Genomic DNA, 72,089 nt, shown 5'->3' with positions numbered 1-72,089 from the left:
CTCCTCGTTCGCCGCACTGCCACCGGCCGCGGTCGTAGGCATCACTGGCCCCTGGTGCAGGCCAGGGGAGCCTATGGGCGAAGAGGCCTCTGCTCGGGGCGGTGTTGGGACCCCCCTTTCTCCGGCTGGAGGAGTCGGGACTCTGTCTTCCTCCCCCACAACATTACTCGGTGGAGGGGTCCTCGCTGCCTCTTCATCCCTCGTCGGGATGCTCGCCGCGGCACTCGCCGGGGCCGGTTATTCCTCGGCGCTCGTAGCAGCAGTTGTCACCACAGGCTGCTCCGTGGCTTGCGGCGCGGCGTCACCAACGGCGGCTACAGGCTCAGCCGTCCTCTATTCAGCGACCTGGTCGGGGTCGACATCCGACGCCACGCTGGACAACGAAACGACATTTAAATAATGTCAGAAATAGCAGCAAAATGCAGAACGTCGCAGTACGAAAGTAAGATTAAACACTTACAGGTCAGATCGCCTGTGTGTTGCGGTGAACCTCCTCCTGGTCCTACCGGATGGTGCCTGCGCCCCCGTCTCTACGATGCGCGGTGTAGGAGGGTCGCTAGTCACCCGATCAGTGGTGGTCGGCGCTACGTCCGGACGACTGCGCGGCCTCCGGACCAGGGAAGGCGCGGCCTCCTCCTCCTCGTCGTCGTTGTCGGTGATCCGGATGAGTCGACGGCGCTTTGGCGCCTGACTGCTCTCCGCCGACAGCGCTTCCGCAGGGGAGGGGTTTGCTGCTAGCGGCCTTTTCCCCGCCACTCTGTCTTCGGTGGTCGGGGCGGGATGGTTCTGCTCTTCCTCACTGCTGGTGTACCAAGCACACCGAGCAGCGTCCTCTTCCGACGGGTCTACCCCCGCGGGGTTCTCCATGCCGGGTGCCAGTGATACGAACACCGCGCACTGGTCAACGTCTCCAATCTACAGCAAAAATAAAAGACAAATCAACAACTAGGAGAACTAGTACTCGAAAAAGCAAAATCGGTTCGCAACATTACCTTGGGAGCTGTTCGCCCCAGCTTGAAGGCCTGCACCCGATCACTACTACGGACGAAGCTGCCGTCGGCAAAGTTGAACAGCTCGTTCAACAGCTGTTGCACTTCCACCTTCTCCAAGACCTCTGGGCTCATCCTGGTCGGGTCCTGGCTCCCAGCGTACTCGTACGCCGAGTGCACCCTCTTCTAGCAGGGCATCACCCGACGACAAACGAAGTTGCCGACCACTCCTAGCCCGTCCAAACACGACCAATCGATCAGCTTCATCAGGTCTTCTACCTGACCGGTGAACGCTGGGCGGTCTGTCGAACTGACCCTCTTCTCGGGAATGTACCCCACGTCGCAGAACGTGGAGCTGCCCGGTTCTTCCCTGACGTAGAACCACTTCTTGTACCACTCGGTAAGCGAAGTGTTCCATGGGTAGCTGAGATACCAGTTCTTCATCCCGTCACGAAGATTGAGGTATACTCCACCTGCAATCTTGGAGCCTCCAACCGCTCCTTTCTTCCTCAAACAGAAAAGGTAGCGGAAAAGATCGAAGTGCGGCTCTATCCCAACATAGGCCTCGCACAGATGGATAAAAGTGGAAATAAGAAGAATTGAGTTCGGGTACAGATTGCAGATCCCGATCTCATAGTAAAGAAGAAGCCCCTGGAGAAAAGGATGGACAGGAACCCCGAAACCCCTGTTGAAAAAATCTTCGAAAACCACTATCTCACCGGCACGGGGGTCGGGGTAGCTCTCCCCCTCCGGCACCCTCCAGCCGCCGAGCTCTTGGCTGTGTAGTAGACCCATGCCGACGAGGTCATTGAGGGACCTCACGCTGCTCCGAGACTTCTTCCATTCCTTAGCCATCAGCTCGGCCCTCTTCTTGGAGTCGCTTTTCGCCATTAACACTGTGGGAATGACTACGAGGTTGGGGGATTGATGATGGTTGCAGAAGGCAAGAATGGAAAGCTTGAAGGCAATGGCAGGGTAAACGATACGGGGGCACCATCAAGCTTTTATAAGTAACAACTCCACCCCTCCCACTTCCCGCATTCTTGGGAAGTGGGCGGGCCCAGCGGCAGATGCGGCGTTTCGGCTTCCAACAATTACCAGCAGTTAATACGGCAGCCTTTTTGCATAATTAATGGTTTCCTTTTCTTGAACCACGCAAAGAGCGGCTGCGCAGTTACCGGGTGCACCTTTTCACGCAACCATCTGACAATGCGTCAGGAGGTCTCGTCACATCACCCATTTATGTGATGAGATGTTTTTCAAAATAACAGACGAAAATTGGTAGAGGATCAACGTTCCTGGGAACTACACCGACCACCGAGCACAGTATGCTCGGGGACTGGTCGTCCAGTCTGCCGGTTTGGAGATCTAGGGACTGCACCGACCACCGAGCACTGTATGCTCGGGGACTGGTCGTCCAGTCTGCCAGTTTGGAGATCTGGGGACTGCACCGACCACCGTGCATTGTATGCTTGGGGACTGGTCGTCCAGTCTGCCAGTTTGGAGATCTAGGGACTGCACCGACCAGCGAGCACTGTATGCTTGGGTACTGGTCGACCAGTCTGCCAGTTTGGAAATCTGGGTACTGCACCAACCACCGAGCACTACACGCTCAGGGACTGGTTGGTAAGTCTACCCGATGGCAAATGAGCATGAGATGCTCGGGGACTAGAAAACTTGAATTTTTTAGACCTTGCTACATGGCTCATACTTCGCCTTCCAGCAAGCTCGGGGACTACATCGGTACGATGCATCTGGCGATGCATCTCAGTTTAAGAATTTCTTTGAGGACTTTTCTTTTGACCCTGGCACCACGTGCCTACGACACCTGCTACCATGCTCGGGGACTAAGTGGGCACACTTCACCTTGTGGTGAACTTGCTTGCCTTTTTTGTTAAGGACATACTTTTTATAAAAGTAAAGTGGGCACACTTCATCGAGAAAAGAAATATTTTTTCTCAAGAGCACCATGCATTCTTCGAACAACCTGCTTCTTCGATGTCAATGTTGGTCAATTATCTTTTGAGTTGGTCAAAATACCGTTGCAACTGTTTGGGCGACCTTCCTGCTTATTGAAGATGTCAAACCTCACTAGTTGAAGAAGCTCAAGACGGCGTGTTACTTCACAATACATGGTGCTCGGGGACTAGCTGTGGGGGTATAAACCCCTATACCCTTACGGCTAGACTTGGGCCAGGAGGCTTGGCCCATTACGAGACAAGTTCGAGGCTTGATCCGACAAGCTCGGAGTTTCGCGCAAGGAAACAAGATGTGGAGATCAAGCAGGATTCTAGTCGGTTAGAATAGGAATGATATCGAACTATCTATGGCAATTGTAACCGACTAGGATTAGTTTCCAGATCTGTAACCCTGCCCTCCGGACTATATAAGGAGAGGCAAGGGACCCCCCAAGGAGATTCTCTCAACACAATCCAATACAATCAGACGCAGGACGTAGGTATTACGCCCACACGGCGGCCGAACCTGGATAAAAACCTTGTCTGTGTCTTGCATCTCCGTCGAGTTCGTAGCTTCCGCACCGTCTACCGATAAACTACTACCGTGGGTATACCCCTGGGTAGACTGCCGACTAGCTTTTGTCGACAATACTACAACTCTGACCTATAGCGTCCTAAAGATTAAAGTACTCAAAAGAGTTGTGAACCAGAACATACATGATTAGTAATTGCATAATGAATTAGAAGTAGATTACCAGAGTCATCCCATGAGCAAGCTTGATTAGAGCTTGATCATGGCGAAGTACAACCGGAGGAAGAACCGACAGGCCGGCCTCTCCTCCAAACCTCCCTCGCTCTCCATCTCGCTACTATCTAGATCTACTCTAGTTTAGAGATGAGAGGAGAGCTCTCATCTCCAAACCCTAGCTTTTGCTCTATCTATGAATAATGAATAGGGATCAAGGGGTGCCTCCTCCAGGGGCCAGGGGGTCTGCTTATATAGTCCCCTCAAGTGAATCTGGGCCGTCGGATCAAACCGACATTGATTGAACGGTTATCCTTGATCCTTTAGATCGGTGGAGTGTAATCCGCGAAATGAGTCCTGATTGGACTCTATAGCTAGGCAGGCGCCCAAGGGGGGAGGGCGGGCGCCCTGCCCCCGAGCTCGCTCAGCTTTCCGTTCGTTCCTGTGGCTTCTGGAGTCTTCTAGATGATAGAAAATTGCGCGGCACGTTAATATCTCTATGTAAACCCGACGTGTGGGCCTTTCCTCCATATTTTCTGATAACCCCCTACAGAAATAGACAAGCACCAAAACTTGTGGAATTCTGTTAGATAAAACCCTAAGTCTAGGTGTTGGTTGCATTTGGATCCTTTTCTTTATTTATTTGATGATTAAATTTGATACTTAAGGACCGTCAAAAAACTCCCCGAAGCTTACCTCTTGCTCGTCCCTGAGCAAAGATGGACTCAAGAGTTTTTGCTGTGGTTTTATGCCTTAAAGGTACTCATGCGTTCAAACAAGATCTCATGTCTAGGTTAAGATAAACTATTAAGATTTAAGTTTACTCATATTACCTTCCACCATGGGGCTTGCAACCGTCAATTGTGTCTTGAGCAGTTAAAAGATAGAACGGTCAAGTGAAGCACCATGTCTCTTGTTCTTTGATCAACTATAGCTCTGGAGTTTTTGTAGATTTTCAAATAAAACTCAGAGATTCCTTGTATGACTCTCTCTAGTCTCTCTTTTGTGGTATTTCTGGATCCTTACCAAGGCAGTGATGATATATGCCTTCTCTCAAAGTATGTGGTATTTGTGGTATGAGGCATAATGATATTATTGCCTTCTCTCTCACCCTACTCTAACAAGGTTTTGATATCTGGGCTCATAGGTGGGAGACAGCTAATACATACTTACAAGACATTTATTGCATAGTCAAACCATGGATCTAGAGAAACAAGTCAATAAGTCAAATCAAGATGTGCATGCGTGGCGAATGAATGGTGTATGGTGATGATGGTGATAATGTTGAAAATAATGGTGAAAGTCTAATTCTACTTTTGCTCTTTTGAGGGGATACATACCTTTCTTGCACTTTGAAGGTTTTTGAGAGGAATGAGATGCTCTATATTTTCTTTTTCTTTTCTCTCAGGTGGGTATCTTGTACCCCTAATTCTACTGTCGGACACTTGTCCATTTTTACCTCTCGTCTTACTTTTTCTTTTCTTTCGAGGTTCCGGGCACTTGCCCCTTTTTATTTCCTCGTATTCACTTTTCTTTTTTTTTCAGAGCACTCACCCTCTTGGAATAATGTAGCAAGTGGTAGTAACCAAAATATCTCGAGCATTTATTTCATGGGGAATAACAGGGATAGGATAATATTTTTGGCTATTCTCTCCTGGATAGGAATAGAATAATTTTAGGTGAATCTGGATATGGAAATGAGTGGATGTATGTGGATGCGTACTATCGGAGTAGAAGCAGCATGTATGAGTGAACGTGCAAGTGAATCTTGATTTTAACCGCATGACAAGCTCCTAAGGGTCTACACAGCTTGACCACACTCAATGCTCATAAGCAGTAAAAAGTAAATGTATGGTTCATAGTCTAATAAGCATGTATATATGGCTGTGGTAGGATTTTAAACTCTCATTATACAGGAACTCATCATGCAATATTTTAAAGATTTTTAAAGATAAAATTCTCCAGAATTCTAGCATCTCTAGGAACAGATAAACAGCAGCTCAACCTTCCCATATCATATCCGTTTAGACTTTAGATCAAGTACTCTTCCCACAAGTTTAGGTTTAGAGCAAATCTTAATTCATAACAGTCATACCTAAACTTGTGAGAGATTTCAATTTTGAGAACTAATCATGGCAGAGCAACTATTCATCATTTCCATGTGAGAGCCTATTATGAGGGTTCATAGCAAACTTTATTTATTTATTTATTTAGCAAACTAAGAAAAGATATATATATATATATAAGCATAAAATCTTTATTTGGGTTTTTACGATTATGCGTCTTTTTATTATTTGAGTAAAGTATAAATATGAGTAGAAACACTTAGCTGGATAAATGGGGGTGCTCTCCCCCAAGCTGGATTTTGACGTAATTTCTTCTGATGTAGCTAGCAGTTGACGGAGGTGTATTTGAATGTCGGCAGCACCCTGACAGCGATTAGGATGTCCTCCGTTTGCTAGTCTTCTTTGATCCTTGAATTCTGTGGAGCTCAAATAGACAACAAAGCTTTGTGGAATGGTTAAGTGTTAGCATAAAATCTCTTAGCCTTTATCATATTGATATTCCCCCTAATAAATTTTATTTATTTAGCAGGATCATGCACTTATTATTTTTTTTATTGTAAGATCAAAACATATTTATTTTATACCACCACAGTCAATATACCTATGGGTTTTAAACCACAAGTCTACTCACATGGGGCTTTAGATTTTATGATACAGTGCAATGAACAAATATTTTTGTTTTCTTTTCTAATGCTAATGTGGAAAAGTAAATATACTAATGCAAGTGATGAAATAAAAAAAGGAAAAGGATTGCAGAAAAGATAAATATGGATAAATACCGATTTTACCTTCCGGAAGGATCCAATGTTTTAAGTCTTCTGAACAAGACTTCTCACCGTGTTCATTCTTTAGGTGCGCCATTTGATTCAGGTGTGGACCTTGACGTCTGCACCTCTTGATACGGTGTCACCCATGTTCTTCGTTTGCCCAGCAGTTCGAAGTGCGGCGTTGGCAGCATCCTGCTCAGTGTGTTTGTGCTCGTAGATCCAGGTCCTTCATTTGGTAGAGTCTGAGAGTTATAAAACTCCTCCATATTTTGCTTGAAGTGTACCTGCTCATAGAGACAAGGCAGAGATCAAGTGCATGGGTCCTGTTGGTGGAAAACACCCACAGAACCAAAAGTGTATTTGTTCTTCTCTAACCTTAAGCATAGTGAGCAAGACAATGGTGATGGATGATAAGTTCATGAGTGCAGTACTTATAACATTTGTCAGATCAGATCGCTCAACCTTATGGAAAGATAATCTATCTATGTATATGTCTTTTTCTTTATATCTCTCAAAGATTGAATGTGTAACATTTTAGCTCATATGATTAGGAGTGTGGGATCATGGAGGTAGTACTAGGAACAAAGATTAAAGGACTAAACATGCTGAGTCAGTTGGGTTGGTTAATTTGGAGTTATAAATCATACATGTTTGTCTCTTTATTTATGTGAACGCCAGAACCAAGGAGAAGCTTATAAAAGTGATAGTCAGATATCTTAAGATGTTACCTTAATTGAAGAGTGATGGTACCATCTCACCTTGTGGAAGCTTCCCATTCGTAGTGGTTGTGTATCTTGTTTATGTACTTTGTCTCCTTCCATGGATCATCTCTCTATGATGAATGAGCTATGTCCTTCTTGTGCAAATTGTTAAACTTCATGTGTCCCTCTCCTTGTCTCCAATGTGAGTTTATCTCAGGACTTCCCAGGTTGATATTGAAAGTTTTCCTGCAGGGGTTAGTCCGACAAAATATACCAATATCTACTCAAGCAGTTTTTAGTTCAATAACCAAACTAGACTCCATGTCTAATCAGATTAAGGAAGGCTATTTAACCTAAGCACCATGCTTAATTTAAATGCCAATGGAAGTATGGCGAGTACTTCCAAACCAACACTTGCTAGTAAATAGATAAAGGTAGCATGACAGCATTTATAGAGATCGACTCAAATGGAGATGAAGTAGTGTGATTAGTATTTAACAAATTAAGCATGTTTCAAAGGTAGGGACAACCAACATAGCAACATGACAAAAGATGTTTTTATGTAAGGTACTTCGCCAAGCTTGAATTTTGCAAAATTCAAGTTTGGATGAACTTAATTCAATGTTGTATGATGATCGGTTGGACGTACCTTGTGCTTGTCATTCATCCGATCTTCTTGCTCCAATCTTAGAAAGGTTAGTGACAAGAATACCCGAAGGAATATTTTTACAATTATCCTTATATGCTCAATACACAAGGTAATGTTGCAAATAATTAAAAGCTCATGTTACGATCTGATCAATGCATATTTTAGGACACTAAGCTTGTCCTTGGGAAACCATCAATTTATCTCGGCGTAGTGGTTTCCCTTCCAACGCTGACCTATATCAAGATCAACTCAATGAGATCTACAATATTTATTATAGACATATGCATTGACAACCGCCCTTTTAAAGTTTTTATAAATATAAAGGAAGAGGGGGTTGGAGATCTCAAATGTGGTGATGTTGGAGAGACCAATAGATTGGGAAGATGTTGCATATGAGCATGGAGTAAATGAGATGGCTTTGAAATAAATTCCATGCTCATTAATGTTATCTTCGTCTCCAATCTGAATGTTTGAAATTTCTCCTGGATTGGTCTCACCTATGTCCTCTTCTATAGTTGGATGAATCCCATTTTCAAAGGGAGTCAAGAACTCACCATTTTAGCCAAAGTCAGAATCCATTAAGGCTTCTTCCTTATCCATCCATTCTACACATTCTAGCCATTTAGAACTTGTGATCAGGAAAGGGGAGCTGATAGAATTTTCTATATGGCTTAGCTCTCCTTCACTTGATATGTCATCCTCGACTTCTTCATAAAAGGAACCAGGACATTTTCTAAGAGAAACATTATTGCAAGGATTTGAATTATCCCTGCTTGAAGGTCTCTTATGGAACCAGAAGTCTAAACCATCAGTATCTAAAAGATTTAAGGTCGGAATTACTTCCTCCCTTGGAGAATTTTGGGGTATTGATGGTTTAGGATCGATAGCTAAAGTTTGGAATTGAAGTGGTTGTGATGTGGCTATCGAAACTTCTTCTTCTTGTCTAGGAACTGGTTCTTTCTCTTTCTCAGGGATATAAAAGCTAGGAGACTTTTCGCTCATTAAATCAATCAAATTCCAAGCTTCACTAGCGGATAGGTGATGGAAAGATCCTCCGGAGGCTGTATTCAATGTTTGCTTATTTTCCATACTAAGGCCCTCAAAAAAGTGAATTAGAAGAACTTCTTGTGGAATAGAAAGCTTTGGGCCAATGAGAGTAAGGTTAATAAAGCGGTCCCATGATTTGCCAAGAGATTCTTCCTCCAGTTGTCTAAAAGAAATAATCTCACGCCGAAGTTCCGCCACTTTAGAGATTGGAAAATATTTTAAAAGAAAACTATTATGTATCTCCTTCCAATCTCCATGAACACTCCCTACTTTGAGTTTATACCAATGTCTAGCTTTTCCTATTAAAGAGAACGGAAAGAGCTTCCATTTAAGGGTCTCATCGGACATGCCTTTTATGCGAAGGAGGTCACAGACTCGATAAAACTCTCTTTGGTGTATGTATGGGTTTTCTTCACCTTCTCCTGAGAAAGGTTGTTTTTGAAAAAATTCTATGTATTCGGGGTCTATCTCAAAACTAGATGCTATGATAGGCTTTGAAGATTTTGGTGGTTCGAGATGTGTGCCCGTAGGTCTATGGAATTCGTAGATAGACATGTTTGAATTCATGATAGACCAGAGATCAAGGATTAGATAAGAAGAAAGAATAGCAGAGATAAGGCAAAGGGTAAAAGGAAAAATATTTTTTTTAGAAAATGATTAAGCTAGTTCGTAGTCAACTCAGCAACCGTCTCCCCGGCAACGGCGTCAAAAATGCTTGTTAAAACTAGCTAACACCACTTGAATACTAGGTTGTCATCCCCACCATGGCACTAGAGTGTACTATGGTATTTATACGCACACAGATAAATCCGCAAGCGCACGGATACCGTTGTAGCTTTTACCCGGTTAAAGGTTTTATCGTATCCACAGGAAAACGGGAGAACTGATCTACGCTCTAACTTAACCTAGATAGATAGGTAGGTGTAAATAGGAAAGATGGTAGAATTGAATAAGAACAATATTAAAGGTAAAATAACAATGGGTGATAATATGGGAATAGAGAGTAGAGCAATCTAATATATGGGCGATGGTAGCAGAATAGAGAGGATAACTATGGTTTCTCTACTTCAAAGGGGTATGTCTATGTCTGGGACGAACCACGTGATAAGAATACACCACAAAGGATGCTTATCCATAGGGCGATAAACCCTACCCGTCCTGCTAACAAGAGGTGGACTACAGAGGATCAACGTAACTGTCACCTACGCGGCCTACCACACGATCTAGCTAGACAGGGGATATCCACAAGTAATCTAGGTCTAAGCACCACGCTTACACCTATACTACAACTATCACCTATAGCGTCCTATAGATTAAAGTACTCAAAAGAGTTGTGAACCAGAACATACATGATTAGTAATTGCATAATGAATTAGAAGTAGATTACCAGAGTCATCCCATGAGCAAGCTTGATTAGAGCTTGATCATGGCGAAGTACAACCAGAGGAAGAACCGACAGGCCGGCCTCTCCTCCAATCCTCCCTCGCTCTCCATCTCGCTACTATCTAGATCTACTCTAGTTTAGAGATGAGAGGAGAGCTCTCATCTCCAAACCCTAGCTTTTGCTCTGTCTATGAATAATTAATAGGGATCAAGCGGTGCCTCCTCCAGGGGCCAGGGGGTCTACTTATATAGTCCCCTCAAGTGAATCTAGGCCGTCGGATCAAACCGACATTGATTGAACGGTTATCCTTGATCCTTTAGGTCGGTGGAGCGTAATCCGCGAAACGAGTCCGGATTGGACTCTGTAGCTGGGTGGGCGCCCAAGGGGGGCGGGCGGGCGCCCTACCCCCGAGCCCGCTTGGCTTCCCGTTCGTTCTTGTGACTTCTGGAGTCTTCTAGATGATAGAAAATTGCGCGGCACGTTAATATCTCTATGTAAACCCGACGTGTGAGCCTTTCCTCCATATTTCCTGATAACCCCCTACAGAAATAGACAAACACCAAAACTTGTGGAATTCTGTTAGATAAAACCCTAAGTCTAGGTGTTCGTTGCATTTGGATCCTTTTCTTTATTTATTTGATGATTAAATTTGATACTTAAGGACCGTCAACAGTCTTGCGGTCTTCAAGACATTTAAGGAGTGCTCGACCAGGTTTCGTGGGACGCCGGGCATGTCTATGGGTTTCCATGCAAAAATTCTTACGTTGTCCCTTAGAAACCTAACGAGCGCGTCTTCCTATTTGGGGTCCAGGTTGGCCCCGATGAGAGCCGTCTTCTCGGGGTTGCCGTCGACCAGCTGTACTTCCTTGTGCTCTTTGGACTTTGAGTTTTTCCTTGGAGTCTCCTGCTCAGGTAGTTGGAGCTAGTCGGGTGGAACTTGCGTGGCTTGAGCTACAGTTTCTGTCATGCGAATCGAGAGATCAATTGCCTCAGTGATGTTGAAGCTTTCCTCCTCGCAAGTGTATGCGGTGTAGATGTTGCCTCTGACGGTCAAGACGCCTTTCTCAGTTGGCATCTTGAGGACCAAATACAAGTAGTGCGGGACCGCCATGAACTTGGTCAGCGAGGGATGACCTAGAATTGCGTGATAGGTACCGTCAAAGTCGGCGACCACAAAGTTGACGAACTCTATGCGAAAGTGGTCGGGTGTTCCAAACTGGACAGGCAGCGTTGTCTGCTCGAGGGGTACTGAACTTTGACCTGGCAGGACGCCCCAGAACTGAGCGTCATATGGCTTCAGTTGCGCTAAAGTTAGCTTGAGAGCAGGCAGGCTATTGTGGAAAACAATATCGATGGAGCTGCCTCCGTCGACAAGCACGCGCTCGAATCTGACGCTGTAGATGCAAGGGTCTAGGATCGGAGGAAAACGTCCTGGCTCTGGGATTGCAGCCCACTAGTCCTGCCTGTTGAAGGAGATCTCTCTGTGCGACCAGGGGGAAACTTCGGGTCAGTGATCAGACCATCCGAGCTGTCCACATTGAGGCAGGCTCTCTTCAGGAGCTTCCTTTCTCGTTTGGATTCGATGGAAACTTTGCCTCCAAAGATGGAATGTACCACATCGGTAGGGCTGACATACTGGTGCCGCGGGTCCCTATCCTGGTCGTCGTCTTCGTCTTCGTGCCTATCTTGTTTCCCATTTTTCTTAACAGAGTCTCCCTGAGCGGCCCGCTGAGTATAGATGCTTTTTAGGACGCGACATTCTTCCATCGTATGGTTGGACTTGGGATCGAGTTGGCATGGTCCTTTTAGTGTCTTGTTGTAGTCTTCCTGATAGTCCCGTCGTCCGTTGGGGCGCTTGATTGTGTTCACCTCGTGGTCGTGGTCACGAGGTCGCTTGCTTATAAAATCATCACGGTTGTCGCGTCGCTTGTCCCAACCTTCTCGGTGGTCGCGGTTGTCACTGCGGTGAGGGTTTCGGTTGTCGAAGCGTCCGCGACTGTCGTCTCGTCGGGAAGGCTGGTGGGCGCCTCTCGCATCTTCTCGGATGAGTTTTTCTGCGTCATCGGCATCAGCGTAGTTTTTTGCCGTGGCGAGGAGCTCGGTAACCGTGGTCCGCCTTTTGCGCAGTAGCTTATTCCTTAGTGCTTCATGGAAGCGTAGACCTTTGATGAAGGCTGATATGGCCTCGTCGTGAGAAATTTTTGGAATCTTAAGGCGCATATCCGAGAATCGTCGGATGTAATCGCGCAAGGGCTCGTTCTTTCTGTCCCTTATTCTCTCGAGATCGTATTAGTTTCTAGGCTGCTTGCAGGTAGCGATGAAATTGTCAATAAACGCCTGGCACAGTTCTTCCCAAGAATCGAAGGAGTCCTCAGGCAGGCCGAGGAGCCACTGATGGCTAGCTTGGTCAAGGACGACTGGGAAGTAATTTGCCATGACGTGCTCGTCTCCTACTGTTGATCGGACTGCGATCTCGTAGAGAGTGATCCAATTTTTAGAATTCTCCTTGCCGTCGTATTTTTTAAGCTTCTCGAGCATAAAGTTGCGGGGCCATACGACCTGGCGAAGGTGTGAAGAGAACTATCTTAGGCCAGGGGGCCGTGTGCTGCATCATACTCAATGCGTCGTAGGTTTTCGTGTACCGCTCTTTCCGTAGCGCGCCTGTTGATGCAGTCGCGGGCATCCTTGGGAGGGATGTTATAGCGTAGATCCCTATCCTGGTTTACTTCCTGACCACGCCCGTGCCTCTGCTCACGATAACCACCCATGTCCTCACCACGGTTGTCGCATCCAGCGTCCTTTCTGCGACCGTTGAGGGAGCGGCTATGATGGCGCCCGCTGGGTCACGGTGAAGTCCGGCTGCGATGAGTCTGGTCAGAGGAAACCTCCGTGTAGGGGACGGCTTGGACCCTTTTGAGCAAAGTGGCTGTCTGTCCCATCGCAGCGATCAGATGCGCCCGTATACTGGACCGGACGCCCTGGCACTCCAGGGTGTCGGGGAGTCGGTCCAGATTTGCCATGGCGACAGCCACGTTCGCGCTTGGCGTCTTGTAGACTGGCTGATCCCCGACCATGTCGAAAGCATCACTGAGGTTGTGTGGCGCAAGTTGTCGTTCCTCATCCGTGCGCCGCCGAGCACGATCGGCATTGCGCTGCTCGCGGAGTTGCTTCTGCTCGTCGGTTTCGCCGTCGACAACCGGTTCATCGTTGCCGACGTTAAAGACGAGATCTCCTCGCTGGGGTGGAAAGACTGGAAAACGAGAAAAACCTGGAGGGTATGGTGGCAAATCCAGGTCGTAATCTTCGTCCTCGGAGTGTAAAACCTCGGTAGGGACAGACCCTGTACTGGAGTTCGTACTGGTAGCCTTATCGTCCGACAGGACTCGGATGGATACCATGTTGACGTAATGGTGAGCTGCCCGGCTGCTCTGTCCCGACGACAAGCCCGCCCTGCTGAATAGAAATTGGGTATGCCGAGAATACTGGTCGGTCGATTTGTTTAGACCATAAGGGCAATTCTGGTCTTCAGCTGTCTTGAGCTTGACAGATCGTCCCCTGGGGGTCGATGTTATTGTTAGGGACGTCTCCAGCTGTTCGTGTGTGGTGACACGAGTTGGCCGGCAAGAGTCGAAAGAGTTTGTTGACGCCGCCTTGGGGTATACCCACGGTAGTAGTTTATCAGTAGACGGTGCGCAAGCAACGAACTTGATGGTGACGCAAGACACGGACAAGGTTTTTATCCATGTTCGGCCGCCGTGTGGGCGTAATACCTACGTCCTGCGTCTGATTGTATTGCTATGGATTGTGTCGAGTTGAGATTCGATGTCCTAGGGGGGTCCCTTGCCTCTCCTTATATAGTCCGGAGGGCAGGGTTACAGATCTGGAAACCAATCCTAGTCGGTTACAATTTCCATAGATAGTACGATATCAATTTCTATCCTAACCGACTAGAATCCTACTTGATCTCCACGTCTTGTTTCCTTGCGCGAAACTCCGAGCAGTTGGATAAAGTCCCGAATTTGTCATGTGATGGGCCAAGCCTCCTGGCCCAAGTCTAGTCGTAAGGGTATAGGGGTTTATACCCCCACAACTGGCGTTCCAGCCACTGCTTGACTTGATGGCTCCACCACCTCTGGAGCTGTAATGTCACCGGCTTCCCCGATTGCTAGCTCTCAAGACTCCTCTTCCCTATCATGGATCGTCAAGCATTCCATGATGAAAGTGTCGCCATGCCCACTGCCTCCTTGCTCCTCTGCCTTGTCCCACTTCCACGCCGCCGCCTCGTCGAACACCACATCTCGTGACACCAACACCTTACCGCCGACCGGATCATAGAGCCGATAAGCCTTAGATCCCTCCTTGTAGCCGAGGAACACCACCTTGGTGCTCCTATCTTCCAGCTTTGTGAGGCCCGGCTTGGTGGTCTTCACATGGCCGACGCACCCGAACATGCGTAGGAACGTGACGTTCAGCTCGCGCCCGTGCCAAGCTTCGTACGGAGTCTGCCCCTTCAACGCCTTCGTGGGGCAACGGTTCAGGATGAACACTACCGTGCCCACCGCCTCCCCCCCAAAGTTCAACCGGCATGTCCTTCGCATTCAGCATGGATCACGCCATGGCGATGATGGTTTGATTTCGTCGCTCCACCACGCCGTTCTGCTGCGGTGAGTAGGGCCCTATGAGATGATGCCCTACTCCCTCCTCAGCATAGTACATGGTGAATTCAACCTCCGTGAACTCACCGCCACAGTCAGTCCGAAGCCGATTTGTTGATGCAAAAGCTAATCTGCAAACACAAAAGGCTAATACCCGATTTAAACGTTAAGGCGTGCCAGCCGATTTGACCTTACTATCGGCAAAGGTGGTAACTCGAATACTTTGGTCCCGACAACAGCGATGCGCCCGGATGCCACGGCCAAGAGGTATTCACGCGGAACTTGAGAACACGCCGAGCTTAAGTCGACGAATTCCTAAGAACTCGTAATAAAAAGAAAAAAGTATGACGAAGTCGTCGAAATAGTAGATGCTGGAATATGAGTAAAAACTGATGTTTGATTGATTGATTCATTGTTACAAGGCCCTAGGGTCCACATTTATACCCTACCCAAAGAGCTACAACCAGACATGACTAGAAATCGAATTCCAAATTAAACAGAATCCGTATACAAAACGATTTAAATAACTAAGGAAAACATAAAACTATCCCCGCGTGACAAACTGGAACACCTCCTCAAGCCGATCGGCAACTTCCAAACTCTTCCCCCGCATCATCGGCAGATTGCCTTGTGGTAGTCATCGGCACAAACACATCATTACCTATGGACTTGGTCACGTTCAGCCATCCCCCCATCGGCAACCATCCTCATCGGCAACTTACCCTGAAGATCAAGCACTGCCGTCTTATCGTGTCGGCCTACACTTTACCAATCATGGATACGCGCCCAAAAACGGCATCAACACATGCCCCCCAATTTCGGAGTATGAAATCGTTAATGCTCTGAAATTCTCTGCGGTAATGATGCCTTTCTGCAATTAATGCTCCCAATCTAGTAACCGACAGCCTTAATCTGAACAACTCTGATCCTATTCCTCTGCAGATTCCTCCAAATCCTCAACCTCCCAAACGGACATTTCCATTTTAGTCACGCATCAGCAATATTACCGTTACAGGGACTTGCCGATGGACTGATCAGGACGTCCATATCTTTTCCTCCCAAACGGCTATCTCCACTTTACACGCCCATCGGCAATATGACCGTTACAAGGCGCTGCCGATGGACCGACCAGGAGATCTCGCACAGTAAAATATCTCTAGATAATGACCGCTTCCTGTCAAATCGCCTGCACAATCCCTTGATCATCGTGCGAACAGTTACCATATCTACCTGAGTACCCTCAGATTTCACGGATACGGCGAGGAGATAAGTCAGATTTGTCCTTGCCCGTTTTGTCCTATAAATAGTTCCTTCTCGGGTACTTCTTCCCCATCACATCATTCCACAGCTCCAACTCCACTTTCCCGGCGGCGGCACTGTTCGAGAGCTCCAAGATCTCCGACGAAGTCCTTCTTCACCAACTCCGAAGCCCTCGATCATCCTCTTCGTGGCGAGATGGCCATCAACTTCACCGTTCCTGAGGTCAGTTCTTCACTCCACCTTTTGTGCTTTTTTCGCATCCCTATTCATCCGCAATCTATTTTACTGAACATCCTCTTTTTTTTCTTTCTTTGTTTTTTCTTTCACCTTCAAAACCATTAGAATCTGTCCAACAAAATCGTCATCCCCACCGATCAACCACACCTCCAATGTCTTGGTCCGTTAGGGAATCCAGATCCAACCGACCTCATTAACGCAGAAACCAACAAGATCCCTTTCAGAGCCAAGAATTTCTCTTTGGATCTATGGAAGGATACCTTTCGTTCCTGGCCCAGTCCTACCGTGGGATGGAAGGATTGGTTCTTGAGGGTCAGCCACTCAAATGAAGTCCAATGGGGCGAGAGAAAACTAGACCAATGCATCAGGTTGTCTATTGCCGATATGCATAGGAACGAATCACTGTTGATAGCTGCATCATACTTCTGGTCGGACACGCTCAATGCCTTTGTCTTTGGCCATGGCCCTGCTTCCCCTACACTTGCCGATGTAGTTATGCTCACTGGCCTAGATGTATCTTCTGCCGATAGCACCCATTTCTTTGACACCACGCCCAGTGCCAAGGTAGAAACCCGCTCCATCGGTGGCTGGTCCGGGTACATTCAGAAGTACCGCAAAACGGGGTCCGTCGATATAAAGGAACAAACCACCTTTCTAAACATGTGGCTGGACAAGTTCGTATTCTGTGGCCGATCGGCAGGCCTGACCTCAGTCTATCTATCGGCAGCAGAGAGACTGGCTAACGGTGGCCAATTTCCCCTCGACCGATACCTGCTCGGTGCAGCCTATCACCTCCTTCACCAAGTGACCAGAAAACTCCTACTCGGCCAGCCCATCGGTAACTTGGGAGGTCCCTAGTGGTTCATCGACATGTGGCTCAGCCTCCACATGCACAAGCGTCTTGAGTTCGATCTTTTTGCACAGCGTTTCCCAAGGGACATAGCCAAGGACTACGAACTGGATGAAGAAGAATCGGCAACACGTCCTCCCCTAAACTTCGGTGAGGCTGTCATAGCTCTGCCTGGCACAGGAGGTAATCCAGATCAGGTCAGCCGATTCTTCCAAACCTTGTACGAAGGCTTGACCAGAGAGCAGCGAGCATGGTTGCCTTATGATGATCCAGACACCATGTTTCCTCTGGTTTTCAATCCGTTCAATGACGCTCTCAACAAGGATCATGAAGTGATGATGGCACTGATCACTCCTAGAGCTATACCAGTGAATTTCTTTGGCAGTGGGAAAACCTCCGTCCAGACCTATGAGTTTTACAATCCATCGGTACTAGCTCGTCAATTAGCTTTCGGCCAGCTACCGACTGCACTCTATTATGCCGATGTGATAAAACCCAGGGAAACCATCACCAGCCTCCTTGAATGGACCCGAGTAGCCCAACTGCCATCAAGTGCCGATACAGATGCAGACTTGACAGAGTGGGTTCCAGCCGCCTTCATCACTCAGGCGTACAAGCAATGGTGGGCAGAATGGAAAGAGCATCTGTTCTGCAGATCGGCTCTTACGTACCGCGGCATGATCGACCCCGAGTATGAAGTTCCCGATAATACTGTAAGTATCTTCAAACCGATGTTTTGATTTTCTTAGTCTTATTTCCATCGGTGATTCACCTTTGTATCATCTTGTAGGTTGACAACACCCCTCCATCGGTTAGCAGGAGCGGCAAGCCGATTGACCTGTTTCCATCAGGTTCAATCTCTTCAATCGGCAACAACGCTCCTACCCTGGCCGCCATCATGCATCGAGGTGTTCGCCTCAAGAAAGTTACCACCAAGAGGACTCATATGTCCTCATCGGTAGCTACTTCTACCTTGGCACAGGCGTTCAGGGTATACCTTCAATTTTTATACCGATCTTATTCTTATATTTGTCAAACTTGTACTTACGTGTCTTTCTTTCTGTATCAGCACTCCAGCGCATCGGCAAGGACCAAAAGCAAAGGTGCTGATGCCCCCCAGTCCAGCCAGCAGAAGAGAAAAGGTACCAGGAGTACCAGAGCACAAATAAAGCGCCAGAGAGTGGCAACTCCCCTTTCCCCTCCGGTTTCTCCAATTCCGGTGGAATCTTCTCCTTCTCCTCCAGAAACACAGACTCAGCAAGTACCATCTCCTCCTCAACCGCAAGAAGCACCACAAGCAGAAGATCCTCATCCAGAGGAATTTCAACCAGAAGTACTTCAGCCAGAAGACACATCGGCTGACGTGCATGAACAAACTACCGACCCAGCAGCATCGGTGATCTCTTCCATCCAGACAAGTATTGCTCTTCCTCAAGGTAATATATTTCATGAGATTACTGTCGATGAACTTATTCTCTCTGTCTTACAATTATCTCTGTTATTTTTTTAGCTGATATAGCTCAACCGGCAGTCTCAGCCGATCAACCTGTGATTCCATCGGCATCTTCCAGTCAAAGGCGAGAGATCGCCTTGAAGCAAGTAAGCCATCCAGTTTCCATCAGTATTACTTATCAATATATGACCATGGAATGACTCACTTTATTTCCTTTACAGGAACAAGACTCTCCTGACAGCCTCTTCTCCTTTGCCATTGACGTCTCCGAAGATGAAGGTGAGGAAGCAAGCTCCTCTCGAGCTGTTGGGGTTACATCGACAGAGATCAGGGCAAGGCTGGAAGAACTGTCGGCCCTCCTTCATCAAGACACAGCCCAACTAGTTGATGACTCTGACCCGGCCAAGGCTTTATTCAAGACCCTGAGAGGCCAAATCCCCACCGATGCTGAAGAAATCCTTTTCCAAGCAGCACATCTAGAGAGTCGTCAACTGCAATACCAGAGGGCTGCCTGGCGCCTTGCCGATAGAGCCGCTCAGACCCAGCTTTCTGAAGAGATGATGAAAGAAAAGCTCCTGACCGATGAGAAGCACAAGGACATCGGCACCTTGAAGTCCTCAGGAGACGCACTGAAGCAGAAGATCTCTGATCTATCGGCAAAAAGAGAAGCCCTGTTGGCAGAACTCAAGCAAGTGGAGGACGCCCTATCCCAAGCCCAACAGGAAGAGAGTCAACTGCTAGAGACCATCAAGCTCCTTGAGCAAGAGCGAAATGCCCATGGTCACAAAGCACTGCAGTTGAAGAAGAAGCTGAAGCCGATAGAAGGTTCTGCCGATGAAGACGTCAAAGAGATAGAAGCAGCCAACCAAATTCGCCTACGTGCCATATCGGCCATCCAAGCGCTGCTAAACATGTGAGCTCTTCATCGGCAACATACCCGCTTCTCCCTACTTTCCAGCTTCCTTGATGTTTAGTCTAGCCGATAGGACTGTTATCGGCATCTTTTGAAACATTAAGTCCGGCTCCAAACATATTTCAATCCAGCCGATAGGAGTGTTATCGGCATTTAAACTCTTATGCATCGACCCATATGCTAGGGTAGTACTTCTTTAGATATTTGCCATTTAATGCTCTGGGAAATTCAACTCCTTTGAGAGTTTCTAAAATGTAGGCATTACCAGGAGTCGATCGACTTATCCGATAGGGACCTTCCCAATTGGGAGACCACTTCCCAAACTTTGAACTTTTAGTCCCGATCGGTAAAATTAATTTCCATACTAAGTCTCCATCGGCAAACTCCTTAGTCTTTACCTTCTTATCATACCATCTGGCGACTCTTTTCTTATTCTCTTCTATACTCATCAAAGCCCTCAGCCGATGCCCTGCTAGATCATCCAACTCGTCTGTCATCAAAGTAGCATAATCATCGGCAGCCAACTGATCTTGAAAAGATAATCGCCTAGACCCAGCCTTAATCTCCCAAGGTAACACTGCATCATGCCCATACACCAACTGATAGGGTGAAACCTTGGTCGATCCATGACAAGCCATCCGGTATGACCATAAAGCTTTATTTAACAATGTGTGCCACCTTCTAGGATTTTCTTCAATCTTCCGTTTAATAAGCTTAATAATTCCTTTGTTAGATGCCTCGGCCTGCCCATTAGCTTGAGCATAGTAAGGGGAAGAGTTCAACACTTTAATCCCCATACCGATTGCAAATTCATCAAATTCCCCTGATGTGAACACAGTGCCCTGATCAGTAGTAATTGTTTAAGGAATCCCAAATCGGTAAATGATGTGCTCTTTCACAAAATCAATCATATTGGCCGATGTGACTTTCTTCAAGGGAATAGCTTCAACCCACTTGGTGAAATAATCGGTGGCAACTAGAATAAACTTATGCCCTTTGCTAGATGGTGGATAAATCTGGCCGATCAAATCAATAGCCCATCCTCGGAACGGCCAAGGCTTTATGATAGGATTCATAGCCGATGCAGGCGCCCTTTGAATATTACCAAACTTTTGACACCCTTGACACCCTTTGAAATACTTAAAGCAATCCTCAAGTATAGTAAGCCAATAATATTCATTCCTCCTAATCATCCACTTCATCTTGAAAGCCGACTGATGTGCTCCACATACCCCTTCATGGATTTCTCCCATCAAACTCCTAGCTTCATCACCATCTAAGCATCGGAGAAGAATCCCATCAATAGTTCGGTAATACAATTCATCTTCGAGGACCACATACTTGGTGGCTTGAAACCGAACCCGCCTTTCAACTTTCTTAGATGGATCCTTCAAATAGTCAATGATTTCTTTTCTCCAATCATCGGCACTAATTGCCGATATCGCATTAATCATAGGCTGATATCACGAGGCATGCTGAGCCAGCCGATTGGTCTCTTCATTATGCAATCGAGGAACATGCTCTAATCGGAAATCCTTGAATTCCTTTAATAGTTGCATACTCCTTTCCAGTTACGAGAACTTCACTTTGACACTCATAACATCCACCCAATTGATTTATAACTAGCATAGGATTCCCGAAGACCTCGATAGCATCAACATGAACTTCTCTTAACAACTCCAATCCCTTTATTAAAGCTTCATACTCAGCCTGATTATTCGTCGACGTGGCAACAATCGGTAAGGAAAACTCATACCTCCTTCCCTGAGGGGAAATTAATACTATGCCGATTCCTGCCCCCAGGTCACATGTGGATCCATCAAACAAAAGCGTCCAAGGTACAATTTCCAAAGCCTCCACTGCACCACAATGTTGGGTTACAAAATCGGCCATAACCTGTCCCTTAACTACCTTAGCTAATTCGTAACGTAGATCGAATTCTGATAGCGCCAAAATCCATTTACCGATCCTGCCACTCATAATCGGCATAGACAGCACGTACCGGACCACATCATCTTTACAAATAACAGTGCATTCGGCCGACAGCAAGTAATGTCTCAACTTGATACAAGAGAAATAAAGGCACAAGCATAGTTTCTCAATAGCTGAATACCTGGTCTCAGCATCAATCAACCTCCTACTTAAGTAATAAATTACACGCTCTTTCCCTTCAAATTCTTGAATTAAAGCCGAACCGATGACCATTCCATCGGCAGACAAATACAATCTGAAGGGCTTCCCTTGCTGAGGTGGAATTAGAACTGGAGGATTCACTAAATAATTCTTAATTTCATCCAGAGCCAACTGTTGTTCTTTCTCCCAAACAAATTCTTGATCGGCTTTTAGCTTAAGAAGAGGACTGAAAGCACGAATTTTACCAGACAAATTAGATATAAATCTCCTGATAAAATTCACCTTGCCGATCAAGGACTGGAGCTCAGTCTTATTAGTAGGGGCAACTATTTTATTGATAGCCTCAATAGATCTTCGACTAATTTCAATCGCCCTTTGATGCACCATGAAACCAACAAACTGCCCTGCCGATACACCAAATGCACACTTATTGGGATTCATTTTCAAACCATGCTTCCTCGTGCACTCCAACACCTTTCGTAGATCGGCAAGATGCTTTGTGAAGTCCCCAGACTTAACCACCACATCATCAATATAAATTTCCACCAGCTTGCCAATGAACTCATGAAATATAAAATTCATGGCCCTTTGATAAGTAGCGCCAGCATTCTTTAAGCCAAAGGTCATGACTATCCATTCAAACAACCCGACATGACCAGGACATCTAAATGCGGTCTTTGGAATATCCTCTTCCGCCATGAATATTTGATTGTATCCTGCATTGCCATCCATAAAGCTAATGATCTGATGCCCAGCCGCAGCATCAACTAGCAGATTGGCAACTGGCATCGGGTGGCCATCCATCGGTGTAGCTTTGTTAAGATTCCTGAAATCAATGCAGACCCGAAGCTTCCCGTTCTTCTTGTAAACCGGAACAACATTGGAAATCCACTTGGCATACCGACACTGCCGAATAAATTTGGCTTCAATAAGTTTAGTTATTTCGGCCTTGATGTCAGGAAGAATATTAGGATTACATCTGCGAGCTGGCTGCTGATGTGGCTAAAATCCAGACTTAATAGGCAACCGATGTTCAACAATCGATCGGTCCAAACCAGGCATCTCAGTATAATCCCAAGCAAAGCAATCTTTATATTCCTTTAACAAATCAGTCAACTGCTGCTTACACTCAGGACTTAACTTAGCACTAATAAAAGTAGGTCTAGGTTTATCACCACTACCTATGTCTACTTCTACCAAATCATCGGCCGATGTGAACCCCTGGCCTAATTTTCCATCATCGGCGAACCTATCCATTAAAAACCATCTTCAGAACCGACTGCTTGGATCGGTGGAATTTCATAATCAGCAACTTTGAGGAAATCCTTTTCCCAAGCTTCTCCTGAAATACACCTAGTCCTTTCATAGGTGTTTGCTTCCGCCGATGCAATAACATATGAAGAGTCTCCTGGGACAATTTCAATCTTGTCACCTACCCACTGGACCAAGCACTAGTGCATTGTAGATGGGATGCAACAATTGGCATGAATCCAATCTCTCCCTAGCAACAGATTGTAGGCACCTTTTCCACTGATCACAAAGAAGGTCGTCGGCAAGGTTTTGCTGCCGATGGTTAATTCTACGCAGATAGCTCCTTTAACTGGGGATACATTGCCCTCAAAATCTTTGAGCATCATATCGGTCTTGGTCAGGTCCTGATCTCCTTTTCCAAGCTTCCGATACACTGCATATGGCATGATGTTGATAGCAGCCCCGCCGTCAATTAAAATCTTAGTCATCGGCTGACCATCAACCCTTCCCTTGACAAACAGAGCCTTAAGATGTTGCCTTTCATCATCGGCAGGCTTCTCGAAGATAGCTGTCATCGGATCCAGAACCAATTGAGCTATTTGGTCGGAGAATTCTACCTCATCATCACTGGATGGCGCAAGGAACTCCATCGGCAATATAAAAACCATGTTGACATCTCCGATGGACCTTTCCCCTTAGGATCTGGTTGTTGCTGATCCCCAGACTGTCTAGAGTTCTCCCCCTTGCTTAACTCTTCTCGCCTTTCGCACTGCAGCCTTCTTTTCTGTGTCCTGGTCAACCCCTCTGGACACCATGGAGGAAATTGCTGCTGCCTCTTCAAGTTCTTCCTGGCTCCTGGGGAAATACTCAACACGATCTCCAAGCCTATCGTGCACGCTGAGCCTGCCCCCCTGCCGATCACGAACGGGTGCTCTCCCTCTAATCGGCCCATTAAATCGTCGATCATTATCATGATAGCGCCGATCAGACCTGTCATACCGGTCATAACCGTTGCACTCAGGACAATCTCTGATAGTGGGAAGTTTGATATTCTCCTCCCAGCAATGAATGAAGAAAGGGCAATTCAAGTGATCCCTATGCCGATTCCACACCTGACGGCGTCTTTCTTCTTCCCGATGATAGTCCTCTCGCTGGTGCCGATACCGATCTTCACGTTGCTGCCAAGTCTCCCGAGGCCTTCTGTGGGTTATGATGATACCAGATCGGGGAGGCCTCCCTGAGTTAGCTCCCTCTTGGACTAGGCCTTTTCCTTTCGCATCGGCGGTAGTGATTTGATGCTGAGGATCCACCGATGCACTTCTTTCAGCTTCTTCCGATGTCAAGACCTTGGCCTTCCCCTTAGCATCCAGCAAGTTTGTTGGGAAAGGATGTTGATCAATCTTCATCGGCTTCTGAGCTTTGGAGCTGTCAAATTTGATCCTCCCTGACTCTATAGCCGATTGCAGCTGTTGCCTAAACACTTTGCACTCATTGGTGCTGTGAGAAGTTGCATTGTGCCATTTACAATACTTCATCTTCTTTAACTCCTCAGCCGATGGGATCACATGCTTAGGTGATAATTTTATTTGACCTTCCTGAAGTAAAAAGTCAAATATCCGATCGGCCTTAGTGATATCAAACGCGAACTTCTCTGGTTCCTTGTGTCCAAAAGGACAATACATCGGCTTCTTGTTTTTTACCCATTCTGCTAAGCCGATGACCGGTTCCTCATCAGAATCTGAGCTTGCTGCTTCATCAACAAAGGACACCTTCTTGTTCCATGCTCTCTTGGGTTCAAATGGCTTGATATCTTGATCAGAAATCCTCTGCACCAAATGACTTAAACTTTCAAACTCCTGAGATGCATACTTATCCCTGATGTGTGGCAACAAACCCTGGAAAGCCAAATCGGCTAGCTGCCGATCATCCAGAACCAGGCTATAGCATTTGTTCTTGACTTCCCATATCCTCTGCACAAAACCTTCAACTGATTCATCATTGCGTTGCCTCAATTTGACCAAATCGGTGATCTTCTTCTCATGGACCCCAGAAAAGAATTATTTGTGGAATTGTTTCTCCAGATCAGCCCAAGTAATCACTGAGTTGGGACGTAATGATATAAACCAGTTGAAAGCCGATCCAGACAATGATGACGAGAATAAGCGAACCCTTAACTCGTCCCTGTTAGCAGCTTCCCCGCACTGGATGATGAACCTGTTGACGTGCTCCATGGTTGACGTGTCATCCTGCCCAGAAAACTTAGTAAAATCCGGTACCTTGTATCGATTTGGAATCGGGATCAAATCATATGCAGGAGGATACGGTGTCCGATAAGAGTAAGTGTTGACTTTGGGCTTTATCCCAAATTGATCCCTCATTACTTCAGCAATCTTATCGGCCCAATAAGCATCGGCATCTTGCTGATGAGGTGGTTGCGGATCCGGCACCTGCTGGTAAGCTTCATGTGTCGGTGCGGCGCACGATCTACATGAAACATCGGGTTAATCATCTGGCCCCCAATCCGTGGACCACCATCTGTTGCCCGCCAATCTGTTGTCCGCCGACCTGCTGCCCAAGATTCATTGGCTGGTTGGGAATCCCCTGATTCTGGAACCCGGGATAGATCTGGCCTTGCTGGAACCCTGTAACCTGATGACTCTGTTGGGGTGTTTGCGGAAAGACTTGCTGCCCAAGCCATCCATTATTAGCATTCATCGGCATAGGTCCTGCCAATGACTGGTAATTGGGAATTATCATCGAATTAACATACCCAGGTTGAGTCATAAACCTCTGTTGCATCAGCATCGAGTCTGCCGATGCGTTAGGCATCTGGAACGTTGGAGCTTGAGAATTCCCATTGTAAGGTCTTGCAGTAGTAGTTGTAGTATACTGGGGACTCTGGTTCATCGGCATATTGGGAGGTGCCGATGCCATAGGAGCCTTGCCTCTCATATCAGTTGCTTGAGATGTACCGGGTGCCTTGAAGTATTTCGGAGGCATACCAAAACCCCACCAGTTAGGAGGAGGAACTGGTCCTGACATTGCCGATGCCAATAAATCTGTAGTAAGCTTAATCTATTCTGAAGTCGGCGGATTCGTCGTCATCGGTGTAGATTGTGCATTGGTAACTCCCAACGTACTTGGAGGAACGGGAATCTCCATGCCCGCAGCGGCCGTAGCAACCGATGGAGCTGTGACCACCGGTGATCCTTGCTGATGATGAGAGGGGCCCACATAATCTGGTGGTAATTGTCCTTCCTTGAAAGTTCTAGCCACGGCGTTGAAAACCGTATTGGACAGCACACCAGCTTGGTTGATCAAAGCACGGTTGATAGCACTATCAACCATCTCTTGAAGTTTACCAGGATTGGCTTCAAAAGTAACCTGCCGAGGTGCCGGCAGTGCATCCTTCTGGATCACCTCACCGCTCCTGTTCATGCTGAAGGACCTCAGGCTGTTGATGCAAAACGGATCTGCAAACACAAAGGGCTAATACCCGATTCAAACGTTAAGGCGTGCCAGCCGATTTGACCTTACTATCGGCAAAGGTGATAACTCGAATACTTTAGTCCTGACAACAGCGATGCGCCCGGATGTCACGGCTAAGAGGTACTCACGCGGAACTCAAGAACACGTCGAGCTTAAGTCGACAAATTCCTAAGAACTCGTAATAAAAAGAAAAAAGTATGACGAAGTCGTCGAAAAGTAGATGCTGGAATATGAGTAAAAACGTATGTTTGATTGATTGATAGATAGATTACAAGGTCCTAGGGTTTATATTTATACCCTGCTCAAAGAGCTACGACCAGACACGATTAGAATTCGAATTCCAAATTACACGGAATCCATATACAAAATGATGCAAATAACTAAGGAAACAATAAAACTACCCTTCGTAACAAACTGAAACTCCTCCACATGACAACTGGCAGCTTCCGGACTCCTCCTTCGCGTCATCGGCAATCCCCTCGCCATGGTCATCGGCAGACCCTTTTACCTGGTCATCGGCACCATACTACTGCCTGTGGACTTAGTCACACTCAACTTCTCCCTCATCGGCAACCATCCCCATCGGCAACCCGCATCGTACTGCCACCTTATCCTGTCATCCTAGACACGTGTCCAAAAACGGTGTCAACACATGCCCCCCAGTTTCGGAGTATAAAACTATTAATGCTCCGAAATTCTCTGCAGTAATGATGCCTTCTCCGCAATTAATGCTCCTAATCTGGTAACCGACAACCTCAATCTGGACAACTCTGATCCTAATCCTCCGCAGATTCCTCGAAATCCCCAACTTCCTAAACGGGCATCTTTCTTATTCGTATATCGGCAACAATACCGTTACAAATATCTGCCGATGCTCTGCCCAGGAGATTCGCAAAAACGGTTACCTCCCCTCTATCCGCCCATCGGCAGGATGACCGTTATAGAATATCGCCGATGGACCGACCAGGAGATCGCGTACAGTAAAATATCTTTAGATAATGACCGCTTCCTGTCAAATCACCTGCACAATCCCTGGATTACCGCGCGAACAGTTACCATATCCACTTGAGTACCCTCGGGTTTCTCGGATGTGGCAAAGAAATAAGTCAGATTTGCCCTTGCCCATTTTGTCCTATAAATAGTTCCTTCTTGGGTACTCCTCCCCCATTACACCATTCTGCCATCCAACTTCGCTTTTCCAGCGGCGGCGCCATTCACAACCCTCAAAATCTCCGACAAGCATTCCTCTTCATCAACTCCGGCGCCCTCCAGCGTCCTCTTCACGACAAGATGGCCGTTGGCTTCGTCGTCCCTGAGGTCAGATTTCCATCTCATCTGCTGTACCCTTTTCTTGCATTCCTGTTCATCTGCGATTCATCTTACCGAATATTTCCCTTTTCCTTTTTCTTTGTATCTTTATTCCCCAAAACACTAGGAGTTATCCAACAAAATTGTCATTCCTACCGATCAACCACATCTTCAATGCCTCGGCCCTCTAGGGGATCCAGATCCAACCGACCTTATCAATGCAGAAACCAACAGGATTCCCTTTAGAGCTGAAAACTTTGCTTTAGATCTATGGAAGGACACCTTTCGCTCTTGGCCCAGCCCTACTGTAGGGTGGAAAGACTGGTTCTTGAGGGTCAGCAACTCTTATGAAGTTCAATGGGGTGAGAGGAAATTAGCCCAATGCATTAGGCTGTCCATTGCCGATATGCACAGGAACGAGTCATTGCTGATAGCTGCATCTTACTTTTGGTCAGACACTCTCAACGCTTTTGTTTTTGGCCACGGCCCTGCTTCTCCTACCCTTGCCGATGTAGCCATGCTTACTGGGTTAGATATATCTTCTGCCGATAGCACCCACTTTTTTGATACCGCCCCCAGTGCCAAAGTGGAGACTCGCGCTATCGGCGGTTGGTCAGGGTACATCCAGAAGTACCGCGGGAGAGGACCTGTCACCATAAAGGAGCAAACCACCTTTCTGAACATGTGGCTAGACAAGTTTGTATTCTGTGGTCGATCGGCAGGACCGACTTCTGTCTATCTATCGGCAGCAGAAAGACTGGCTAGCGGTGGTCAATTTCCTCTCGGCCGTTATTTGCTCGGCGCTGTTTATCACCTTCTTCATCAGGTAGTCCAGAAACTCCTGCTCGGCCAACCTATCGGCAACTTGGGAGGTCCTTGGTGGTTTATTAATATGTGGCTCAATCTGCACCTGCACAAGCGCCTTGATCTCAACTTGTTCTCACAGCACTTCCCAAGAGATATAGCCGAGAACTACGTGTTGGGTGAAGAGGAATCGGCAACACGTGCCCCCCTGAACTTTGGCGAAGCTGTTATAGTCTTACCCGGTTCAGGGAACACTCCGGATCAGATCGGCCGATTCTTCGAGACGCTGTATGAGGGTTTGGCCAGAGATGAACGACCATGGTTGGCTTATGATGACCCAGATAGCATGCTCCCTCTGACCTTCAATCCATTTGATGAAGCTCTCGACAGGGACAATGAGGCGATGATGGCAATTGTGACTCCCAGGGCCATTCCGGTGAATTTCTTTGGTAGCACAAAAACTTCTCCCCAAACCTACGAATTTTATAATCCATCGGCATTAGCTCGCCAATTAGCTTTCGGCCAGTTGCCGATTGCACTTCCTTATGCCGATGTGATAAAACCCAGAGAAACTATCAACAACCTTCTTGAGTGGACTCGAGTAGCCCAATTACCACCAAATGCCGATACGGATGTAGATCTGTCAGAATGGGTTCCGGCTGCTTTTATCACTCAGGCATACAAGCCGTGGTGGGCAGAATGGAAAGAGCATCTATTCTGCAGATCGGCGCTTTCATACCGCGGCATGATTGACACCGAATACGAAGTTCCCGATGACACTGTAAGTAACTCAAACCGATGTTTCATTTTCTCAATGTCACTTCTATCGGCAGCTTACCCTTGTATTCCTTTTGCAGGTTGACAGTATTCCTCCATTGGTTAGCAAGAGTGGCAGGCCGATTGACTTGTTTCCATCAGGCCCGATTTCCTCAATCGGCCACAACGCTCCCACTCTAGCTTCCATCGTGCATCGGGGCGTATGCCTCAGGAAAGTCACTACCAGAAGAGCTCAGACATCACCAACGGTAGCTGCTCCCACCCTGGCGCGGGCTTTCAAGGCAATTTGTCAAATCTTTTCCTTTATGCCGACTATCTTTATATTGGCTACATTTACGCTTATAAACTCTTGTTTATTATTGCAGCAAACCGGCATATCGGCGAAATCCAGGCATGAGAGCACCGATGCCCCCCAGTCTAGCCAACCAAAGAGAAAGGGCACCACGGGCGCTAAGACTGGAACAAAGCGCCAGAAGGTAGCAACTCCCCCTCCTCCTCCGGTATCTCCAATTCCGGTGGAGTCTTCTCCTTCTTCTCCAGAAGCCCAGCCACAGCAAGCACCATCTCCCCCACCTATGCAGGAAGCACCACAGATAGAAGAACCCCAGCAGACAGGGTCTCAGACAGAAGATACATCAGCTAGCATAGGGGAACAAACAACTGGCCCGGTGGATCCAGTTATACCATCGGCAGTTCTCCCGATTCAGACAACCGTTGTCCCTCCTTCAGGTAACATACTTTAACAATATCGCTACCGATGAACTTATTCTTATTTAGCCTTATAACTCCTTTTGTCTTTTTTCAGTCGATATCGTTCCATCGGCAATCTCGGTCGATCAATCTGTAGCTCCATCGGCATCTTTGGCCGATCAGCCTGCAGCTCCATCAGCACTTTTCAGTCAAAGACAAGAGATCGCCTTGAAGCAAGTAAGTCATCCAATTTTTTCATCAACATTGTCTGCCGAAGCTTTGACCATAAAAATGACTTATTTCATTCTCATTTTCAGGAACAAGATTCTCCCGATAGCTTATTCTCCTTCGCCATTGATATTCTCGAAGAAGAGGGTGAGGAAGCAAGCTCCTCTCGGGCAATTGGGACTGTATCGGCAGAAACCAGGGCTAAGCTGGAGGAGCTATCGGCCATACTTCATCAAGACACATCTCAACTGGTCAACGATTCTGACCCAGCCAAGGCCCTGTTCAAAACCCTTAGAGGCCAAGTTCCTGCCGATGCTGAAGAAACCCTCTTCCATGCTGCACACCTAGAAAGCCGCCAGCTACAGTACCAGAGAGCCACTCGACGCCTTGCCGATAGAGCAGCTCAAATCCAGCTTTCTGAGGAGATGATGAAAGAAAAACTCTTAGCCGATGAGAAACATAAGAACATCGGCACCTTAAAGTCCTCAGGTGATGTTCTGAAGCAGAAAGTATCTGATCTATCGGCAAAAAGAGAAGCTCTACTGGCCGAACTCAAGCAAGTAGAGGATGCTCTGTCCCAAGCCCAGCAAGAAGAGAGTCAACTGCCGGAGACCATCAAGCACCTTGAACGAGAACGAAACGTCCATGGTCGCAAAGCGCTGCAGTTGAAGAGGAAGCTGAAGCCGATAGAAGGTTCTGCCGATGATGATATCAAGGAGATAGAGACAGCCAATCAGATCCGGCTGCGCGCCATATCGACAATCCAAGAGCTGCTGAACATCTGAAGCTTTCATCGGCAACACACCTTTGTTTTCCCGCTTTTAGCTTTTAGTCTAGCCGATAAGACTGTTATCGGCATCTTTTGAAACATTAAGTCTGTCTCCAAACATTTAACTCCAGCCGATAGGAGTGTTATCGGCACTTAAACTTTTACGCATCGACCCATATGCTGGGGAAGTACTTCTTTAAATATTTGCCATTTAATGCTCTGGGGAATTCAACTCTTTCGAGAGTTTCTAGAATATAGGCATTACCAGGAGCTGAGTGTCTTATCCGATAAGGACCTTCCCAATTAGGAGACCACTTTCCAAACTTCGAACTCTTAGTCCCAACTGGCAAGACCAATTTCCATACCAAATCCCCATCGGCAAACTCCTTAGCCTTTACTTTTTTATCATACCATCTAGCAACTCTCTTCTTATTTTCTTCTATACTCATTAAAGCTTTTAACCGATGCCCTGCTAAATCATCTAACTCATCGGTCATCAAAGTGGCATAATCATCGGCAGCCAATTGATCTTGAAAATATAATCGCCTAGATCCAGCCTTAATCTCCCAAGGCAAAACTTCATCATGTCCATACACCAATTGATAGGGTGACACCTTGGTTGATCCATGACAAGCCATCCGATAAGACCACAATGCTTCATTTAACAATGCATGCCACCGCCTAGGATTTTCTTCAATCCTTCGTTTAATAAGCTTGATAATCCCTTTGTTAGACGCTTCGGCCTGCCCATTGGCTTGAGCATAGTAAGGAGAAGAATTCAATACTTTAATTCCCATACCGATTGCGAACTCATCGAACTCCCCCGACGTGAACATGGTGCCCTGATCGGTAGTAATCGTTTGGGGAATTCCAAATCGGTAAATAATATGCTCCTTCACAAAATCAATCATATTGGCCGATGTGACTTTCTTCAAAGGAATAGCTTCAACCCACTTAGTGAAATAGTCAGTGGCAACTAGAATGAACTTATGCCCTTTGCTAGATGGTGGATAAATCTGGCCGATCAGATCAACAGCCCAACCCCGAAACGGCCAAGGCTTGATAATAGGATTCATAGCCGATGCGGGCGCTCTTTGAATGTTACCAAACTTTTGACAACCTTGGCATCCCTTGAAATACTTAAAGCAATCCTCAAGTATAGTTGGCCAAAAATATCCATTCCTTCTAATCATCCATTTCATTTTGAAAGCCGACTGATGTGCTCCACACACCCCTTCATGGATTTCTCCCATCAAACTCCTAGCTTCATCATCACCCAAACATCGGAGAAGAATTCCATCAATAGTTCGATAATACAATTCATCTTCGAGGAGCACATACTTAGTTGCTTGAAATCGAACCCGTCTCTCAACCTTTTTGGACGGATCTTCTAGATAGTCAATAATTTCTTTCCTCCAATCACCGGCACTGACTGCTGATGTCGCATTAATCATTGGCTGATATCCTGAGGCATGCTGGGCTAACCGATTAGCGTCTTCATTATGCAATCGGGGAACATGCTCCAATCGGAAGTTCTTGAATTCCTTTAACAGTTGCATACTTCTCTCGAAATAAGTTATGAGAACTTCACTCCGGCATTCATAGCTTCCGGCCAATTGATTTATAACCAACATGGAATCCCCGAATATCTCAACAGCATCAGCACGAACCTCTCTTAACAACTCCAATCCCTTGATCAGAGCTTGATACTCAGCCTGATTATTTGTTGATGTAGCAACAATCGGCAAGGAAAATTCATACTTCCTCCCCTTAGGAGAAACCAATACAATGCCGATTCCTGCCCCCCGGTCACAGGTAGATCCATCAAAGAAGAGTGTCCAGGGTGCAATTTCCAAGGTTTCCACTAGACCGCAATGCCGAGTCACAAAATCGGCCATGATCTGCCCTTTGACTGCCTTAGCCGATTCGTAACGCAAATCGAACTCCGACAGCGCTAAAATCCATTTACCGATCCTACCACTCATAATCGGCATAGATAGCATGTACCGGACTACGTCATCTTTACAGACAACAATACATTCGGCCGATAACAGGTAATGTCTCAGCTTGATGCATGAAAAATATAAGCACAAGCATAGTTTCTCAATGGCCGAATATCTGGTTTCAGCATCGATCAACCTCCTACTCAAATAATAAATTACCCTTTCTTTCCCTTCAAATTCTTGAACTAAAGCTGAACCGATAACCGATCCATCGGTAGATAAATACAATCTGAAGGGCTTCCCTTGTTGAGGTGGAACTAGAACTGGAGGATTTACTAAATACTTCTTGATTTCATCCAGAGCCAACTGCTGTTCTTCTCCCCAAATAAACTCTTGATCGGCTTTCAATTTAAGAAGAGGACTGAAAGCACGAATCCTACCAGACAAATTCGATATAAATCTCCTGATAAAATTTACCTTGCCGATCAAGGATTGGAGCTCGGTTTTGTTGGTAGGGGCCACTATTTTATTGATGGCATCAATAGATCTTCGACTAATTTCAATACCCCTCTGATGTACCATGAAACCAAGAAACTGCCCTGCCGATACACCAAATGCACACTTGTTGGGATTCATCTTCAATCCATGCTTCCTTGTGCACTCTAACACTTTTTGTAAATCGGCAAGATGCTTTGAGAAATCTCCAGACTTAACCACCACATCATCAATATAAATCTCTACGAGCTTGCCGATGAACTCATGAAATATAAAATTCATAGCCCTTTGATAAGTAGCCCCAGCATTCTTTAACCCAAAAGTCATGACTATCCATTCAAATAGTCCAACATGACCAGGACACCTGAATGCGGTTTTTGGAATATCCTCCTCTGCCATGAATATTTGATTGTAACCTGCATTACCATCCATGAAGCTGATGACCCGATGGCCAGCCGCAGCATCAACCAGTAGATCGGCGACAGGCATTGGGTATCCATCCATCGGCGTAGCTTTATTGAGATTCCTGAAGTCAATGCACACCCGAAGCTTCCCATTCTTCTTGTAAACCGGAACAACATTGGAAATCCATTCGGCATACCGACACTGCCGAATAAACTTAGCTTCAATAAGTTTAGTGACTTCGGCCTTAATATCAGGTAGAATGTTAGGATTACATCGACGGGCTGGTTGCTGATGTGGCCGAAATCCAGACTTGATGGGTAACCGATGTTCAACAATTGATCGGTCTAAACCAGGCATCTCCGTATAATCCCAAGCAAAGCAATCTTTATATTCCTTTAACAAACTAGTTAACTGCCGTTTACACTCAGGATCTAATTTAGCACTAATAAAAGTAGGCCTAGGCTTATCACCACCACCTATATCTACCTCTACCAAATCATCGGCCGATGTGAATCCCTGGCCTAATTTTCCATCATCGGCGAATCTATCCATTAAAAACCGTCGTCAGAACCGACTGCTTGGATCGGTGGAATCTCATAATCGGCAACTTTGAGAAAGTCCTTCTCCCAAACTTCTCCTGAAATGCACCTAGTCCTTTCGTAAGTATCCGCCTCTGCCGATGCGATAACATAAGAAGAATCTCCTGGGACAATCTCAATCTTGTCACCTACCCACTGAACCAAGCACTGATGCATTGTAGATGGGATGCAACAATTGGCATGAATCCAATCTCGTCCCAATAACAAGTTGTAAGCACCTTTTCCGCTGATCACGAAAAAAGTTGTCGGCAAGGTTTTGCTGCCGATGGTCAACTCTGCGCATATCGCCCCCTTGACTGGAGACACGTTTCCTTCAAAGTCTTTGAGCATCATATCGGTCTTGGTCAAATCTTGATCCCCTTTCCCAAGCTTCCGATATACTGCATACGGCATAATATTAATAGCAGCTCCACCATCAACTAGGATCTTGGTCATTGGCTGCCCATCAACCCTCCCTTTGAGGAACAAAGCTTTGAGATGCTGCCTCTCGTCATCGGCAGGTTTCTCAAAGATAGCCGTCATCGGATCCAGAGCCAACTGAGCTATCTGATTAGAAAATTCCAACTCATCGTCGCTGGATGGTGCAAGAAACTCCATCGGCAACATGAAAACCATGTTGACATCTGCCGATGGACCTTCCCTCTTATTGCCTGACGGCTGCCGACTTCCAGAGTTCTCTCCCTTGTTTAGCTCTTCTTGCCTCTCACGTTGCAATCTCCTTTTCTGTGTCTTAGTTAATCCTCCAGGGCACCATGGAGGAAGTGGCCTTTGCCTTTCCGTCGGGCGTCGGTTCTCCCTTGGCTCCACCCGATGCATGTTAGCATCCCTGCAAAATATGAATTCATCGGGAACCCGCGCATCAGCCATTTCCTCGAGCTCTTCTCGGTTCCTGGGAAAATACTGGACACGGTCACTAAGTCTGTTGTGCCCTCTAAATCTGCCCCCCAGCCGGTCATGAACTGACACCCTTCCTCTGATCGGCCCATTAAATCGCCTTTCATCATCATGATAACGCCGATCGGTTCTATCGTACCGATCATAACCGTTGCACTCAGGGCAGTCTCTGACAGTAGGAAGCTTGATATTTTCCTCCCAACAATGAATGAAGAATGGACAATTCCAATGATCCCTGTGCCGATTCCACTCCTGTCGGCGCCTTTCTTCTTCCCGTCGATAATCTTCCTGCTGGCGCCGATACCGATCTTCCCGTTGTTGCCATGTTTCTCGAGGCCTTCTATGAGTTATGACGATACCAGATCGAGGAGGCCTTCCTGAGCTAGTTCCTTCCTGGACCAAGCCCTTACTTCTTGCATCGGCAGTAGTAACTTGATGCTGAGGATCTACCGATGCACTCTTCTCAGCTGTCTCCGATGTTAGGACCTTAGCCTTCCCCTTAGCATCCAACATGTTTGTCGGGAAAGGATGTTGGTCTATCTTCATCGGCTTCTGGGCTTTGGAACTGTCAAACTTGATTCTCCCTGACTCTATAGCCGATTGCAGCTGCTGTCTGAATACTTTGCACTCGTTGGTGTCATGGGAAGTTGCATTATGCCACTTGCAATATCTCATCCTCTTCAACTCTTCTACCGATGGGATCACATGGTTAGGTGACAGTTTGATTTGACCTTCCTGAAGTAGAAAGTCAAATATCCTATCGGCCTTGGCGGTGTCAAAGGCGAACTTCTCTGGTTCCTTTTGCCCAAAAGGACAAGACATTGGTTTCTTGTTTTTTACCCACTCTGCCAAACCGATTACTGGTTCCTCGTCGGAATCTGAGCTTGTTGCTTCGTCAACAAATGACACTTTCTTATTCCATGCCCTCTTAGGCTTGAAAGGCTTGATGTCTTGATCAGATATCCTCTGCACCAAATGACTTAAACTTTCGAACTCCTGAGATGCATACTTATCCCTGATATGTGGCAACAAACCCTGGAAAGCCAAATCGGCTAGCTGCCGATCATCCAGAACCAGGCTATAGCATTTATTCTTGACTTCTCGTATCCTCTGCACGAATCCCTCAACCGACTCATCATTACGTTGTCTCAACTTGACCAAGTCGGTAATTTTCTTCTCATGAACCCCCGAGAAGAAGTATCTGTGGAATTGCTTCTCTAGATCGGCCCAAGTAATTACTGAGTTGGGAGGTAATGATATGAACCAAGTAAAGGCCGATCCAGACAGTGATGACGAAAATAGACGAACCCTTAATTCGTCCCTGTTACCAGCCTCTCCACATTGAATAATGAACCTGTTGACATGTTCCATGGTTGACGTGTCGTCTTGTCCGGAAAACTTTGTAAAGTCCGGTACCTTGTACCGATGTGGAAGCGGGATCAAATCATACGCTGGAGGATACGGTGTCCGATAAGAATAGGTGTTGACTTTGGGTTTTATCCCAAATTGTTCCCTCATTACTTCAGCAATCTTATCGGCCCAATACGCATCGGCGTCTTGCCGATGAGGCGGCTGCGGATCTGGCATTTGGTGGCGAGCCTCCACGTGTCTGTTTGGGACGTGACCTGTATGGAACATCGTATTGGTCACCTGTCCTCCAATCTGCGGACTACCAAACTGCTGTCCACCGATTGGCTGTCCAAAATTTATTGGCTGGTTGGGAATTCCCTGACCTTGGAACCCGGGATAGACCTGCCCTTGCTGGAACCCTGTAGTCTGATAACCCTGCTGGGGCGATTGTGGAAAGGCTTGCTGTCCAAGCCATCCATTGTTAGCGTTCATCGGCATAGGTGCTGCCGATGATTGGTAATTGGGTACCGTCGTTGAACTGACATACCCCGACTGGGCCATAGGCCTCTGTTGCGTCAGCATTAACTCTGCTGATGTGTTAGGCATCTGAAACATTGAATCTTGAGGATTCCCAGTGTGAGGCCTTGCAGTAGTAGTTGTGGTATACCGAGGACTCTGATTCATCGGCACATTGGGAGGTACCGATGTCATAGGAGTTTTGCCCCTCACGTCAGTTATTTGCGATGTTCCCGGCGTCAACTCTGGAGGCATACCATAACCCCACCAGTTGGGAGGGAGAGTCAACCCTGACATTGCCGATGCCAACATATCTGTTGTCAGTTTATGCTGCCCAACTGAAATTTGTGGGTTAGTTGCCATCGGCATAGATGGTGCACCAGTAGTTCCCAATGTACTTGGAGGGACGACAGACTGTGCACTTGCACCCGTCAAGGCAGCCGATGGAGCCGTGACTTCTGGTGCCGTGGGTTGATGATGGGAAGGACCCACATAATTCGGCGGGATTTGTCCTTCCTTGAAGGTTCTTGCCACGGCGTTGAAAACCGTATTAGACAGTACACCAGCTTGGTTAATCAACGCTCGATTGATGGCATTGTCAACCATATCTTGAAGCTTGCCAGGATTGGCGTCGAAGGTGACCTGCCGTGGTGCCGGCAGTGCATCTTTCTGGACCACTTCGCCGCTCCTGTTTATGCTGAAAGACTTCAGGCATTGCTGCTTGAACTCTTCCATGGCTTGGGCAATAGCTTGCTTCTGCTCATCCTTGAGGTTGGCTTCCGTCACGGGGATGACGTTGTCTTGATCGAGGTCAGAGATCGACATGTTGATCTTGATCTTGAATCTGGTCCCACTGGGCGTGCCAAAAGATGTGTTGATGCAAAACGGATCTGCAAACACAAAGGGCTAATACCCGATTCAAACGTTAAGGCGTGCCAGCCGATTTGACCTTACTATCGGCAAAGGTGATAACTCGAATACTTTAGTCCTGACAACAGCGATGCGCCCGGATGTCACGGCTAAGAGGTACTCACGCGGAACTCAAGAACACGTCGAGCTTAAGTCGACAAATTCCTAAGAACTCGTAATAAAAAGAAAAAAGTATGACGAAGTCGTCGAAAAGTAGATGCTGGAATATGAGTAAAAACGTATGTTTGATTGATTGATAGATAGATTACAAGGTCCTAGGGTTTATATTTATACCCTGCTCAAAGAGCTACGACCAGACACGATTAGAATTCGAATTCCAAATTACACGGAATCCATATACAAAACGATGCAAATAACTAAGGAAACAATAAAACTACCCTTCGTAACAAACTGAAACTCCTCCACATGACAACTGGCAGCTTCCGGACTCCTCCTTCGCGTCATCGGCAATCCCCTCGCCATGGTCATCGGCAGACCCTTTTACCTGGTCATCGGCACCATACTACTGCCTGTGGACTTAGTCACACTCAACTTCTCCCTCATCGGCAACCATCCCCATCGGCAACCCGCATCGTACTGCCACCTTATCCTGTCATCCTAGACACGTGTCCAAAAACGGTGTCAACACAGGCATTGCTGCTTGTAATCCTCCATGGCTTTAGCAATAGCTTGCTTCTGCTCATCCTTGAGATTGGCTTCCGTCACGGGGATGACGTTCTCCTGATCAAACTCAGAAGTCGACATGTTGATCTTGATCTTGGATCTGTCCCACCGGGCGTGCCAAAAGATGTGTTGATGCAAAAGCTGATCTGCAAACACAAAAGGCTAATACCCGATTTAAACGTTAAGGCGTGCCAGCCGATTTAACCTTACTATCGGCAAAGGTGGTAACTCGAATACTTTGGTCCCGACAACAGCGATGCGCCCGGATGCCACGGCCAAGAGGTATTCACGCGGAACTTGAGAACACGCCGAGCTTAAGTCGACGAATTCCTAAGAACTCGTAATAAAAAGAAAAAAAGTATGACGAAGTCGTCGAAATAGTAGATGCTGGAATATGAGTAAAAACTGATGTTTGATTGATTGATTCATTGTTACAAGGCCCTAGGGTTCACATTTATACCCTACCCAAAGAGCTACAACCAGACACGACTAGAACTCGAATTCCAAATTAAACAGAATCCGTATACAAAACGATTTAAATAACTAAGGAAAACATAAAACTATCCCCGCGTGACAAACTGGAACACCTCCTCAAGCCGATCGGCAACTTCCAAACTCTTCCCCCGCATCATCGGCAGACTGCCTTGTGGTAGTCATCGGCACAAACACATCATTACCTATGGACTTGGTCACGTTCAGCCATCCCCCCATCGGCAACCATCCTCATCGGCAACTTTGTTGGGTATTCTTAACATCATTACCAAAAGTAGACTAAGTTCTAAATCTAGTAACGGTGCCAAAAATGCCAAACCTATCCCTCACACCACTTAAGCCAAGTTGTCATCCTCAGCATGACATGAGAGACGCGGTATTGAAATATGCAATTGCTCTTCTAAATAAATAATGAATGGGATCTGCAAGCGCACAGATTAATACCGATGTAGCATTTTAACCGGGAAGTATTCCAGGTATCGTTATTTATATTTTTACCACTGGGAAGGGATTAACAATCATCAATATTGATTACAGAATAGAATATGAGATTGAGCATCTATCATTGCATGTATAATTGAGAACATTATATCTAACTCTTGCATACAGGGATAAGTGTCACATAAAGGATATATGAAATAATAATAGTGACAAGGATAACTAATCTAATCTAGCCACATAATAAATATGATAAGCACCTCAATTAGATATTCTAGAAAGTCATTAGCATGGTATTAGAACGAACTACAAGAATATTCCCTAAGTTATTCTCAACTATATAGTCTAGCATTATCATAGTTAGTGCAAGCATACTTAGCAATCATTGCGAGACAAGACTACGCCCATGCATAGTGATATTAGCAAGGTAAATGAGAAACATAGCAATCACTCCCCTGTAATAATGTTGCTCTGCCAGCCCAATACACGAGAGGGGGACTATATAAGAATCAATGAAGCTGTCACTATCACGAACTACCCCACGATCTGGCATATTGGGTACAATCGCAGATAAATACGGTATAAGCACCACGCCTACATAATATCTATCATTTACCCATGGATCCGATGGATAAACGCTATACGATCCTAAACATGTATATAGATCCAATCTAACTAAGACAAGTATATAACTATGATAAACTAAGAACAATATAATCTTGAATATAAGCAAGTAGAGCAAAGTCATAAGCAATATATTGAAGTAGAACAAAGTCATATTCATAATATTGAAGAACAAAGATAATTAGAAAGCAATTAGAAGCACAATTATAGAATTACCAAGAATCCTCTTGACAGATCCGGAAACCAATCGAAGATTGACTCCTTCTAGTTCTAATCCTATGTAGCTATGCTAATCTAGATGTCTAATTGATGTGGTGGCTCTAATCTTGATCAGAGGCTTCTTCTCCCTTGAAGAACAATGAATTAGGGTTGAGAGGCTCTCTCCTCCAGGGGCCAGGGGGTCTGGTTTTATAGTCCCTTCAAGTGAATATGGTCCATTGGATCAAACTGACATAGATTGTATGGTTTAGATTCATCATTTAGGTCGGGGGAGATCTCCCACGAAGCAGAGTCCTGATTGGACTCAGGAGGTGGGCGGGCGGCCTGACCACCTGGGCGGGCGCCTAGGGTTAGGCCCCGTTTCGCCTCCGCTTTGGTCTCGTTGCTTCTGGAGTCTTCTAGATGTAAGATAATTGCGCGGCACGTTAATATCTCTATGTAATCCCGACGTGTGGGCCTTTCTTCCGTATTTCCTGATAACCCCCTGCAGAAATAGACAAACACCAAAACTCGTGGAATTCTGTCAGATAAAACCCTAAGTCTAGATGTTGATTTCATTTGGATCCTTTTCTTTATTTATTTGATAATTAAATTTGATACTTAAGGACCGTCAACAAACTCCCCCAAGCTTACCTCTTGCTCGTCCCTGAGCAAGGATAGACTCAGCTATGGATCATAAGTTGTTGCAATATTTTTAAAAATTGACGGTACACATGCTTTTTAAATAAGATCTTATCTCTGAGTTAGAGTAATCTGTCAAGACTTAAAACTTACTTTACCTTCCACCATGGGACTTGTAACTGTCACTTCTGTCTTGAGTGGTTAAAAGATAGAACAGTCTAGTCAAGTGCCATGTCTCTTATTCTTGATTCAGCTATAGCTCTGGGGTTTTTGCAGATTTTCAAATAAAACTCAGAATTCCTTGTATGACTCTCTCATATCTCTCTTTTGTGGTATTTCTGGATCCTTACCAAGGCAGTGATGGTATATGCCTTCTCTCAATATATGTAGTATTTGTGGTATAAGGCATAGTGACATTGCCTTCTCCCTCACCCTACTCTAATAAGGCTTTAATATCTGGAGCTCATAGGTGGGAGATAAAGTATACATACTTACAAGACATGTATTGCATATTCAAACCATGGATCCAAAGTAACAAATCAATAAGTCAAATCAAGATGTGCATGTGTGGCGAATGAATGGTGTATGGTGATGATGGTGATAACAATGGTGAAAACAATAGTGGTGGAAGTCTAATTCTACTTTGCTCTTTTGAGAGGATACATACCTTCCTTGCTTTCTGAAATTTTATGAGGAGAATGAGATGCTCTTCTTTTTCTTTTCTCTCAGGTGGGTATCTTGTACCCCTAATTCTACTGTCGGACACTTGTCCATTTTTACCTCTCGTCGCACTTTTTCTTTTTCTTTCGAGGTTCCGAGCACTTGCTCCTTTTTATTTCCTCGTATCTTCTCTTTTTTTAGAGCACTCATCTCTTGAGATAATATAGCATGTGTTAATAACAAGATAACTTGAGCATTTATTTCACAAGGGAAAACAAAAATGTTTTTGGCTATTCTCTCCCGGATTAGGAGTAGAATATTTTTAGGTGATTCTGGAGATGGAATGGGTGAATATATGTGGATGGTACTTCCGGAGTAGAAGTAGCATATATGAGTGAACGTGCAAGTGAAATCTTGATTTAAACCACATGACAATCTCCTAAGGGTCTACACAGCTTGACCACACTCAATGCTCATAAGCAGTAAATAGTAAATGTGTGGCTCAAAGTCTAGCAAGCATATATATATGGCTGTGGTAGGAATTTAAACTCTCATCATACAGGAACTCATCATGCAATATTTTAAAGATTTTCAAAGATAAAATTCTCTAGAATTCTAGCATCTCTAGGAACAGATAAACAGCGGCTCAACCTTCCCATATCATATCCGTTAACAACTTAGACTTTAGATCAAGTTTTCATCCCACAAGTTTAGGTCTAGAGCAAGCTTTAAATTATAACAGTTATGTCTAAACTTGAGAGAGAACTTAAAATTTGCAAATTAGGCAGAACAACTATTCATCATATCCATGTTTGAATTTTATTTAGATACAGATTAGCATAGCTACTTTATTTATTTATTAAACACACTAAGCAAAAGATATATATATAAGCACAAAATCTTTATTTAATTTTTCCTAGTTATGTATATTTATATTCTAAAATAATATAAGTATAAAGATAGATAGATAGAAATACTTATCGAGATAAATGGGGGTGCTCTCCCTCAAGCTGAATTTTAACATAATTTCTCTTGATGTAGCTAGCAGGTGGCAGAGGTGTATTTGAAAGTCAGCAGCATTCTGACAGCGATTAGAATGTCCTCCGTCTGCTAGTCTTTTTGATTCTTAAATCCTGTGGAGCTCAAATAGACAACAAAGCTTGTGGAACTTGATTAAGTGTTAGCATAAATATCTAGCCTTTATCATGTTGAGACTCCTTAATAATTGTTACTCCCTGTTTTTATATTTTCATTTTTATAAAGTAGAAAGGAAATATTTATTTTATTTTTATGCCACTACAGTGAATGTACTTATGGGTTTTATGCCACTCGTTTACTCACATGGGGCTTACTGTTTTTTAACATTTTTATTTTCTTTTTAGGATAGCATGAACATGATTAACTAAGCAAACTGTTTAAAATAATTGAAAGGGAAAGGATAACTACCAAGTTTACCTCTTGGCAAGGCGTTCGGTGTTTTTAAGTCCTCCGAACGGGACTCTCCATTTTTTCAATTGTCTTGGGATTCGTTGGGTGGCGTAGGCGGTACTTCCGGCAGCGCCTCCTCTTCATGTATAATTATCTTCTCTTTCCATACCTGACTCGGTGCTTCAATCTCCTCTGGATAATTCTGTTTAAACTCTACGTCTTTTGACCTTACAACTTCTCCTTCGTAGTCTGCCCATCCGTCCTCGATGATCTGCCTCCTCTGGTTGCGGTTGCGTCGTTTCCTGACCTGCTTAGATTCTTCAACGATATAGTTAGGGTCAGTAAAATAACGGCGTACCTTCTCTGAGGGGAAGTGCATATGGACTTCTTCGGTTCCAATGTAGATGATTGCTTTAACGGTGCTGAGGAACGGCCTTCCAAGGATGATGGATGGATCGTATTCGTCTTCTCCCATGTCAATAACCTGAAAGTCTGTGTAGACAAAGTGATCGTCTATTTTGACTAGGACATCAGTTACTATTCCTTTAACTTCTCGAAATGTCTGATCTGCCATCTGGAGCTGAATGTATGTTGGTCTTAGGGGCATGGTTCCGAACAAGAGCCGATAGGTGACTGCGGCCATTATGTTGATGCCCGATCCGGTGTCGCAAGTTGCCTTGTAGAAGTTGTATCCATTTATGGAGCAGTAGATGCTTGGCATTCCTGGGTCATCCTTCTTGGTAAAAAACGGTGACTTAAGCTGATGATCTTGGCCCCCATGAACTACAGTGACCATCTTAGCTGACTCGGTCCACACTTGCTTGTTCCTGTTCCTCCTGTTGGTCCTCTTCCTTGACTCACGTCTGGATTGATCTGGGATTTGTGTAGTCTTGTTCCTGAAGAAAAATGTCTCCTTCCTCCCTTTGATGTAAAAACTGATCTTGGCAGCACTGGCGTAGATGATAGCTCCCGTGGTGTTCAAGAATGGCCTCCCCAAGATGATAGGTGCTCTCTCATCATTTCCGGTCTCTACCACTACAAAGTCTGCTGGGCATATAAGGTACCAACTCGGACACAAAGGTTCTTCACTATTCCTTTTGGAAAAGTTATCGTCTGATCTGCAAACTGCAAACACATGGTTGTCTCTAATAAAGGATATGTAAAGAATTTTTCATAGAGTACCCTGGGTATAATGTTGACACTGGAGCCAAAGTCGCAGAGTGCTTCTAGGACGTCCACCATGCCGATGGAGATCGGGATGACGGGGCGTCCTGGATCGCCTCTCTTGACCGGCAGAAGGTCAGTATTGAATTCAGTGACGGGGTTACTCCAATTACCTGCATCAAACATGTCTACAAGATTTGCAGATTCTAATCCTTATGGTTGTGATGGTATACCGGGGTTAGTAGCAGGAACAGCAGCAGATATTTGATTTAACTGAGATTCAATCATTTTATTAAAGCTAATTAGATTCTTGATGGCAGTAGAAAAATTATCCATTCTATTATTTATATTTTCTAGCATTTTATCATTTGATGCCAATTTCTTAGATAGGTTATCCATTAGCTTTCCTTGATTAGACACTAACTCTCTCAGAGGTGGAAAACTATTATTATTGTTGTAAGAATTGTTACCTTGATAATTACCTGAGTAGTTAGGCCTCTGTTGATTCCAACCTTGATTTTGTTGAGGACGGTTGTAGTAGTGGTTGTTGTTGTTGTTGATGTAGTTCAGATCCTCAAGCATCTCAGGACAGTGGTTGCCTGAGTGTCCAGTGTCTCCACACTCCTCACATGTCATGTGAGAGTCGTAGATGTGCATAACTTCTTTCTTATCTCCAGCTCTATCGTCGAGCTTCTTTATGAGCAGGTCTAGCTTAGCAGACAGCATGTCTATCTCCTTGAGCTGATGCATACCTCCACCTATCTTGCGTGTCTGGGTCCTTTCTTCATTCCAACTTTGGTTGGACGCCATCTTCTCCACAAGAGTTGTGGCTTGTGGTATAGTAAGTGATAAGAATGCTCCTCCAGCTGCAACATCCATGGTCTCTCGGGCACTGTTGCTGAGCAAATGATAAAATGTCTGCATTAGTAGCCAACTTTCCATTCCATGATGGGGACATTCTAGGATGTAGTCTTGAAAGCGCTCCCATGCTTCTGGAACAGATTCATCATTTTGTTGCTGAAAACTTGTAATCTTCCCACGGAGAGCATTGGTCTTGCCCATGGGAAAGAACTTAGCCAGGAAGTTTGTTGAGCAGAGTGCCCACGTAGTATTCTTCTCCTTTGTAGCGTAGAACCACTGCTTCGCTCTTCCTAACAGTGAGAATGGGAAGAGGCGAAGTAGTATAGCATCTTTGGAAACTCCTGATATGGTGAATGTGTTGCAAATCTCTAGGAAGTGTTGTAAATGAGCACTAGCATCTTCGTGTGCCTTCCCACAGAACTGGTTGGATTGCACCATGTTGATAAGTCCAGGCTTGGGCTCAAAGTTGCCATCGATCTCTGCAGCAGGTCCAGTGCGGATGTTGTCCGTAGTGGGAGCTGAGAACTCGCGGATTGATTTGTTCGCCATGGCTTCGAACTCTGAAGACAAGTTCCGGTGATCTTCTTGATTGGATGAAGCTTCTGGCTGAAGTGTTGATGATCTCTTCTTGAGCTTGGCTCTCGTCTTCTTGAATAATGCTTCGGGATTGTCAACCAAATTTCCTGGACGATGTCTTCTATTCATACATTCCCCTGCATAAGATAAAAATAGAAAAATATCGGGGTAAAACTGTATGAGAGAATAGATAAGCTCAATCATATTAGTGATGCGAATGATAACTCAAAATCTTTTATTTCATTCCTGATTAGTAATCAACCTTCCCCGGCAACGGCGCCAAAAATGCTTGTTGGGTATTCTTAACATCATTACCAAAAGTAGACTAAGTTCTCTAAATCTAGTAACAGTGCCAAAAATGCCAAACCTATCCCTCACACCACTTAAGCCAAGTTGTCATCCCCAGCATGACATGAGAGACGCGGTATTGAAATATGCAATTGCTCTTCTAAATAAATAATGAATGGGATCTGCAAGCGCACAGATTAATACCGATGTAGCATTTTAACCGAGAAGTATTCCAGGTATCGTTATTTATATTTTTACCACTGGGAAGGGATTAACAATCATCAATATTGATTACAGAATAGAATATGAGATTGAGAATCTATCATTGCATGTATAATTGAGAACATTATATCTAACTCTTGCATACAGGGATAAGTGTCACATAAAGGATATATGAAATAATAATAGTGACAAAGATAACTAATCTGATCTAGCCACATAATAAATATGATAAGCACCTCAATTAGATATTCTAGATAGTCATTAGCATGGTATTAGAACGAACTACAAGAATATTCCCTAAGTTATTCTCAACTATATAGTCTAGCATTATCATAGTTAGTGCAAGCATACTTAGCAATCATTGCGAGACAAGACTACGCCCATGCATAGTGATATTAGCAAGGTAAATGAGAAACATAGCAATCACTCCCCTGTAATAATGTTGCTCTGCCAGCCCAATACACGAGAGGGGGACTATATAAGAATCAATGAAGCTGTCACTATCACGAACTACCCCACGATCTGGCATATTGGGTACAATCGCAGATAAATACGGTATAAGCACCACGCCTACACAATATCTATCATTTACCCATGGATCCGATGGATAAACGCTATACGATCCTCAACATGTATATAGATCCAATCTAACTAAGCCAAGTATATAACTATCATAAACTAAGAACAATATAATCTTGAATATAAGCAAGTAGAGCAAAGTCATAAGCAATATATTGAAGTAGAACAAAGTCATATTCATAATATTGAAGAACAAAGATAATTAGAAAGCAATTAGAAGCACAATTAGAGAATTACCAAGAATCCTCTTGACAGATCCGGAAACCAATCGAAGATTGACTCCTTCTAGTTCTAATCCTATGTAGCTATGCTAATCTAGATGTCTAATTGAGGTGGTGGCTCTAATCTTGATCAGAGGCTTCTTCTCCCTTGAAGAACAATGAATTAGGGTTGAGAGGCTCTCTCCTCCAGGGGCCAGGGGGTCTGGTTTTATAGTCCCTTCAAGTGAATATGGGCCATTGGATCAAACCGACATAGATTGTATGGTTTAGATTCATCCTTTAGGTCGGTGAAGATCTCCCACGAAGCAGAGTCCTGATTGGACTCAGGAGGTGGGCGGGCGCCCAGGGTCAGGCCCCGTTTCGCCTCCGCTTCGGTCTCGTGGCTTCTGGAGTCTTCTAGATGTAAGATAATTGCGCGGCACGTCAATATCTCTATGTAATCCCGACGTGTGGGTCTTTCTTCCGTATTTCCTGATAACCTCCTGCAGAAATAGACAAACACCAAAACTCGTGGAATTCTGTCAGATAAAACCCTAAGTCTAGATGTTGATTTCATTTGGATCCTTTTCTTTATTTATTTGATAATTAAATTTGATACTTAAGGACCGTCAACAAACTTACCCTGAAGATCAAGCACTGTCGTCTTATCTTGCCGGCCTACACTTTACCAATCATGGACACGCGCCCAAAAACGGCGTCAACACGATTCAGCTTCTTCCCGGACTCCTACTCTGTGCGCGCCTTAAAGTGCTTGATTGCCTTCGCCACATCGCTCTTGCTCGTCAGGAGCTGCAGCCACATGTACCGGCTGCAGTCATCCATGAGCAAGAGGAAGTATCTCCTCCCACCATGCGTCACCGGCGTGATCGGCCCGCAAAGGTCCCTGTTGACGGTTCTTAAGTATCAATTTTAATCATCAAATAAATAAGAGAAAGGACCAATATACAACCAACACCTAGAATTAGGGTTTGATCTGACAGAATTCTACGAGTTTTGTTGTTTATCTATTTCTACAGGGGGTTATCAGGAAATAAGGAAGAAAGGCCCACATGTCGGGATTACATAGAGATATAAACGCACCGTGCAATTTTCTACCATCTATAAGACTCCAGATGCCACGGAAAGAAGACGGAGGCCGAAAGGGGCCAGGCCCAGGGCGCCCGCCCTGGTGACCTGGGCGCCCGCCCCCTACTGGATGTCAATCAGGACTCTCTTCGCACGGGATGTTCCACCGACCTATTGGATCAAGAAAAACATAGTACCACCTCGCCTACCGACCCAAAAATGCATAGAGGAGGAGGACTATATAAGGAGGACTACATGAAGAAATTATCATAGAGACTGAGGGGTGCCCTCGAAGGAAAACCTCTTCTCTAATTAATATTTCTTTTTAGGCTTAGCAATCAATGTAAGGTAGAAATAGATCTTCTAGTTTCTACTAGATTGAGAGAGATAGAGTGGAGGTGTAGATTGGAGGAAGCCCGGCCTGTCGGTGTCTACTCCAAGCTTGTACCTGCGGGATCAAGTTCTCCTAACCCGAAGCTTGCTCCTAGGATTCTTCAGTATTTCGACTTCTAAATTCTAGTAAGTTCTTGTTTTATTGTTCTTCTGGTTTATGAGTTTACTTTAATCTCTTCGCGTAGAGTTTAGAGTAATCATTGCTGGCGTAAACGTGGTGTTTAGGCTGGGGTACTCATAGATATTCCCTGACTAGCTGGACCGTGGTAGTAGTGAGGAATGTGACAATTCCGAGTTACCTTTGTAGATCACATCTCGTTAGCAGGAAGGATAGGGTTTATAGGTGCGGGTTGAACATCCTTTGTGGTGTCTAGATTCCGTTAGCCTCCCCATTAGAACAGTAGATCATCCTTACCAAGGTTAGAAGGAGACTACGGTTGCAGTCTTCTCTATTTATCACTCACATCAAAAGACATTCTTTGTGCCTAAAAGGTTAGTAGTAATAGACCGGTTAGTCAGATGCACTCTTTCTCCTAGTGGTAAAAAAATAAATACGATACTCTGGTTAGTCTTACTACTAGCTTGTATCTATACTTTTATCTTTTCTTATCTTTTATATTCTTTATTTATTTTCTTTACCCTTACCTTATGGAAAACCAAAATTCTAAATCGATCCATGAATCTGCAATCCCTTTAGCAACTGACCTTTTACCATGGGAATCATCACAGCCTATCCAAACATCCCAGTATAAGTTAAGTTCTATGTTGATTGCCATGATTCAAAACCTATCTTTTTCGGGAAAGGAAGACGAAAACCCTTACCTTCATATTAGAGATTTTGAGCAAACATGTGATTGTCTTCGCATTGAAGGCATTTCTGATAAAACTTTACGTTGGAAACTTTTTCCTTTTTCTTTGAGGGGAGAAGCTAGACAATGGTACAGTCAGAATGTAAGTCAACAACAAGGTGAATGGGGAGTTTTACGAGCCAACTTTTGTCTAGATTTCTATTCCCTTGACCGTATAGCCAACCTTAGACTCGAGGTCCTATCTTTTAAACAAAAAGATAATGAAACTTTGGGAAAATCCTAGAAATGTTTTTCTGATCTTTTAGAATCTGGTCCAAACCTTAATCTTGAAGACCCTGTTCTTTTATTTCACTTTTTTCGAGGTCTTCATAAAAATCATAAAAAAATGCTACACACAATGTCTAGAGGTTCTTTCTTTCGAATTCCTACTGATGAAGCTAGAGTGATCCTAGATAGAATCCTAGAAGCTGAGATGGATAATACCCTTCATGATGAAACCTACGAAGCCGAAGTAGACACTCTGCCAAATTCTTCATCTACTTTAGCTATCCCAAGTTCTGAGCCACAAGAGGAAGAAATTCCACCACCAGACTTCATGCAGGATATAGAATCCGATCTTTTTGCCGATTTTGGAAATATTTCAAACTACCATTCTATTGACAAACCCCAAAACGGCCAGTTTAGCATTTATTTGCCAAGTGAATATCAATTGAGAGAGCTTATCTCAGTAATGAGTAGCGAATGGTTGGAGGAATCAGAGCTTTCCTCTGATGTGATCCGTTTGGACACACCCTCTATAACTATACGCTGTGCTTATAATTCTGATCGATTTAATGCTCTATATAATCCTGTTGTGGGGATCAATATCATGTCTGAATCTTTTGCACTTAAACTATTTAAAAATCTTGTCTTAACCCCCACAACAAAGGTCATAAAGGAATCTTCGGGACAATTAGTCCCCAGTCTTGGAATTATTAATGTCCTACCTCTTACGGTAGAAGGCTCCATGGTTCATTTGAACTTCTATATCTTTGATACATGGGACTTCGACCTGTTGATAGGACAACCTTTTAGAAGACTCCTTTATGAAGGTCATACTGGAAAGCTACACATTTCTCTTGGAAAAACCTTTAAATTCCCAATAACAATTTCACACTCCTTAAACAATAAGGCCGAATCATATCTTTTGCCTGATCCTATGGAGGAGGTAAAGGCTGCATCACTAGAGCTTTTAGAAGAACCAGACTTAGAAGACGAAACTCCTTTCTTCACAGAAGAAGAAGACGAACCTTCTGAACCTGAACCCTTAGATGAGTTTGCAGAAACACCTAGACCCCCCATAGAGCTTAAAACTTTACCACCCGGTCTTACATATGCTTTCCTAAACAATAATCCAGAGTTCCCTGTGATCATTAGCGATAAACTCACTCAGGATCAAACTCTGCGATTAATGACCATTCTTGAGAAACATCACTCAGTGTTTGGCTACTCACTCCAAGATCTTACAGGAATCAGTCCTATGATTTGTACCCATCGTATTCCAATAGATCCTTCTGTTGCACCCTCTCTGATGAGGACATCCCAACCAAGCATGCTCCCTCTAATTCCACACCAACCTCTACACCGACTACGCTGGCACCAGCCCAAGCCATTGATGGAGCAATTACACGTAGCCGAGCCAAGAAGCTACAACAAGAGGTGAACGCGCTACTTTGTGAGATTAATTTTAATATTAATGAGAATTATATACTACCTAAGTGTTGTACCTTGATTGTACTCAGGTATATAGAAGAAGAGAAGGATGAATCGGACCCTGAAGAACGGACCAGTGCAAGTTCCAGAAGAAGTCAAAAACGGACCAGTGCAAGTCAAAAACGGACCAGTGCAAAGAATCTTCATAACTTTTCACTCACAAAAGATATTAAGGTCCATGAGCACTTGTTGGAAAGCTTGACGAGTCTACCTTCCAATAAATCTAGTGGTGACCAGTTTGGATGCTCCATATTGCCTCTAGACCAGAATTAGTACAGACTGCTCAGAAGGTCAACAGTCTGTCGTGACAGAATGTTGGTACAACTTGCCAAGTAAAACTGTACCAATCTACAGCGTTTTGTGATGCATGGCATACGTTGCTGGAAAGCTCTTGGAGTCTAGTTTCACACCCAAGAAATGGTTCATCATTTGGACTTCCCAATAAAAAGTTATGGTCAGTTTATTGGAAACTGCTCTGGAGGCCAACAGTCACGCGAAGTCACTTCGGGAATCCATTTCGAGGGGACCTTTCACATTGCCTTCCCTCAGAAATTCTATTTCGTTTTCATACCTATCTAGCAGGGCTGTTGCTAGTATAAATACCCGCTAAGACTCATTGTAATCGAAGACTTTGATAATTGAAATACAGAACCCCTTTGTTCAGCTGTGTGCTAACAAATTCAGAGAGTGATCTCTACCCCCCTTTGCTCTTGTGTTTTCCTTCGCGGAGATTACAGAAGCGGCCGCGTCATCGGAACCCAATCCGTGCTCCTGATCCTCGAGTTCAGGTTGCGTAGGTTGGTTCTTTGAGAGTGTGGTTGGGCGAATCCTTGGTTCAGGCTGCCGTATAGAGACGGTGGTTGGCTCATTGTGCGTGTCGTCAGGTTGCACTAGTTATCCTCGCTGCTTGCAGCAAGTTATCGGCTGATCTTCAGCTAGTTATCCTACGTCGTGAAGATCGGGACAACGACCTCACCATCCGGTATCAGAGCTCAAGTTTCCACGGCAGGAATTTTACCCTTAGCTACATATATATATCTTGTTCGTCCTATCCACCAAAAAGCCATAAAAAAATTGCATTAGCCCTTTGTTTCAATCTGTTTTTCTTATGAGTTTGGTTAAGTTTCAGTCCATTAGAGTTTTGTTTAGTTGCTGATCATCATATCCTTTGTGTGTCCTTTGTGCCTCTTTTATATCTACAAATCCCTAAAGAAAATCTGAAACCGGTATCATCCTTCGCGTAAACTTTGAGCCTATCAAGTTAGAACGCTGACGGTTGTGTCTTGTTTCAAAAAAAAAAGTGTGTGTAAGTGTTATATCTGCTCTTGTTCTTAGTTATAAAAAAAACAGAGTATCAAAAAAAAAGGAAAGTGAAAAAAAAGGAGAGTTGAGGAAGAAAAGTTGTGAAGAAAGAGTAGAAAATTCACTCTGTTTATGTGCTCAAGTTCTGAATTTTATATCAAGTCACACAATCAGTCATTATCCATCTTTGGTGCAAAATTTTGCTTGGGTTTGATTGCAACACTTGCATCCTAGGCATACTCCTTGTTTGCATCAAATCTGAATTATCTTTGCGCGTGTGTTTGATCTATTTACATCACTCATATCTTGTGGTCAGCACTAGGCATTGAACTTCTAGTTTGGATTGTGGTTTAACTTTACAATATCAAGAATTCAGATTGCATTCCTTGAGAAATATATCCCCACCAAGCTCCACAAATAACCCACCGTCATAGGAAAATACTGATCTTGGATTCTCCCAACCATCATTCTCGGTTACCACCTCGCATTGGCCGTTGTAATCTGCAGGGAACTCACATGAGCTTCGGTTGGTAAGAGTGGTGAGATTGTGAGATTCCACATATAATTCCCTATTCTATATATATTGTTGCTTTGCCTTCACTAATTTTTTGCAGCAAGATGGCTGAGCATCCGGAGATTGATGATTGTGTCACCATGGCACAATTCGATGAGATGAAACAAAGCATGGAGACGCTAACAAACAATGTTCAAGCACTCATGAACCGGTTGCAAATTCATCCTCATGATAATGCAAATGGCAGTCACCATGAAGATGAAGATGAAGAAAGCGAAGGAGAAGCTGCTCGTCGTGCAAGGGAACGGCGTAGAGAGCGAGCTGCTGCCAATGCAAGAAGACCTCCTTTTCCACGACGTGATCATGGTGGTAGAGGTGCTGGTCATGGACATGGGAGAGGTATTGGATTGGAAGAAAGTGATACTGAAGAAGAGGATGAACAGCCCCATTATGATGATCGTCGTCACCGAAGAAATTGTAGGCGTAATCAGCACAATGAAGAGAGGTTTGGCAAGTTAAAATTCACCATGCCCCAGTTTGAAGGAGGATCTGATCCTGAAGCATATCTTACATGGGAGTTGAAGGTGCATAAAATTTTTCGTGTGCATAATTATTCTGAGAGAAAGAAGGTTGCCATGGCTGCTCTTGAGTTCGATGGGTATGCTCTAATCTGGTGGGAGCAAATGTTGAATGAAAGAGAAGAAGCTGGTCAAGGTGATGTTCGTTCATGGGCTGAAATGAAGAGAGAACTGAGAGCAAGATTTGTCCCCAAACATTATCGCCGTGATTTATTTGACAAGCTACAAAATCTGAAGCAAGGAAGCCTCAGTGTTGATGATTATTATAAAGAGATGGAGAAGGCGATGATTAGAGCCAATGTAATTGAAGATGAAGAGCAAACAATTGCAAGATTTATGTCAGAGCTGCATCGGAATATTCAGCGCATTGTTGAATTTCAGCAATATCGTAATCTTGTTGAATTAGTGCATCAAGCTAACAAAGCTGAGCGGCAATTGCAGCAGGATATGAAGTCCACTAGAGGAGTATCTTTCAACACAAAAAGTGCAGCAAGTGGAAGTAAATTTGCACCCAAAGGAAGTGGAAGTAAAGGTACATTTTCCAGCTCAAATGGTGGTGCACGATCTAGCAACCTTGGTTCTTCTAGTAGCAAAGAGTTGGCTGCTCAAAATGAGAAATTCAAATCAGCAAACTCAGTGGGTTCTTCCAGCAAGAGTAGTGGAATTCAGTGCTTCAAGTGTGGTGGTCGTGGTCATGTTGCAAGAGAGTGTCCAAACGCTAGAACCATCATTGTGAATGATCAAGGGGAGTATGAATCTACTAGTGAGGAAGAACAAGTAGATAGTGGAAGTGAGAGTAATCTTGAGAAGGACATCTGTGAATTTGAATCTGGTGCTGCTCTTGTTGTAACTCAGATTTTGAGTGTACAAATGAGCGATGCTGAAAATGGACAGCGACACAATCTTTTTCAGACTAGAGTTAAAGTGCAAGATAAGGTTGTCAAAGTGATCATTGATGGTGGCAGTTGCCACAATCTTGCAAGCAAAGAAATGGTTGAAAAGCTTGGGTTGAAGCTGCTGAAACATCCCCATCCATATCATGTGCAATGGCTTAATAATTCAGGTTCTATTAAGATTGCACAAAGAGTGAAAGTTCCATTCAAGATTGGTGAATATATTGACACTGTAGAGTGCGATGTGGCGCCTATGACAGTGTGCCACATGCTGTTGGGAAGACCATGGCAATATGATCGATCATCTCTACATTGTGGTAGAACCAATCAATACACCATCAAGTGGAAGAACAAGGAGTTGATTCTGAAACCCATGACACCGCAGCAAATCCTAGCTGAGCACTTGCAAAAGAGCTCCGAAGTGAGAAATGAGAGTGCAAAAGAAGGAGAGAAAAATAATTTGAGTGCCCTCCACAAATCAGTGAGTGAGAGCCACAAGCCAAATATGAGAGATGACAGAAAAAGAGAGGGAGAGAACTTCGTGATGATAGCCACCAAATCTGAAATGAGAGATGTGAGGAAAAACCCAGATCAAGTACTATTTGTACTTGTGTGCAAGGACACATTGCTTTCAGCTAATGACTTAACATCTGTCCCTAGTGTTGTTGCACATGTTTTGCAGGACTATGTCGATGTTTTTCCAAAGGAAACACCTGCTGGACTTCATCCTTTGCGCGGTATTGAACATCAAATTGATCTCATCCCTGGAGCTGCACTTCCAAACTGTCCGGCGTACCGCACCAATCCGGAAGAAACCAAGGAGATTCAAAGGCAAGTACAAGAACTTTTAGATAAAGGATATGTGCGAGAAAGTTTAAGTCCTTGTGCTGTTCCTGTGATTTTGGTGCCAAAGAAAGATGGTTCTTGGAGGATGTGTGTAGATTGTAGAGCCATAAACAACATCACCGTTCGTTATCGTCATCCTATTCCTAGGCTAGATGATATGCTTGATGAATTGAGTGGTTCTATGATGTTTTCTAAAATTGATTTGAGAAGTGGTTACCATCAAATTAGAATGAAGATTGGAGATGAATGGAAAACTGCTTTTAAAACAAAGTTTGGGCTGTATGAATGGTTAGTTATGCCTTTTGGTTTGACCAATGCCCCTAGTACGTTCATGAGATTAATGAACCATGTCTTGCGAGCATTCATTGGAAAGTTTGTTGTTGTTTACTTTGATGATATTCTAATTTACAGCAAGACATTGGAGGAACATGTTGATCATATTAAGCAAGTTTTGGATGTGCTAAGAAAAGAAAAATTATTTGCTAACCTTGAGAAGTGCACATTTTGTACAGATCAGGTTGTGTTTCTTGGTTTTGTTGTTTCAGGTTCAGGAATTCAGGTTGATGAATCAAAGGTGAAAGCAATCAAGGATTGGCCAACTCCTGAAAATGTGAGTCAGGTGAGAAGTTTTCATGGACTTGCTGGTTTTTACAGGAGATTTGTGAGAGATTTCAGCACCATAGTTGCTCCGTTGAATGAGTTAACAAAGAAAGGTGTTGCCTTCCAATGGGGTGAACCACAAGAGAGAGCATTCCAAGAATTGAAGAAGAGGCTATCCGAAGCCCCCTTGCTAGTGTTACCAGATTTCACTAAAACCTTTGAGGTTGAATGTGATGCAAGTGGGATCGGAATCGGTGGTGTCCTAATGCAAAATGGACAGCCGGTTGCATACTTCAGTGAAAAGTTAGGAGGTGCGCAACTGAACTACTCGGTGTATGACAAAGAATTGTATGCCTTGGTAAGAGCTCTTGAGACTTGGCAACATTATTTATGGCCAAAAGAATTTGTTATTCATTCAGATCATGAGGCTTTGAAATATTTAAAGGGGCAAGCAAAACTGAATCGTAGACATGCCAAATGGGTTGAATTCATTGAAACTTTTCCATATGTTGTGAAATATAAGAAAGGTAAAGAAAACATTGTTGCTGATGCTTTGTCACGTAAAAATGTTTTGTTGAATCTACTAGATGTCAAGGTTCCAGGACTTGAAAGCATAAAAGAATTGTACCCTACTGATCATGAATTTTCAGAACCATTTGCAAACTGTACAACTGGAAAAGGGTGGGAAAAATATCATATACATGATGGATTTTTGTTTCGAGCTAACAAATTGTGTGTACCCCACTGCTCTGTTAGGCTTTTGTTGCTACAGGAAACACATGCGGGTGGATTGATGGGTCACTTTGGATGGAGAAAGACATATGAGATGCTAGCTGATCACTTCTACTGGCCAAAGATGAGAAGAGATGTTCAACGACTTGTGCAAAGATGCATCACATGTCACAAAGCTAAGTCAAAACTGAACCCTCATGGATTATATACTCCCTTGCCTATTCCTAATACCCCTTGGGAAGATATTAGCGTGGATTTTGTTTTGGGTTTACCTAGGACAAAGAGGGGAATGGATTCAATTTTTGTTGTTGTTGATAGGTTCTCTAAAATGGCACATTTTATACCTTGTCATAAAAGCGATGATGCTTCCCACGTAGCCTCTCTATTTTTCAGGGATATTGTAAGATTACACGGCGTGCCCAAAACAATTGTTTCAGACCGTGACACCAAGTTCTTGAGCTACTTTTGGAAGACATTGTGGGCAAAGCTTGGAACAAGGCTGCTGTTTTCCACCACTTGTCATCCTCAAACGGATGGACAAACTGAAGTTGTGAATAGAACACTTTCTATGCTGCAACGAGCCTTGATAAAGAAGAACCTGAAGGAGTGGGAAGAGTGCTTGCCACATGTGGAATTCGCTTACAACAGGGCAGTACATTCTACAACTAATATGTGTCCTTTTGAAGTTGTGTATGGATTCAAACCCCTTGCTCCGATCGATTTGTTGCCTCTACCATTGCAGAAAAGGATTAACATGGAAGCATCCAAGCGTGCATCATATGTCAAGAAGATTCATGAGAAGACCAAAGAAGCAATCGAAAGAAGGTCCAAGTACTATGCTGATTGGGCAAACAAGCATCGCAAGAAGGTGATATTTGAGCCCGGAGATTTAGTGTGGGTACATCTTCGCAAAGACCGCTTTCCTGACAAGCGTAAATCCAAGTTGATGCCACGGGGAGATGGTCCATTCAGAGTGCTGTCCAGGATCAATGATAATGCCTACAAGATTGAGCTTCCTGAAGATTATGGTGTTAGCACAACCTTCAATGTTGCTGACTTGACACCATTCTTCGGATTAGAAGAATTAGAGTCGAGGTCGACTCCTTTTCAAGAGGGGGAGGATGATGAGGACATCCCAACCAAGCATGCTCCCTCTAATTCCACACCAACCTCTACACCGACTACGCCGGCACCAGCCCAAGCCATTGATGGAGCAATTACACGTAGCCGAGCCAAGAAGCTACAACAAGAGGTGAATGCGCTACTTTTTGAGATTAATTTTAATATTAATGAGAATTATATACTACCTAAGTGTTGTACCTTGATTGTACTCAGGTATATAGAAGAAGAGAAGGATGAATCGGACCCTGAAGAACGGACCAGTGCAAGTTCCAGAAGAAGTCAAAAACGGACCAGTGCAAGTCAAAAACGGACCAGTGCAAAGAATCTTCATAACTTTTCACTCACAAAAGATATTAAGGTCCATGAGCGCTTGTTGGAAAGCTTGACGAGTCTACTTTCCAATAAATCTAGTGGCGACCAGTTTGGATGCTCCATATTGCCTCTAGACCAGAATTAGTACAGACTGCTCAGAAGGTCAACAGTCTGTCGTGACAGAATGTTGGTACAACTTGCCAAGTAAAACTGTACCAATCTACAGCGTTTTGTGGTGCATGGCATACGTTGCTGGAAAGGTCTTGGAGTCTAGTTTCACACCCAAGAAACGGTTCATCATTTGGACTTCCCAATAAAAAGTTATGGTCAGTTTATTGGAAACTGCTCTGGAGGCCAACAGTCACGCGAAGTCACTTCGGGAATCCATTTCGAGGGGACCTTTCACATTGCCTTCCCTCAGAAATTCTATTTCGTTTTCATACCTATCTAGCAGGGCTGTTGCTAGTATAAATACCCCCTAAGACTCATTGTAATCGAAGACTTTGATAATTGAAATACAGAACCCCTTTGTTCAGTTGTGTGCTAACAAATTCAGAGAGTGATCTCTACCCCTTTGCTCTTGTGTTTTCCTTCGCGGAGATTACAGAAGCGGCCGCGTCATCAGCACCCAATCCGTGCTCCTGATCCTCGAGTTCAGGTTGCGTAGGTTGGTTCTTTGAGAGTGTGGTTGGGCGAATCCTTGGTTCAGGCTGCCGTATAGAGACGGTGGTTGGCTCCTTGTGCGTGTCGTCAGGTTGCACTAGTTATCCTCGCTGCTTGCAGCAAGTTATCGGCTGATCTTCAGCTAGTTATCCTACGTCATGAAGATCGGGACAACGACCTCACCACTCTCGAGAACCCCAACATAGACTTAATAACACTATGAGAGAGGTAGTTAAAAAGGAAGTTATAAAGTTGCTGCATGCAGGGATTATATATCCTTTGCCGCACAGTGAGTGGGTAAGCCCAGTGCAAGTTGTGCCTAAGAAGGGAGGCATGACTGTTATTATGAATGAAAAGAACGAGCTAATTCCGCAACGCACCGTCACAGGATGGCGGATGTGCATAGACTATAGAAAACTAAACAAAGCCACGAGAAAAGATCACTTTCCTTTACCTTTTATAGATGAGATGCTAGAGCGGTTAGCAAACCATTCGTTCTTCTGTTTCTTAGATGGATATTCAGGGTATCATCAGATCCCGATCCATCCCGACGATCAAAGCAAAACCACTTTTACATGCCCATATGGAACCTATGCTTACCGTAGAATGTCTTTTGGGTTATGTAATGCACCAGCTTCTTTTCAAAGATGCATGATGTCTATATTTTCTGATATGATTGAAGAGATTATGGAAGTTTTCATGGATGATTTCTCTGTTTATGGAAAAACTTTTGATAGTTGTCTTGAAAACTTAGACAAGGTTTTGCAAAGATGTGAAGAAAAGCACTTAATCCTTAATTGGGAAAAATGTCATTTTATGGTTAGAGAAGGAATAGTGCTAGGACATTTAGTGTCTGAAAGAGGTATTGAGGTAGACAATGCTAAAATTGAAGTAATTGAACAACTACCTCCACCTGTGAATATAAAAGGAATTCGAAGCTTTCTTGGCCATGCTGGTTTTTATCGTAGATTCATAAAAGATTTTTCATTTATTGCTAGACCACTTACTCTTTTGCTAGCCAAGGATGCTCCTTTCAAATTTGATGATGCATGTCTAACATCTTTTAATTTATTAAAGAAAGCACTCATCTCTGCACCAATCATTCAACCCCCTGATTGGTCGTTGCCTTTTGAAATTATGTGTGATGCTAGTGATTATGCTGTGGGGGCAGTATTAGGACAAACTAAAAATAAGAAGCATCATGCAATTGCTTATGCCAGTAAAACTTTGACAGGAGCTCAACTTAATTATGCAACCACTGAAAAAGAGCTTCTGGCTGTTGTCTTTGCCATTGATAAATTTAGATCTTATTTAGTTGGAGCTAAAATAATTGTTTACACTGATCATGCTGCACTAAAATATTTGCTCACTAAAAAAGATGCTAAACCTCGCCTGATTAGATGGATCTTATTACTCCAAGAATTTGACTTAGAAATAAAAGATAAAAAGGGAGTAGAAAATTCTGTTGCTGATCACTTGTCTAGAATGTACTTTAAGAGTCCACAGGAAACCCCCATCAATGATTCACTCCGGGACGACATGCTCTACGGGATTAACAGGTCTGACCCCTGGTATGCAGATATTGTTAATTTTATGGTTTCAGGGTATGTACCACCAGGAGCAAACAAGAAGAAGCTTATTCAAGAAAGTCGTTCACATATATGGGATGAGCCATACCTCTTCCGAGTATGCTCTGATGGCTTACTCAGGAGATGTGTGACCACTGAAGAAGGGTGGAAGATCATCGACAGATGTCATTCATCACCATATGGAGGTCACTATGGAGCATTCCGTACACATTCAAAGATCTGGCAGTGTGGATTCTACTGCCCTACAATGTATGAAGACACGAAGCAATATATCAGAAGATGTGGGCCATGTCAAAGACACGGAAACATAAATACGAGGGATGCAATGCCACTCACCAACAACCTTCAGATTGAGCTCTTTGATGTCTGGGGAATAGACTACATGGGTCCATTTCCTCCATCAAAGAAGTGCGAGTACATCTTGGTGGCGGTTGACTATGTCTCCAAGTGGGTAGAAGCATTACCTTGCAAGCATGCCGACAACGTCAGTTCAAAGAGGATGTTCGAAGAAATTATATTTCCAAGATTTGGAGTCCCCAGAGTAGTGATAAGTGATGGAGGAGCACACTTCATCGACAAACGCTTCAAGCAATATCTATCAAGACATGGAATCCGTCACAACGTCGCTACCCCCTATCATCCTCAGACAAGTGGCCAAGCAGAGACTTCCAACAAACAAATCAAGAATATTCTTCAGAAGACAGTAAATGAAATGGGAACGGCGTGGAAAGACAAGTTACCCGATGCACTCTGGGCATACCGGACAGCATACAAGACCCCAATCGGAATGTCTCCATACCAATTGGTGTACGGGAAGACTTGCCATCTACCTGTTGAACTAGAGTTCAAAGCACACTGGGCCATAAAGAGATGGAATATGGACCTAGATGTTGCTGGAGATTATAGAAGAATGCAACTATCAGAATTGGAAGAATGGCGAGAGAAGGCATATCACAATTCAAAGATCTACAAAGAAAGAGTCAAAAGGTGGCATGACAAGAGAATCAAGAAGAAGGAGTTCACACCCAGAGATAAGGTATTACTTTTTAATTCCAGGGTGAAGCTTTTCGGGCATGGAAAACTCCGGAGCAAATGGGAAGGACCATTCAAGGTAATTAATTCATCATCCCACGGAGCTATCACACTTTAAAATAGCGAAGGTACGTTATTCAAGGTAAATGGTCAACGTCTTAAATTATTTTTAGAACCCAATGAAGAATTTGAAGAAATAGACGTAGTCCATTTTTACCTTCCTATGGAGAATTAGAGCCGGACCTTTTTAGTCTGATGATTTTGGGTCATATATATATTTTTCTAAATAATTTCGCATCTAGAAACGCGCTCGAGAAAGTGGGCCCACAGAGGGGCCAGCGAGAGGGCGGGCGCCCAGCTCAGGTGGGCGGGCGCCCAGCTCCTGTTCCCCCTCGGTCCCGATTTTCTCTGTTATGGAAAATGCACTTATGGTAATTCGAATAATCCCTCGGATGGAAAGTTTCACACGCACGTCAACGGGAGCAACCCGAACAACCCATAGAGGCACCTTTTGACCCCTATATAAACAGACCCCTGACCTCAGTTTTCAAACACCAAGCCACCAAGCCTTCTCTCCTTCAATTAGAGTTTGATTAGTTCCTTGCTACTCCAATGGCCGAGAAGTACCACGATGATTGGGAAGTCCTCCCCTTCAACCTCAACATGGAGCCTGTGGAAGACCCCGATGCCCGTGCTCTCGTCCCGGCCAACACAGAGCGACAGCTAGAAGCCATGCCATTACGCCAACGCAGCTCCGCCCAATCCTACCATGCTCAACCAGTTCTCACCGCACCGCCACAACCCCTACTCCTCAAAGGATCATCATCCAAGACAAAGACCACTATCAAGGTGCCAACCGGCACTAGGATCCTTCCACCTAGACCCAATGAAAGGGTCGTTGGAGTCAAGACCAACCGGAGCGGCGAGATCAGCAGTGTACGCTACACTACAGAGGAGGAAAGGCCTTACTTTGAAGGGATTCGAGCAGCCAAAGTCCGTTTCATCCCTCCAAAGGCAGCCCCGAAGCACGCTCTCAATGCTTTTGAGACACCTCCCAAGCGTCGCAAGACTATAGTCGATATTGATGAGGACGTTCGCAGACTAGACAGAGTTATCATAGATCTCCAGTCCTCGATTAATTCCCTCACTAGGCGGCTCTCTAACCACAACACCATTATACTAGGCCTTAGGCAGGATCTTGCCAGTGCCAACAAGAAGATTAAGGAATTAGAGCGCCGCTAAGTTATCTAGATTAGACCATGAGGCAATACATTTTAGTCATATGTCCTTAAATTCGGTTTAGGTTTGCTATTATCATCAGTTTGCTATTATCAGTTTGCTACTAGTCTTTTGTAATAAATGCCTCAAGATTAATAAAGAATATTATTATTATTATGTCTCGTGTGTCTCTACTTTATTTTTTGTGCAAGAAAGCAGAAAACAAGTATGGGAGAGATCACTCGACATGCCTAAACACACTCCGACTACACCACTCCACGATTCAGGTACACACTCTGCACACTTTACTTTACACATACACATATCTTGATTAGGCAGAATATTGTTTCCGACATGATAAATTAAAAAGATTAAAATATTTCTAATCATGATTAATCTCAATCTGTGATATTTCCTAAAAACTTGCAATTATTATAAAATCATTTTAAAACCCTATGTTACTTAATTCATTATGGAATATGTGATGGTAGAGTATGAGTTTCTTATTCTTGATATCATTGTTGCTTGGAGAATTTATTTCAAAATATTCAAAATTCTAGCTACCATCCTCAGTGTTTTATATGCCTAAATATATTAATTATGATTATAAAAAGCTATCTACTCTGTATTGAGTTTGTTCAAAATGAGTTAGACCCTTGTTGAGAGATTTATCATGCTCCTAAGATCAAGACATTTATTCAGAAAAATTCACTCTTCCGAAGTATTATTGCATTAGAGGCATGGGCTATGCAAAAATAGAGATATTTCGAGGAAATAAAAAGGAGCAAGTGCTCGACAACCTCGCAGAAAAAATGGACAAGTGTCCGGCAGTAGAATTAGGGGTACCTCGGTATCCACTTAAAAAAATGATAGCCCATGGTCCCTCTAATAAGCAATATGCCAGTAAGAGTTGACAAAGATTTTAATTTTCAAAGTCTTTGATCTAAGAGTATGACATTCCCCTCCTTGGATCCCGTTTTGATCAGGCAATAAATGCAAAGTAAGTATATTGGAGAATTTTTGCAAATTCAGACAACCGCAGTGAGATATATGAAAGATAATGAGTGATCTGAGAGAACCTATGAGGATCAAAAGGTATGCTAACTTTCTTTCAAAAATATACAAAAACTCCAAGTGACAGGATTGAGAAGAAAGGATCTTTACTCTTAACCATAAACATACCTGACTATGGTACACAGTGGAATTTTAACACCCTGCAAATATAAAGAATGTTTTAAAATGTTTTACCCCAGATATTATTCTTAACCATCCTTTTCTCGAGGATGAGTAAAAGCCTAAGTATGGGGGTATTTGTTGACGGTTCTTAAGTATCAATTTTGATCATCAAATAAACAAGAGAAAGGACCAATATACAACCAACACCTAGAATTAGGGTTTGATCTGACAGAATTCCACGAGTTTTGTTGTTTATCTATTTCTGCAGGGGGTTATCAGGAAATAAGGAAGAAAGGCCCACATGTCGGGATTACATAGAGATATCAACGCACCGCGCAATTTTCTACCATCTAGAAGACTCCAGAAGCCACGGGAAGAAGACGGAGGCCGAAAGGGGCCAGGCCCAGGGCGCCCGCCCTGGTGACCTGGGCGCCCGCCCCCTGCTGGATGTCAATCAGGACTCTCTTCGCACGGGATGTTCCACCGACCTATTGGATCAAGAAAAACATAGTACCACCTCGCCTACCGATCCAAAAACGCATATAGGAGGAGGACTATATAAGGAGACCCCCTGGCCCCTGGAGAAGACATGAAGAAATTATCATAGAGACTGAGGGGTGCCCTCAAAGGAAAATCTCTTCTCTAATTAATATTTCTTTTTAGGCTTAGCAATCAATGTAAGGTAGAAATAGATCTTCTAGTTTCTACTAGATTGAGAGAGATAGAGTGGAGGTGTAGATTGGAGGAAGCCCGGCCTGTCGGTGTCTACTCCAAGCTTGTACCTGCGGGATCAAGTTCTCCTAACCCGAAGCTTGCTCCTAGGATTCTTCAGTATTTCGACTTCTAAATTCTAGTAAGTTCTTGTTTTATTGCTCTTCTGGTTTATGAGTTTACTTTAATCTCTTCGCGTAGAGTTTAGAGTAATCATTGCTGGTGTAAACGTGGTGTTTAGGCTGGGGTACTCATAGATATTCCCTGACTAGCTGGACCGTGGTAGTAGTGAGGAACGTGACAATTCCGAGTTACCTTTGCAGATCACATCTCGTTAGCAGGAAGGATAGGGTTTATAGGTGCGGGTTGAACATCCTTTGTGGTGTCTAGATTCCGTTAGCCTCCCCATTAGAACAGTAGATCATCCTTACCAAGGTTAGAAAGAGACTACGGTTGCAGTCTTCTCTATTTATCACTCACATCGAAAGACATTCTTTGTGCCTAAAAGGTTAGTAGTAATAGACCGGTTAGTCAGATGCACTCTTTCTCCTAGTGGTAAAAAAATAAATACGATACTCTGGATAACTTCCCGGGTGAAGTGCTCACCGATATCCGTGCGCTTGCGGATCAATTCCTTATTGCGTTCCCAAATATCAACAGTCCCCGTGGACCAGCTCAAGCGGATCCGCCGAGCGGTATTTGGCGGCCTTCAGGAACAGCATCCTCCTTTGTTTCCCTACCAAGTGTTGGGTATTTTAAACGCAAACAGAAAAATCCGCAAGCGCACGGATACCGATGTAGCTTTCACCTAGGAGTATTCCAGGGTATCGATTTTCCATAGGGAACGTGAGTGTACTAATTAAGATTCAAGATCGCCCAAGGATAACTATATAATTATTTTTGGTGGGAAGAGACGAAGTTTCCTGAGAGTTCTATAGTTGATCTAAGAATCAAGAATTACTTCAAAGATTATTTATTTTGGGACATCAGAACACTAACCACAGAAAGAGATGAGAAGGGGGCTAGGAAGCTCTAACTACGGTCCTACAAACACCGATCTGAACGAGGTGGAATACGTCGACCGTGAGGGCTGTCACTACCCTAGGGTTACCACAACAATCCGCATGATTGGGTGCAATTCCAGGTAATTGCAAGACTAAACACCACGTCTAATCTGTTAATTACTACTCTAGCGTTGCAAAGACTAGAGCACTTGATGCAAGCGGGAATCCAATAAACAACTTGAATGTAAATAAAAGTAATTAAAGAACTTAGGAATTATGAATTGAAGAACTTGGAGAACGATGAAGAACGAACCAGTTGCTGCAAAAGTACAATGTTGAGGAAGATCCGACAAATCTGGCTCCTCCTCCGTTCTCCTCTTCTCTCTCCCTATTTTCTAGATTACAACTAGAACTAACTAGAACTAGATGAACTAGAACTAGAACTAGATGAACTAGAGGGATCCTCTGTACTTGGATGAATAATAGAAACCCTAGCTTTGATTTTGTAGAAGAGGTATGTTCTCCAGGGGCCAGCGGGCCTACTTATATAGCCCTTCCAAATGAACGTGGGCCGTTGGATCAAACCGACCTTAATCGCACGGTTTTCCTTAATCCTTTAGGTCGGTGGAGCATGATCCGCGAGGCGGAGCTTGATTGGCTCCTGTAGCTAGGCGGGCGCCCAAGGGGGGAGGGCGGGCGCCCTGCCCCCAGGCCCGATCGGCCTCCCGTTCGTTCTCGTGGCTTCTGGAGTCTTCTAGATGATAGAAAATTGGCACACACGTTAATATCTCTATGTAAACCCGACATGTGGGCCTTTCCTTCATGTTTCCTGATAACCCCCTGCAGAAATAGACAAACACCAAAACTCGTGGAATTATGTCAGATGAAACCCTAATTTTGGATGTTGGTTGCATATAGGTCCTTTTCCATGATTAGTTGACGGTTAAATATGAGCATTATGGACCGTCAACACCAAGCAGCTGTCGCACAGCTCGCTGACATGCTGGATCACCAGCAGCCCTGTCACCATCTTCCCAAGACGGCCTAGTGCGTCGAAGCTGAGGTGGCCGAACCAGCCATGCCACGGCCATGGCTCCTCCTTGCACGACGCTGCCAAACACACAGGCTGCTCTATCTTCAAATCCAGGAGATAGAGACGGTTACGGGAGCGCTATACCTTGTCGAGAAGATGCCACTCCCTGTCCCTGATCCGCAACATTCCTTCGTGAATCAGGACCTCGCTGCCGTGTTCGTCCAGCTGCCCCAGGCCGATGATGCTGGTGCACAGCTGGGGGATGAAGTAAACGTCCATCAGGGCATGATGCTCGCCGTTCTGGCACCGAAAGAGGATGGTGCTGTGGCCACGGATCTGCACCCTTGAGCCATCACCGAACTTCACGCTTCTGGTGGCTGTCTCATCGAGCTCGGAGAAGATGGCATGGCTCCCTGTCATGTGGTTGCTCGCACCTGAGTCCAGATACCACCTCTGCTCCAGCTTGTCACCAGCCGCTCCAAGGAGAACGAGCGCGTGACTCGTCAAGTTCGACGGCCTGCGGCGCAATCCGCTGCTCCGCCTCAGCTTCCCCTCCTTTGCCTTCCTGCAACGCACAATACTCCCCCATCAACAAAGCGCACTCGTCGTCGCTGTCGTCCCAAGCTAGATGGGCCTCTTCCTTCTTCTCTGGCTTCTTCTCTGGGCATTCCTGTGCCCAGTGCCCCACCTTCCCGCAGCGCCTACAGGCATTGGGGTCGGTGTTCTTCTTCTTCTTCTTCTTGTCCGTCGGCTACTTCCCGTGCCCCTTGCGCCATCTCTGCTGCTTGTCCTTCATGGGCGCGGTCCACTCTTCCTCGGTCAGCAGCAACTTGGGCTTCTCTTTCTCCGGGGCTGCCGTGCTGCGGCTTTCTGCCACCCGTAGCCGCCTAGCCACATCCTCTAGAGACAGTGTGGAGATGTCCAACATCGTCTCGATGGACATGGCGAGCTGCGAGTACTTCACCGGCATGACGCATAGCAGCTTGGTGACGAGGTCCTCGTCCTCCACCTTCTTGCCGTAGGTGGCCAGCTACGTGGCCAGAGATTGGAGACAAAGAGTTAAGTCCTCCACCGACTCTGCAGACTTGAACCGGATGTCGTTGAGCTCCTGGCGCAGCTGCTGAATCCTGGCCTGCTTGGCTCAGTCCGAGCCGACGCGCAGCGACTCCAGCATCTCCCAGGCTTGCTTCGCGGTCTCCTTGGCGCCCAGCGCCTCGTGGTACTCCGCTGACGTTGAGGCCATGAGCGCCTCCATGACCCCCACATGGACATCCTCGCTCTGGTCATCCTCCTCAACCGCCCGCTACCACTTCTGCACCCATAACTTCCACTTCATCTGCACTGCCCACTCACCATAGTTGGTGCGGGTGAGCATGGGTCAGGAGCTGCTACCGCCATACTCCTTGACCACGCGTACTTTGACCTGCGGTGGTACTGGCTAGAGCTAGCGATCACCTCCCTCCCCACTGTCGTTCCGGATCGCACTCTCTGCCATTGCTGGTTGGTGGACCTAGCTATGGCTTGTACGGCTCTGATACCAATTGTTGGCACCTGGACACAAGCACCTGGTGAGTAGTCCCTACTCACCTTCCCTCTTCCTCTACCCTGACCCAAGGTAGAAGATGAGCCGAGCTCAGGCACACACACACACACACTCAGTTTCAGCGCTGGCTAAAACTTGAACCCAGGAAATGTGGCACTTGAATTGCTTTCCCTTCATTGCATACATAGTGTATATATACAGGCCTTGTACCAACTATAACGTACACAAGGCATGGCTGAGTACAGCCCCAACTACTCCTAGTACACCACATACATCATCCGCCTACCAAGTATGGCTGATGTATGCTTCTACCCACTACTGTACTAGAAAGGCCTATTGCCATACTCCTATATGACCAAGGGCTGACCTATTGCCTGCCTATGATCACTATTAGAGAAAGAAAGGATTAGTTGTAGATTATGTCTTACACATCTTGCATCCGAGGTCACCGGCAGGATCCCCAGCAACTATCGGTGGCTAAGCGGACGCCTAGTCATCGAGCGAAGCAGAGATACATCACCATTGACACCAAGTACCTAGGCAACATCCATGGCATGCCCATAGGGGATGCCCTCTCTCAGACCACACGCAACTACGCGCTCATCAAGGCTAAAAGGATCAAGATGCCCAAGAGGAGGGTGAATTGGGCTTCTCTAAAAATTTAAGCAACCTATAAGCTCCAATTCAACCCCTTGTGTCTAGTGTGATTAGAGAGCTACCGGATAAAAAGATTTGCAACCTAGTTCCAATCCTATTCTAGCATGGCAATTCTAGGAATGTAAAAACACAAAGTAAATGCTAGAAAGTAAAGGAGTAGTGGAAGAAAGTGCTCGGCGATGTTTTGCCGAGGTATCGGAGGGTCGCCACTCTCCACTAGTCCTCGTTGGAGCACCCGCGCAAAGGGTCTTGCTCCCCCTTGGTCCGTGCAAGGACCAATGGCTCTCTATGGGCTGATTCTTCGACACTTCGTCTCGGTGAATCGCCCAAAACCGCTCACAAGCTTGACACGAGCCACCCACAAAAACTTCGGGCGGTCTTCGTGCCTCCAATCACCACCGAACTGTCTAGGTGATGGCGATCACCAAGAGTAACAAGCAAAGAACTCTCACTTGACCCAAACAAGGCACTAGAGAGTGGTGGATGCACACTTGACTCTTGGAATTCAACTAGAGAAGGATTCTCATAAGAATTCTCTCAAATCTCAATCCTCTCTAGGCTATTGCTACTCTCTTGCTCCACAACAAGTTTCTCAGATGTTCAAATGGGCAAGAGACCTCTCATGGACGAGGTGGAGGAGTATAAATACGCCCCCACGAAGTCCAAGGGTCGGCCAACCGTTTTCCACTGAAAATGGGGTCACCGGACACTGTTGATGTTGCACCGGACGCTCTGCACCAAGCGTCCGGTGACACCGTCCGGTGCTCCGAGGAGTTTTACAAACTTCCTGAGTTTAAGACCGGACGCTACCCGGTGCGTCCGGTGCTAGCATCCGGTGCTCAGGGCAAGTTTACACACTCCCTGGGTATGGGACCGGACGCTACCTGGTGAGTCCGGTGCTAGCATCCGGTGCCTAACCCTAGGCACCAAAGACTCCAACGGCTAAAGGACCTCACCGGATGCACTCACAGAGCATCCGGTGCAGCGTCTGGTGCCTACTTAGGCACCCTAACTTCGTCGAAACGCAACTGTTCCAAAACAAAGTTGGTTCTTCTCAATCCAAGGACTATCTCTGAGCTGCCTAGTGCTAGGTTTACCAAGTGTGCACCACACCTAAACCTAAAGCCTTGCCTAAGTCAAGCTACTAGATCAAAGCCCCTCTTAATAGTACGGTCAAAGGAAAACAAAGTCCTAAACTACTCTAAGTGCCCTTCTTCATCATATGGCACTTAGACCTAGTCTAGTCTTGACGATGTCCATCCATCCTTTGAAAACCGAAACGATTTCCACTATTAAGTAGGCATGTATGTCCCTGTTCATCGAGTACCTATTACCATGACCTTACTAATGACTTTGCCTCTGAAAACACACGTTAGTCAGAGTAATCAACATTGTCATTAATCACCGAAATCATTAGGGGCCTAGATGACAATAACCTCCCCTTTTTGGTGATTGATGACAATAACCTCGAGTATGAAAGGAAATGAGGTTTTCAAATGACTTGGTTTCTATAAGCATGAGACAATAAGAACAAAAAGGATTATGCATGCTTATATCAACCAAGTCTACCATCCTGCATCCATATATGTGGGATGTATACAACAGGATATAAACACATGTGGCTCACAGAACAACGGCGTAAAAACGCGGAAGCAAAGTAATATGAGCCAAACACATGACATAAAGAAATCACAATGAAGCAAAAAGGGTCATGTCTCACAACCATAAGTGTATCTCACAAGAGTATCTCACACAAATGCAATGCATAAACGTAAACATGATGCATGGAGTAGCACACAAAATAATCAAGAGCCTTCACTAGCTAGCTCTAGCTCCCCCTAATAACATACTCTCACTCTCTCCCCCTTTGGCATTAAGCACCAAAAACCTAAGACAAAGGAGGTGGAGGCGGAGCAATGGAGTCCCTCGGCACGGCCTGAAACTGTGCTGCTGTTGACGGTCCTTAAGTATCAAATTTAATTATCAAATAAACAAAGAAAAGGATCTAAATGAAATCAACATCTAGACTTAGGGTTTTATCTGACAGAATTTCATGAGTTTTGGTGTTTGTCTATTTCTGCAGGGGGTTATCAGGAAATACGGAAGAAAGGCCCGCACGTCGGGATTACATAGAGATATTAACATGCCGCGCAATTATCTTACATCTAGAAGACTCCAGAAGCCACGGGAAGGAAGCGGAGGCCGAACGGGGCCAGAGGCAGGGCGCCCGCCCTCCTGCCCTGGGCGCCCGCCCTGACTTGGAGCCCAATCAGGACTCTTTCTCTCGGGAGATCTCCACCGACCTAAAGGATCAAGAATAACCGTTCAATCAATGTCGGTTTGATCCGACGGCCCAGGTTCACTTGAGGGGACTATATAACCAGACCCCCTGGCCCTTGGAGGAGGCACCCCTTGATCATTATTCATAGACAGAGCAAAAGCTAGGGTTTAGAGATGAGAGCTCTCCTCTCTTCTCTAAACTAGAGTAGATCTAGATAGTAGCGAGATGGAGAGCGAAGGAGGATTAGAGGAGAGGTCGGCCTGTCGGTTCTTCCTCCAGTTGTACTTCATCATGATCAAGCTCTAATCAAGCTTGCTCATGGGATGACTCTAGTAATCTACTTATAATTCATTATGCAATTATTAATCATGTATGTTCTGGTTCACAACTCTTTTGAGTACTTTAATCTATAGGACGCTATAGGTGAGAGTTGTAGTATTGGTGTAAGCGTGGTGCTTAGACCTAGATTACTTGTGGATATCCCCTGTCTAGCTGGATCGTGTGGTAGGCCGCGTAGGTGACAGTTACGTTGGTCCTCTGTAGTCCACCTCTTGTTAGCAGGACGGGTAGGGTTTATCGGCCTAAGGATAAGCATCCTTTGTGGTGTACTCTTATCACGTGGTTCATCCCACACATAGACATACCCCTTTGAAGTAGAGAAACCATAGTTATCCTCTCTATTCTGCTACCATCGCCCATATACTAGAATTGCTCTATTCTCTATTCCCATATTATCACTCACTGTTATCTTACCTGTAATATTGTTCTTATTCGATTCTACCATCTTTCCTATTTACATCTATTTACTTATCTTGGTTAAGTTAGAGCGTAGTTGGTTCTCCCGTTTCCCTGTGGATACGATAAAACCTTTAACTGGGTAAAAGCTTCAACGGTATCCGTGCGCTTGTGGATTATCTGTGTGCGTATAAATACCATAGTACACTCTAGTGCCA

At 44.9% G+C, this 72,089-nt stretch overlaps 1 protein-coding gene across 1 annotated transcript; it reads right to left on the bottom strand.

Annotated features, from left to right (window-relative positions):
• Window positions 14,915-67,910, bottom strand: LOC110437587. Its single transcript, XM_021466062.1, has 5 exons — window positions 67,812-67,910; window positions 67,411-67,685; window positions 66,860-67,220; window positions 66,612-66,757; window positions 14,915-15,092 (listed from the first exon to the last, which is right to left on the bottom strand). Exons 1-5 carry the CDS (start codon window positions 67,908-67,910, stop codon window positions 14,915-14,917), a joined length of 1,059 nt encoding a protein of 352 aa, XP_021321737.1.

This window comes from Sorghum bicolor, chromosome 8, assembly GCF_000003195.3.
Source record: "Sorghum bicolor cultivar BTx623 chromosome 8, Sorghum_bicolor_NCBIv3, whole genome shotgun sequence".
NCBI lineage: Eukaryota > Viridiplantae > Streptophyta > Magnoliopsida > Poales > Poaceae > Sorghum > Sorghum bicolor.
This window is presented reverse-complemented; position numbering and strand designations above follow the sequence as displayed.

Bases quoted from the DNA above. Each gene is read 5' to 3' on its own strand.
- LOC110437587 (XM_021466062.1), bottom strand. From the start codon at position 67,910: ATGGAGGCGCTCATGGCCTCAACGTCAGCGGAGTACCACGAGGCGCTG. The intron at 67,686-67,811 runs GTCGGCTCGGAC...CTGGCCACGTAG, and splicing joins AGATGCTGGAGTCGCTGCGC to CTGGCCACCTACGGCAAGAA. The intron at 67,221-67,410 runs GTAGCCGACGGA...TGTGCGTTGCAG, and splicing joins TGGCGCAAGGGGCACGGGAA to GAAGGCAAAGGAGGGGAAGC.